The sequence below is a fragment of the Rattus rattus genome, chromosome 10 (genome assembly GCF_011064425.1).
Source record: "Rattus rattus isolate New Zealand chromosome 10, Rrattus_CSIRO_v1, whole genome shotgun sequence".
Lineage (NCBI taxonomy): Eukaryota > Metazoa > Chordata > Mammalia > Rodentia > Muridae > Rattus > Rattus rattus.
The window spans coordinates 46,886,544-46,947,491 of NC_046163.1; the positions used below are offsets into that span (position 1 = coordinate 46,886,544).

The 60,948-nt window shown below is 47.0% G+C and overlaps 1 protein-coding gene across 1 annotated transcript; it reads left to right on the forward strand.

Moving 5' to 3' along the window:
• Positions 1 to 18,762: 18,762 nt before the first annotated feature.
• Rxrg (retinoid X receptor gamma) lies at positions 18,763 to 60,435 on the forward strand. The gene is made up of 10 exons (XM_032915489.1): positions 18,763 to 19,124; positions 34,618 to 34,865; positions 43,899 to 44,043; positions 46,251 to 46,430; positions 49,893 to 50,053; positions 50,156 to 50,285; positions 51,770 to 51,902; positions 53,318 to 53,409; positions 54,567 to 54,672; positions 59,939 to 60,435. The coding sequence occupies exons 1-10, from the start codon at positions 19,076 to 19,078 to the stop codon at positions 60,084 to 60,086; spliced, it is 1,392 nt and encodes a 463-aa protein (XP_032771380.1). The 5' UTR covers positions 18,763 to 19,075; the 3' UTR covers positions 60,087 to 60,435.
• The last annotated feature ends 513 nt before the right edge of the window (positions 60,436 to 60,948 follow it).

Sequence of the window (60,948 nt, forward strand, 5' to 3'; positions counted from 1 at the left end):
ATCAGTTTTTGGGCACCTATTCACAGTTTTTGATCGACACTGTAAATGGATTCATTTCTGAAGCCCAGCACAGAGTTCTCTTGTGGGTGTGTAGTCCTGTTTTCTTTCTTTAGAAAAAATTTAGATTTGTTTATTTTATTGCATATCGTATATGTATGAGTATTTTACCTGTGTGTATGTATGCATATGACATGTGAGGTATCAGAGCCCCTGGAGCTGGACTTATGGATGGTTGTGAGTCACCATGTGAGTGTTGAAAATCAAACCTGGGTTTTCTGCATTAGCAAGAAGCACTCGAAACTGCTGAGTCATTTCTCCAGCCCCAGTCCTGTTTCTTAATAGGGCTCTTTCCAAAGTGAACATCAGTTAAAGTCACAAACGCTCTGCATATGTATTACGTATAATCCTAAGAATGCAAAGATCATATTCTTTATGGAATAATAAACATAAAAATTGACAATAATCATGAGGGAAAGTAACAAGGAGTTCAGTCGGAAATGTAGCTTGGAGTTTCAATTTACACTGGAGTTTCTAATTTTTTTTTTTTCTGAGACAGTAGACATTGATTTTATGCTGTGGCTGAAATAACAGAGTGAAGCTGCCAGGCAGAGTGGATAAAAAAGTCTTCCCAGTAGAGAAAATAGTACATTCAGAGGTCCTGGGGCAGGGGGATCATGGCATGTTTTGGGCACTGAAGGGAGGCTTGCGTGGCTATGAGGCAGTGACCAAGGGCATAGACACACACATTTAGTGTGTACATGTGCATGTGTGGGTGTGTGGAGGAGGACCAGTCAGAGGCCGGAACATGGGAGCCTCTGACCTCAAGTCTTCACAAGTTTATTTCTCAGTGCAACAACCGATCACTAAGGTCTTTATTTAAAGCCTAAAATGACGGGCAGTGGAAACCCAGAAGGAAGTCAGGAGGGTTTTATAGGGTGAACGTAGATGGCAGAGCCAGCGGATTCATTAATGAAACAGAGAAGGGATGGGGTGAGGTGGGGAGTGAGAGGTGAGGCAGGGATGAGCCTCAGACTTCTGACCTGAAGTTCGGCAGACAGAAGTGCCATTTGGAGCGGAGACCTCTGATAGGCTGGTTTAGATGAAGCTCCTGAGTCTAGTGGGGCCATGGAGAGGACTGAATCAAGGGGACAGAGGGACCAGTCAAGAAGGATGGCCAGACATGCATATTCAAATTGGAAAGTAAAGGATGGTCTTGGATGGACTGACATTCGATCATTGGATGTCCCAGCCAGGCCACAGGACCAAGAAGCACGTCGTCGACGGTGGGAAGGGCTGAGTATTGTATGAGTGGTTGCTGGACAGTGCGATGGTTTTGTTTTTAATTTTTCTTAGACGCTTCTCATGTTTTCCGTAATGGCCACGGTGCTGCTCTCTTTGCCTTTTTGATAGCATTTCGCTTTAAGTCATACAGATATTTTTGTTTGCTTGTTGGTGGATGTGAGCCTCACAGGCCGTCCTGGTTTGTTTGGTTGTTTCTCAGCTATTTGCCTGGGAGATGAAACATATGGAGAAGGAGAAATAGGCTGAGAGTCGAGATATTAATAGCAAATCTAGACAATTCAGGAAACGGAGGAATATTTTTTTATTTAAAAATTTAAAGTATTTATTGCCACTGTAAATACAGTAGGTAATATAAACATAATGGACATATACAGTAATTAATGTAAGTACAATAGATAGAGAATTTATAAACCGTTGAGAAGTTTGCAGAAGAAAATGGAATTGAAATCAAAATCAAGTGGACCTCTGTCAATCACTGTTTAAATTCTATTATATCTCTTCCCAGTCTAAAAGTCAGTTGGGAAATCTCAATTTTGTGTTAACATTTTTGCTGGCATAGTCCAGTTGTACAAAATGATCCGTTTCCTTACAGCGCTGTCACACATGCATGCAACTACGACCTTCCTCTGACCATCTTACGTCCTCTCTCCCTCTTCCCCGAACTTCTTTCATCCTGTCTAGCAGTGCCCCTCCCATGTCCTTGTCTTTGTCTGTTTGTTTCTACAGTCTACATGTGAGAGAAAATATGTGCCACTTATTTTGCAAGTGGGTCTAATTTCATTTAACACGACCTTCAATTCACTCACTATATTGCAAGTATTTCATTTTTAATGGCTGAATAAAACTGATCGTGTATGTATCACTGTGTATGTGTATATGTATGTGTGTGTGTACATGACATGTATATGTACATGATGTGTATATATGTGCACATATATGTGTGTATATATGTATGTTTTCTTTGTCCATTCATCTGTTTGTGGGTACCTGAGCTGATTCTAAAACTCGTTTTATTGTGGACACCGCTACAATAAGCATGCGTGTGTGTATACGTAACCTTCATAGGCCATCTTTGGTTCCTTTGAGTACTTGCCCAGCAGTGGTATAGCTGGGTCATGTGAAAGTACTCTATGTATTTTCTTGAGGACTTCCATTTTCGATAATGGCTATACTCATTTACATTTCTCTCCGCCAGCATTTTTTTTTCTTGTTTGTTTGCTTTCTTGATGGACGAATCCACTCTGACTCCACTTTAAATTCATATGAAATATGAAAAGAACCACAGTCAGTTCTTTTCCCTACAGTCGCAATTAATCTTATGCTAATGGAGTATGGTGAGGGTCTAGTTCTTTTTTTTTTTTTTTTTTTTTTCCAAAAAAGGAAATCTACAAAAAGAGGACGCTTGGCGTTGCCCATTATGCTCCATTCCCTCAGACTGACAGCCGGTAGTCAGGAAGCTCCCCGGTTCCTTATGGGAAACCCTCCTCTTTTTTTATACTTTCCTCTGGTCCTGGCAGTAGAAACATCCTTGTCATTCAACGAAGTAGAAACCACGTTCAACTTGTTCTTGAGGTAACTAATATTTTACCGAAGGAGCCTGCCTATCCGAGGCTGAGAAGGCTCCAAACACTGTTGGCTATTGTGATTGGCTCAGGGCCTTGTGTCTGACGGAGGAAGCAGCAGGAAGTAGAACAAAAAGCAAAGGTTAATGAGAACGCATTTGGGACTCCATGAAGAAGCTCTTTCAATAAGAGGATCATTAAAAGTGTCAATGAACAGATGTGCTTCTCCTTAAGAAAGCTCTAAGACCGTACAGCTGGTCTGTCAAGCCAGACGCCAGGCTTCCGGACTCTCTGGCTGAAGGGAATGCTCAGGACTGTTGAGGCTGAAGGACGTCTAGAGCAAAACTCATCAGGCAGGAGGTTTCTTCCCCAGCTCGCTCTCATGTGTTTATCACTGCACTGCCAGGCTCCTAAGCCCCCCGCACTGTGTCCTCAAGCTGGAAGATAGTATTTCAATAGAAGGAAACATGGAGACATGGACAGAGCTGGTGACGATGACTTTCTAGTCTCCTTTTCCACGTTGGTAGGTGTGCTGGTCAGTTTTAATTGTCAGCTTGGCACCATCCAGAGTCACACCGGAAGAGGGAACCTCGGCTGGAGAACTGCCTGGATGTGATTGGCCTGTGAGCATGTCTGTGGAGGGCCCCGCCCACTGTGGCTGGTACCATCTTTAGGTAGGTGGGCCTAAGCTGTATAAGGAAGGAGTAAGGCTGACTTCAAGAATAAACCTCAAGGTTTGGGCTTCATGCTCTTGCCTTGAGTTCCTGCCCTGACTTCCCTCAATGATGAATCATGACTTGTAACTATAAACCCTTTTCTCCCCAAGTCGCTTTCAGTAAGCGTGTTCTATCCTTGCAACCGAAAGGTAACCAGAACAATAACACTCAGGGGGTGGGGTGGGGTGGGGAGGGCACCTTCAGTCAAGAGGCTGAGCCAAACTGACTCATAAAACAACTTGTTAAAGTCATTCCATGACAAATCTAAAACAACGGCAGTAACTTGGGTTTCTAATTGGCGAAACCACACTGTGAGTTTATGTAGATTCGGCTACCATCTTAAGTATGCTCCAGGGATCCGCAACTGCCTTGGGACCCGGAAGCCTCGGGATGCCTCCCGGATGGGAGGGGCCACGCTGTGAAACAAGGACCAGCCATTCTGCTTTCTCCTCCCCCGCTCCCCCCCATGTTTATGCTGAGTCTATCCAATTTGCGCTTCCCTCCACCCCATCCCACGTGCATCCCCACCTCCTTTTCCCATCTGCAGCCTCCCTATTCTTATCAAAAGCTGCTCTTCTCTAGATCGTGTAATGCCCGTTACCATAGCACCCGGGTACTTCACATTATTAAGACAATCTCTTTATTAGTAAGTCTGCTCCTCCCAGGGAGCCAGGCACTTCAGCCCTTTTAGAGGAGATGAAGAACCCGTGTCTTGGAGGCTTAGGGATTTGTCAAGGGTCAGGACAAACAGGTCCTGCGTGCTTGGGCTGATGTCTTCTTCTAGCTAGCAGGGCATTGTGGAGAGGGTGGCGGAGACCCCTGACTCCTTCCCTTTTCTTACACACTCAAAATCCGTGCACATGTGACTGCGCTTCGCGCTGTATGAAAGGTTTTCAAATGCGACCCTGCTTTCCATCCGCGCAGTGTTCCTTTGAACTCTGAATTGTGTGCTCATTTTAAAGGCTGGGGAGAATTCTGTGCTCTTTTTAAAGGCTGAGGAGGCTGTAGGAACTGCATTTGAAGGGCTCTGACTGCTCAGGGTTAAAGCTAGGACACAAAGCCAGACTCAAACCCAGCCTGGGAGTTGGTATAGGTCTGCAATCCCAGATACTCTAGAGACTTGAGTCAGTAGAATTACAAATTCAAGAACTGGACAGTTTCCAGGGTATGTTCAAGGCTTGCATATGTACTGAGATTCCGTACCCCCCAAAAAATAAGAAAAAGAAGGCTGGGGATATAGTTCAATGGCAAAGTAGTCACAGATGACCAGCTTTTACTTCCCCGGTGCCAAACCAAAGCCAAAGCCAAATAAAAGGGCAACAAAGCAACTGGACATTGTGGCATCTCCACAACCATTTCTCTTCTAGACAGCAGGCAGATGTGCAGCTAGAAGAGCAGACAGGCAGTCAGGCATATGGACAGACAGCCCCCTGGGTTGCTTTTGCAGAACGAATGCTCAGCAGTTACCTGTTGAGCTGCTGCACCCCGCCACGGGTAGCTCCTTGTAGGTCACATAGGATGCTACTGCCGCTCCTGCTCTGGCTTTGGGTGGCTTCCACATTGAGTAAGATAATCAACTAGGCTTCTGTGTCCAACTACGATAGGCAAGTCACTGCTGGGAGTGTGGAGGAGAGAGAGCGTGTCACATCACTTGCAATCTTAAAGACAGAGAAGGGCAGATGAGACATGTACTGTGCTCCCAAAGCTATAGGCCAGCATGGAGCGGGACACGCACCACCCACACATTTTACTAATTATTTACCAGCGGTCAAGCATGTCTCAGCCAGTGAGGACAAAAAGTGATTGGGGCCCCACCCTTCAGGAACTTCGCAACTGTGGAAGGCGTCAGCTGCTAAAACCCTCCACTACATGATGATTTGATTACTGGGAAATGTGCTGGAGACGAAGAGTGGATATAGAGAAAAGGCAGAAACAGTGTTTCAACCGTGGCCAGCATCGGAAAATAACCACGGCGGCAGCGCGCGCTCTCTAGGGAAGAGTTTTGATCCAAAAGAGGTGGGTGGCGTGCCCTGTCCCCCAGAAGTGAAATGAGCTCCCTGCCACATAACAGTTAAATCAAGTCCTTGCTGGGAAGCCTGAGGTGCATCAGCTAAAACCACCAAAATCAAAGGCTGTGAATGAAGGGCAGGTCTTAATGGCAATAGGTTAAATGGGATCAGTTTGTGGGGATGCTCCATGTTCAGAAAATTCAAAGATCATGTAGCCAAGCTAGCTGGAGATCAGAAATCCAGGTACAGGATGCTGGGAGTGGGGGTAGGAAGCGGGGGTTTTAAGCACAGGGTGATAGAGAACTAGGAGACGCACAGAGTGCCTGGTTGGAAAGGGCCAAGGGGAGGTGACAGTTAGGGTGCTGCAGAAGGCTGGCCCAGATTCAGCAGATGGCAATGCATGGTAGGACAGAGAGAGAGATCCAAGGGAGTGGGGAAAGCAGTTGAATCTAAAGCCAGACCAAGGACCATATAAAGTGAGCTCTCTAAAGGGCTCAGAGAGGTGGCAGGCGCGGAGTGTCGCTCTGTCTGGAGCAAAGGAGAAGCACTCTCCATGTTTGGTCTGAGGCGTTGAATCTGAGCTGTGCATCAGGAGTACCCTTGACCGGTGAGGAGAGGGGAGGACGGCAGGCACGCCCCACCCCCACATCACTTACAGCATCCTCCTGGCCTACCCCTGCCAAACTGCTCCAGAAGTAGACGTTTGAAAACAGCTCTCTTTCTATCCCCCAGTGAGAAATGGGCCATTCATTCTCAGGACCGATCATTAGTGCTTTTCTTAAGTAGCAGAAACGAGTGATCCCTCACTAGAGGGTGGATAGAGTTAGGACCCTGTCCCTCAAAGCCACCGTTGCTCAAGAACTACTTGTTGCATTTCTCCCTTGGATGCTCTTGCTGTTGGTGGTCTGGAGACTGGGGAGGCTTTTTCTGCATCTGTCGGGTGAGGACACCGTGCTGCCCCTCTCTGCCTCTGAACATTGGCTTTCACGGCAAGGAACGAGTACAAAAGCATTGCAGAAGAGCGAGAGGCCTCTCATAGGGGAGAGTGCGGGGGCAACCCTGGCCTTGCACTTGGCGTCAGAAAGGCTCCAGTCCCTAAATATCTGGTCCCTAAATACTAGCCTACTGATACGTCTGAAATTCCACCATAGGAGTCAGTGATGTTTGGGTCATTTCAGAAATAGCATAGCATCCCAACAGCTGCTCACGGGTGAAGTCACAGGCAGCCAGGAAGTCTTCGGCTCTGCATGCCGAAGCCCCAGACACTGTCTCTTCCCGTGCCCCTCTCTTGCTGTCTAATCCTCTGCTTCTCTCAACTGGAGATGGCCTGGCACTGCTCTCGCCGAGCTGTGCCTTTTCACTGACTTCTTTCTAACCAAGACTCTCTAATATCGGTGACTGTAGACCACATGGTTTCTACCTCACCTCTACTCCTACCTCACCGTCTAGAACCTTCATTGAACCAGAGCCCCAGCCTCTTCTTAATGCTGGGAACCAGAGTTGTGGATGGTTCGGGGATACATGTGTAGAATGCGGAGTTGGGAAAAGAGCACAGAATTTGAAGTAAAGAAAAAAACCTGGCTCCTCATCTTGCCTTAGATATGAGGTATCCCCCAAAGACTCCTGTGCTAAGAGCTTGGCTACCAGCTGATAGGCTCTGGAGCCTGGGGGGCGGGGTGGGAGATGATCAGGTCGTGAGTGATTAATCCTCAGATGGATTTATAATTTGATGGCATTATTGGGAGGTGGCAGGAACTTAGGGGAGTAGGAATTACCTGGAGCAGGAACTTCACTGGGAGACTGCCTCTGGAGGAACAGCTTGCTGGTCCCTCGCCCCGTTGCCCTGGAGTGAGCCGCTTTGCTCTCTCTACCAGGTTATTCCGTTTCAGCTGCTTGGGCTCAGAAGCAACCCTAGACCGAATCCCCTGAAACCGTGTCCCCAAATAAATACTTCTTTTCCGGTTATTTGTCACAAGTTGACAACCAACCTAGCCTAGTCCCTGGGAGTAGGATGTCACACTGAGAAGGCACTAATCCCAGCTCCTCGGAGGAGCAAGGTTACACCTTGGCCCCTGTAACTCAGTTAAGACTCAGCCTTCATTCTCCAGATTGGCATTTCCATGCTGTGTGCCCACAGCAAGCGCCCGTGGAGCTTGTTAAAGGTGCACGTGCCCAGGAATCCTCCAGGCCCAGAGAATCGGATTCAGAAACTATAGGCGGGGTCCAGGGATCTGTTTGCAAGCCTTCCCAGGAGGCCTGGTGCACAGGGTGCAGCCCTGCTTGGGAATACACCTCGGATCTATCTTCCAGGGATGATGATATGTCTCTTCAGTGCCCCATAAGATACTAGCCATACTGGGTGTAGTCCCTTTTGTAAAACTTGTTTATTTATGACATGGGGGATTGAACTCAAGGACTTGTGCATGACAGGCCAGCGCTCTATCTCTGAGTCATATCCCTAGCTCAAGGCTAATTTAAGACTCGAAAGGCAGAGCTTCCTCAAACTCTGATTTTACATAGCCCAGTCAACCATTTCTTTCCCCACAGCTATTTCTGCTTGCTTTTGCTGATGAATGCTGACCATTAATAAATCCCCACTTCAACTCCCTGCAAAACCAAAAACCTTTTATCCCTTCAGAGTTATTGGCCTGATAGAAAATAGACCGTGACAGAGGGGCTCATACAGTGTGTGAGTGCGGGCCCATGCGTCCAGCTGGCCAGCTTGTAGAGGTCAGAGGACAGCCTCAGGCACTGCTACCTTTTTGAAAACATGGTCTCTCTTTGGTTGATGAGATCTTGGGGAGTCTCTGGTCTTGGCCTCCCATCTTGCCGTAAAAATTGCTAAGATGGCTGATTCGTGCTGCCAGTGTCTGGCTTTAGGTGGGTTGCAGGAATTCAAACTAAGTCCTCACAGCAAACAGACTCTTTATCCACAGAACCGTCTTGGTTTATACCCAGCTAGCAATGGGCTGCCGTGGCATGGTATAGACTATCAAGTGGCAGGGCACAGGCAACTTCATTACCACTGTTTATAGAACCGGAAACCTCATGGTGTAAATAGCACAGAACAGAGGAAAATGGGGTTTGCCTGAATCCTAGCTTATGAAAGCTACACAGTCTGCTTGGTGGATCTTCAGAGGCCGGCGTAGCAGCTTTTCCTGCTGCACCGAGCTCATCTCCACGAGTCCCTAGAATCAAATGCAATAGCCATTTGCCTCCGTGTAAATATAGCTCTACAAGTGGTAGGACCTTTGAGATGTGCTGAGGCTAATGGTGGCACTTCTGACATCCCCGTCTGCCACACCCTGTTCAGCTGCCAGCAAGGGTAATCTGCCTCCTGCAGTCACTGGATGGTATATTTAGAGCCTCTTCCCCAAGAGTAAGTGGGATCTGAAAATAGACTGCTTCATTCGTTTGTATGCGATTGGGTTGCAACCTCCAACCTACACCTGAATATGAGGCTATCCTTGGGGGCCAGTAGCCAGCACAAAGCAAGGCAGTCCCATGGAGTCTGAGTGCCAGTGACTTCAGCCTGAGAACAGCGTTGCACTTCACAGTTTCTTCCTCCCTTTCAGGGACTCGAAGGGACTTCCCAAAACTTGCATGTGACATCCACCTCTTTGGCTGAGTTTTCTTGCATCTGGATCCAGTCTGGATTAGAGCGTTCCGTATTTGCACTGACGGCTCCCCTTCTGAGGAGACCAGATGGCTTCCCCTGTTCCCAGCTCCATTCTTCTCCCAGTGTGACCAGCCTTGTTCTGCATCCTCAGGCCTCCCATGCTGCAGCTGGGTTGTTCATAACAGGAGGGCTCTGCCATCATTGCGTGGCTCAGAATCAAGAGAAACGGGAGTCCTTGCGACTGTTCCTTCTACTTTAAAGACTTTATAACAACCTCAATTCATTAAGAGTGTGTTTCCCTGACGCCCATGGCTTATGGACTGCAGCAGCAGCAGACTAAAGTCTGCTCTGTTAGTGATTGTCATCTCAGGCCGCAGAGAGGGCTTAGCCAGTAAAGTACCTGCCGGGTAAACGTGACAGCTGAGCTCATGTCCCCAGCACAACCATGAACAGCCGAGTGCTGTGGTGTTTGTCTGTTATCCCAGTGCTGAGGAAGCAGAGGCAGGAGGATCCTGAGGTTTCCAGGCCAGACAGTGTACCCAGTGTACCCAGTGAGTGAGTTCCATATGCAGTGGGAGCTTGTCTCAAAAAATAGAGAGACATAGAAGAGGATACTCAGTATCAACTTTTGCCCTCCACATGAGCACACACACACACACACACACACACACACACACACACACACACACACGCACACACACACACACAAAGCATGTATATATCTGTATACCACAGAGACACATAATACAGAAAAGATTGCGATGATGGTGGAGAACAATTGAATGGTATCAACTGCTGCCTTCATAAGTAGCTGCTAATATATGTGTGTGCATGTGCACACTCACACCCCTAATAATCATAATTGTCAGCATTGTCTTCCCACCCTACATTCCACAGGCACTTACCAAGAATTTACCAATCTATAAAGCAAAATGGTGGATTCTTTAGCAGTGTAAGAAATATTGTCCATGTGTGCAAGATGACTACAGTTTAACAACTAGTTGTGATACAAGTGTAACGTTAGGGCTATCAGATACTTCCTTAACCATGTCTTTAGGAGAGCAGCAGAAACATTAAGTACTTCAAGGGAAGGCTTAAGAGAGAAGCTGGACTTTGATGAGTAAGATTTTGACAGTAGAAACAGTCGGGTGAAATCATGCCAGGCTGGGGTCACAGGGCTGATGAACCGTAAGTCAGAACCTGAGAAGTCTACACACTGAATGGGTACAGCCACACACGACTCTGGAGAAGCAGGCGCTTCTTGGTTTGTAGACCTCACTAAGCATTCTAGCAGATGGGCAAAAGAGACGGCCGTGGTTTCTTGGGAATTTCCCAGGATGCTCTTTGCCATTTCTGCTGATGGGTTCTTCCCCAACTCTGCTCCAAACTCTGCCTTAACAGCTCCAAACCCAGGCTCTCACCCCATACCAACCAAGTCATCTCTGGTGGTGGACATGGGCGGTCGTATTTAACTTTCCTGGGTGAGTCCAATGTCAGACGAGTGCCAATAACTTCCTTAAATGGGAACAACTCTCAACTCATTTCACCGGTAACTGGGCCGATTGGCTCAGATACAAACTAATAGTTGATTGATTTCTAGGCCATTGAAGGCACTGAACCTGTAATTTGCACCCTGGACATATTTAGGTCATTTGCGTTTTTAAATGATGGCTGAGACATTTCTAACTCAAAGCTGATCAGCTTCTTTCCTGCTTCGGTACCTAGTATCTGTCCTCAGATCATCTCCATTACTGAGACGGCTATACTGTCCATACAAGCCTATAATTCCCAAACAATAAAATCTGGATTCTTAAAATCCCGTAAGATGTTGGGAAAACATCAGTTGGGAAAATGCTTACAATGAAAGCAAGAGGACCTGGGTTCAATCCCCAAAACCCTTGGTAAAAAGCTGCATGTGGTAGTGTGTTGGTTTGTACTTCTAACACTGGAGGAATGGAGACAGGTGGACTGCTAGAGCTCGCTGCCCAGACAGCTTAACCAAATTGGCGAGCTTCGTCTACAATGAGAGACTCTGTCTCTAAAAAAAATAAAGGTATAAAGAGATAGAGGAAGGACACAGATGCCAATGGTTGGCCTCCACATGAGCACTTGAGAGCTTATTATACGCTAACAAGTATATTCATAAGTGCATGCCCATAAACAAAATTAAACTGGAATCCGGGCATAGCCACACTCACCTCCTCGTGCACAGCATCCTGGAGTTGATATCAGGAGATCTTGCTGTACTCAACATATGGTTACATTTATCATATAGTTACTGGGTTTCTGCTATATGTAAGATTCTGTTGTGGGGGCTTCGTGAGCTACAGAAATAACTCAGACTTAGTTGCCAGTCATCTAGGGTTTGCCATTCATTAAGACTTTCCAGAGAGACATTTATGATAATTCAAGGAGAAGCATGTTGATACAAGGGTGGTGCCAGCCACAGCTATGACAGTCTGGCGTGGGGGAGGGGGCGATGGTAAAAGGGAGTCTGGCGGGGGTGGTAAGAGGACCAGCTAAAGGACTTGTGTGAATGGCCTTCAGGGACAGACAGCATTTGAACAGAGAGCAGAGGTGGGAGACTTTTCTGAACGAAGGAGCAAAAGGAACACGTGCAAAAGGGGTAACGTTGGAAAATGGTGGCTTAGCCGTCTGACCAGCAGTGAGGAGAGACAGAAGCAGGAAAGGAAATTTTGAACAGCACCCAACACTGGTGTGGTCCAACCAGCGCAGAACCATGGGTGAGATGGCAAGAAGATGGAGGTCTGGAGAGCCAAGCCATTCAATGTGGGGGAAAGACATTTTGTCCTCAGAGCTTCTGGATACCCCCTGCTCGCTCCCTCCCCAGCCATCAGACCTGCTGCTCTCTCTGCCCACACCCCTCCCCACCTTCCCGCTTTTGCGTCCTGTTGAATGCTACGGTCATTCAGACATGACTATAGTTTCCACTGCCTCAGAAGAGTATTATGACCTTTCCGTTTAAATTAGCGTCTCCTGCTATTACAGTCAGCCAACTCATCCAATTTATTTTCTGTCCTAGCACTTATCATGCTTTCGAATGACGTATGTGCGTGGGACTGTTCGTTTAACATGTATCTCTTCCATCAGCCCGCTTAAGCTCCAGGATGCCTGCGTCCATCTTTTCTATCCATCTATCTTTGCTGACAGTGAGAGGCCAATGAGGGTTGAATGAAAAGGAGCTAAGCCAGTATACGGGAGCCTCCAGTTGGGAGCACACGTGTGTAATGGAAACATACTATGATGGTTCGCATTGATTGTCAACTTGGAAGACTCTAGAATAACCTAAAAGGAAAACCGCTGGGCATTTCTGTAGACGATAATCTCCACTGGATTAACTAAGAGTAGAAGACCCAGCTTAACAGTGGGTGGCGCTGTTCTGCAGACTGCGTTTCTAATTGATAAAAAAAAAAGTGGAAAGTAAGCAGATTGCTGGCATTTACCACCTCCTGCTTCTTCGATGTGGGTGCAAGGACTAGCCACGCAAGCCCCTGCCGCCATGACTTTCCCGCCAGGCTGGACTACACCTTTGAATTGTAGGCTAAAATAAACTACGGCTCCATGGAGTTGCTTTGTCCGGGTGTTTAATCACAACATCAGAAAAGCTAACTAAGACATACGTCATCAGTGAGAGGAGGACAGGGGTCTGGAGGAGCTGGAGTTGGGGATATGACTTTGAAAAAAGACTTTCTTAGTTTTACTTTACGTTTATGAGTGTTCTGCCTGCATATGTGTCTGTGTGCAGTGGCTGAGGAGGCCAGGAAGGTCATCAGAACCACTGGATTACAACTTCCGGGATTACAGATGGTCGTTAGCAATCAAGTGGGCGCTAGGAACCCAACCTGGGTCCTCTGCAAAAGCAACAGGTGCTCTTAACCTTTGAGCCATCGCTCCAGCTCCAGGAACCTGATGTCATAGCCATTTCTGTCTCAGTGAGTTATGAGACCACATTTAAAATGGGTGTGTGTGTCTGTATATGGTGTTGTGTACATATATATGTGTGTGTGTAATGTATAATATATATGCACATATATGTGTATATATGTACAGACAATATATTATACACATAAAATATATGTATATATTTGAGTAATTGTCTTTTCTAATTTCACTACCTTAATGCCAATTTGTTCACTTATAAAATTGAGATAATGAAGCCTGAAGTACACAATTCTAGCACTTTGGGAAAACAGATTGGAATTTAATATACTATTATGTAGTTAAAGTCCTAGAAAATATAAAAGAACCAATCTATCACATAGGCCCATCTGAATTCTATACCCAATGTTTATTGGTAATCATCAAGTGAACAACCATAGTGTTTTATTTGTGTTTGCTGCAAAATATTATTTTATATCACCATTGGTCAAAGAAAAGCGAAGCTAACCAGAGCTGAAGCTGTATCCTTTGATTATCAGGCTGAGTTCACATTCGATGTTATAGTGCAAATGCGTGTCCTCATTTAATCAAACTCTCTACTCAGAACCCATCAATACAAGTTCGATGTATCATTGAAGAGGACATTTACTCTTGACAAAAAGTAAGCCCAGAATTCTTATGAATGAAGTAGTTAGTTCCTTCTATAGACAAGGAGTGCTTGGTCATTCATTTGACATCCTGATGAGGATTCACTGAGCGTTGGAGATACCAGAGTGACTGACACTCGTGTAGCTGTCTGGGAGGGGCTTATGTTGGACATACTAGAGAGTTGGGATACGGTCGTTATACCACTAACAATTTGGGGCCAGGCACACTGGTGCTGAGCAAAGCAGGCAGACTGAAAAGAAGAACTTGCACGTTTCTTTTAACTTTGTATAAAGTTTAGGTTGTCATAGGATGTTAAGCCTCATGGAAGGCATCACAGGGGAAATGCTCTTAAGTGTTATTGGTACAGTGGGGATATTGAAAGCACAGAAACCCTCTTTGTTATTGAGAGCTATATCTGCATATACACTTGCATGCCAGAAGAGGGCATCAGATCCCATTACAGATGGTTGTGAGCCACCATGTGGTTGCTGGGAATTGAACTTAAGACCTCTGGAAGAGCAGTCAGTGCTCTTAACTACTGAGCCATCTCTCCATGACAACCATTTTTTGATGAATCATATTTATTGACTATCTTTTTGCATTTATGTTGGAAGAGCTCACAGAATCCACCGTCACTGTCTTTGTGGAGTTAACAGTTATGCAGTGAACACAAGGCACATGCAAAGGAATGCTAGTAACCAGCCATGCAAAGGAGAGTAACCACATGCAAAGGAAAGCTAGTACTGGGGATGTGGTGAGCCCGTGCCTAGGAAGTCTCACCAGAATACATCAGACAAAGAGCTTTGACAGACCCAGGCTGGGGGCAGGTTTTCCTGTAAAGGTGGTGTGGAACTGAGCTGCACTTTGAATGATAGGTAGGAATCTTGGCAGATGGAAAAAAACCAAATGAAAAAGAATAATATCCAGGCTGAAGGGACCCACAAAAAAGAGGTATGGGTGGGAAAACAAACAAGAAAGCATTGATTCTTTGAACTTGCTTTGCAGAGTAAAAATGAATACTCGCCCAGTTCTTATCGTACAGGATCCCTAAAATAAAAACAATGTCTGTCACTTTCAATGAGATGAGCGACATGGGTATTTTTTTCCCCCAGAGAGTTCAGCTCACCCCTGTCAGAGAGCTGCAAAATTGCATGTATGGATCCTGTACTTTGTGACAATGGTTCCTTAGCATTTTCCTCAACAGTTCAAAGGTTCTGTTGAGATCCAGTGGTGAGGCATCCATGCCGGGTTAAGAAATTTGCTTATCCTGGGAGTAAAGAGACGGGTCAGTGATTAAAAACACTGCTGCTCTTCCAGAGAACCTGAATTCAATTCCCAGCACCCACATGGTAGTGCATAACCACCTGTAACTCCAGTTCCATGGGATCTGATGCCCTCTTTTGACCTCTACAGGCACCAAACACATGTATGGTACCTGGGTGTAACATGCGAGAAAAACACCACATAGATGCAATAGTTAAAACATTAAAAAAGCGATTTGCTTATTCTATGAGGAAAGAAAAGAGGGCCCCGTGCATAAGAGTGAAAAGAACCAACAGATCCTCTCCACATTAACCTTGGGCTAGGCTCTCCAGTGGGCATTTTAAGGGATGGGTTTTGAGTGCCCAAGTGCTTAGAAGAACCCTTGAAAGCATGGAATCAGCAAACAGCCAATTGAAACAATGTATTTCCTTCCCAAAGGTCATATCGTAGAACTGGTGGTTTGCTCTTGATTGAGAGGCTTTGCTTCAGACACCACAGTGGGGAAGAGAGACAACAGGGGACAGGTAGGCTAGCTTGCGTGCCCATATCTCACTGAAGAGGATAGTGGATGGAACTTATTTAAAGCAAGTGAGCTGAAGTGTCTCACTGAAGTTTTCTTGCCGTCTTCGTCGTCACCATCAAATTAGCTTGTGCATATGGAACGTTTATTTATGCCTCTGACACAGTGTAAGTGGTGGGCATGTGTGGGTTCACTCACAGCCCAGGGGGATCCAGTAATTTTCAGGTGTCACCAGGCTATAGCAACAGTCAGGATTTGCAGCAGGACTGGCCTGTGACTTGTCACCAAGGGACGGACTTCCTAGTGGTATAAGACGCTATCTTTGTTATATTTATTTCAACATTTTGATTGATGGATTGGATAAGACATGGAAGGCCATCTGTTGTATTTTCAGAAATCATGAAATAGGGATTTGTGGAAGAGATACACTGGGTTAAAGAAACATGTTCCAAAATATCTGGAATGAGAGAGGAACCCCTTACGATTTTTTTCATTTTAGAGGAATATAAGTGGATGATGCAAGGAGGCCCCGGAGCCAAGCATCCAGGAATGGAATGAGGGGGGCACATAAAGGTGACCATAGCACGAGGGGGGCCGTTCATTAGTTTAGTTCTCTGTGAATTAAGATGTGGAGCTGCCCTATGGGGCCATGATGCTGGCCCATGTGGGCCTCTGGGGAGCCGCGGTATGCTCTAACATCAGCCCCACCCTTGATTAATGCTCTGAGAGCCAGTGCCCAGTCACAGGACCACCAGAGTCTGTACAGCTCCTCATTGTCACAATGTGACCCTCCTCTTTGACCCTTGTTGTCCTGGTCCCCTCCATGGCTTTCGGCCTTTGTCATCTTGACTTTGTTCTTACCTCTGCACTTTTTTTTCGTAGTTTTCATTTTGGTTTCTCCTAGAGTTGATTTTGTCCTATAGGACCCTGATTTGATTTACCTCTCTGGCCATCCTTGCCCTACACAGTGTCAGGGGAAAACAATACCCTTGGTGAAGTTCCTTAGTTCTCATCCCGTGACATTGACCCTTGTCACCTTCCTATCACAACTTGAAGAACAGTTTGTCCCATACTGCTGGAGTAGTCATAAAAATGTGACTAACCTAGAACAAATGAAACTCAAGATGGATGATCAAAATGTGAATGCTTCACTCCTTCTTTAAAAGGGGAACAAGAATACCCTTGGCAGGGAATAGAGAGGCAAAGATTAAAACAGAGACAGAAGGAACACCCATTCAGAGCCTGCCCCACATGTGGCCCATACATATACAGCCACCCAATTAGACAAGATGGATGAAGCAAAGAAGTGCAGGCAGAAAGGAGCCGGATGTAGATGGATCCTGAGAGACACAGCCAGAATACAGCAAATACAGAGGCGAATGCCAGCAGCAAACCACTGAACTGAGAACAGGACCCCCGTTGGAGGAATCAGAGAAAGAACTGGAAGAGCTTGAAGGGGCTCGAGACCCCATATGAACAACAATGCCAAGCAACCAGAGCTTCCAGGGACTAGGCCACTACCTAAAGACTATACATGGACTGACCCTGAACTCTGACCTCATAGGTAGCATTGAATATCCTAGTAAGATCATCAGTGTAAGGGGAAGCCCTGGGTCCTGCTAAGACTGAATGTGATTGTTGGGGGGAGGGCGGCAATGGGGGGAGGATGGGGAGGGGAACACCCATGAAGGGGAGGGGGAGGGAGTAGGGGGATGTTGGCCTGTAAACCGGGAAAGGGAATAACACTCGAAATGTAAATAAGAAATACTCAAGTTAATAAAAAAAAATGTGGCTAACCCCTTTCTCTACCTTGAGGGTGTCTATAGAAATGACATTATTAGAAACAATGTGTGTGTGTGTGTGTGTGTGTGTGTGTGTGTGGTGTGTTTGGTGTGCAAGTGTACATGCCCATACACACAAATGGAGAAGGCAGAGAAAGGGTGCCAAGTATCTTCTATCATTTTCTACTCTGTTCCAGTCTCTCTCTAAGCCCAAAGCTCACGATTTCTTCTTCAGCTCGGCTAGAGGCTAGCAAGTGCATCAATCAGTTCTCCTGACTCCACTCCCCTCCTCACCACTGGGGAGGTAGGTGCAAGTGGCCACATTTGACTTTGTTCCATGGGATCTAGGGTTCTGAATTCAGATCCTCAAACATGCACATCAAACATTCTTAGTCACTGAGCTATTCCCCCAGCCCCCTCTATACCTTTTGGATAATCTTGAAATCTTAGTGATATGTGGATGATCTGGAAGAACCAGGAGAATCTAGGGAAGGCATGACTATTTGACATGATGGATCATGTAGATAATCCAGTGACAAACTCCATAGGTGTCTGTTTTGTGGCCTCAGAGAGCAGCTGAGATCCTAGGCAAAGAAGCCCCAGGGAGAAGTAGGTTGTCGATTGCTCTCTAGAGATGGGATGGGATGGGAGTGAGTTCCCAACTAAGGTGCTCAGATATAGGCTGAGCAGTGCTTTCTCGGGGGAATCTGAAGGACAGACCCAAATATCAAAGGGACTTCCGTTTCCCACTGTGCGTTGGTTGGCTTTAACCAAGGGAGTCTCAGTGTCAGTGAGGACGCTGGAACCACTTTTGAGCGGATGGCACAACGATGGTGCTCAAGGTGAAGTGAAGCATCAGAGCGAGTACCACTCTGTGGAGACAACATCCCCTTCCTACCTGTAGGTAAGGGCTCCTCGTGAACGTGTTGGGCCAAGCTTCTATTGTTGGAGCACAGACCACTGCTGCTGGCCACCCAAGCAGGAGGGGCCCAGCCCAAATCTAAAGGCTGCTCTATTTTAGTTTTTCATCGTTGGGCATCTAGTCTCATGCTTTTCTAATTTTGTGCTTATGAAAGGGCTCTGTTCTCTCCTGGCCCCCAACCCCCGCCCCCTTTCACAGATCAAATAACCAGTGCACTGGACAGAGAGGAGCCAGAGTGAGAAAATTCATTTTAATAAAACCCCATTGATTTTTGTGGGTGCGAGTCAAGGAAAAGACACCTAAAGAGTCTTTATCGCCTGCCACCTCCCCCCTCCCCTTTCTCCTGACCCACTAGGGCAGTCACACATCGATTGGTTCCCAGCTAATAGATTGTGCCACCCGGTAGGGACCTCTGGGGACTAGCGGGGAGCTGGAAGAGTCGCTCACAGCAGCCCAACCCAGAGTTAATCAAACTAGCAACAGGATCTCAGGCGCAGTGGCGGCGGCGGCGGCGGCGGCAGCAGTAGCAACAGCAGCAGCGACGGCGGCGGCAAGAGGCAAGAAGAGTAGAAGCGGCGGCAGCATTATGCGTGATTACTGACAGGCACCAGCTGCTGCCGCCGCCACAGCCTCTCAACACTATGTGGACTCTCGGATCTAGAGGCAGATTCCTGACTAATCCCAGAGGGCTGGCCCAGCCTGCGCTCCCCCGGCTGCTAGCAAGCGATGGCCACTCTTGTTAGCCCAAGTTGACGGAAGCCCGGCTGTGCCTGGGAGCCGAGAGAGGCTGTACTCCTCAGAAGCGCGGCAGAGGAATGAACTGAACAGCAAACATGTATGGAAATTACTCCCACTTCATGAAGTTTCCCACCGGCTTTGGTGGTAAGGACCTCACTTGGGCTTCACCGTGTTGAGTGTGAACCTGTCGGGGAGAGGCAGGGAGGGAACGGGATAACGTAGCTTGGAATCCGAAGGCCAGCATGTATGTTCATATGCATGTGTAGTGGGTGCACAGCGCGTTTCGTGGGTGCTCGCCCATGCAGAAGAGAGACTGGTCCCAAGGTGAGGCATGTTTGCATATCAGAAGAAGGTCCTGGGATATTTATGAGAGTCTAAACTAGCGTGTTGGAAAGGGTTTCAAACAAAGCTTTGCTACAATCCCACATGTCTGTGTGGGTGTGAAAAGTGAGAGTGAGGGAAATTGCTAAGATGTACCTATTATTTAATTTAATTTGTAATGACACGGGGGGGAGGGGTGATGTAAAAGGTTTTGCATGGGCAAAAAGTCCCGGAAATACTTTACAACAAGGGCAAGGTTGTTTTTACTTAAAGAGCTCATTTCTTTACAGTTGGATTTTCAAAAAGGAAACATAGCCCTTTAATTTGCCACCCTGCTTTCCTCCCTCCTTTCTTCCCTTTTGATTTGCTAATAACCTCTTCTCTCCTCCCCTGCTGCTGCCCCCAATTCCACAGCAAGGGTTGCTGTCTTCATTTCCGCTCTGGGGGTCGAGATCTAGGGCTGGGGGTAGGGAAGGCCAGGCTCTGAGAACCTGCAAACTGAGGCTCCAAGTAGCCAAGCCAGGCAGGGTAGTCCCTCACTGTCCCTAGAAGCTTCAGGAGGCTGAGTTCACTGGCTGCCTTCATGCCGGGGCACATCTGTCCTAAAGGACCCCTCCCATCAGGGACAGGAGTAGTCCAGACACCCAGTCAGGTGTAAATGCAACCAGCAGCCAAACCAACGGACTTCTCATGTGTCTAGTGGTGGCGTGGAGTTCATGTTCTTGGGGACCAAGTCGGAGACTGTGCTGTATGGATTCTGGCAGGCAGGATAAAGCAGATAGATTTGCAAGGTCTTAAGAAATGAAGTCCCTGCTCTCTTGACCTCTGTGAACAGGCAGCCAATCTATCCAAAGGGGGCGGGGGGAGGAAAGTTTGCCTACCTTACTGGAGTGGGTCCTCTGTGAGGGACTGTGACACACACTGCTGTCCCTTGTTTGGAGGCTTTGGGTGAGGAAGTGTCCCATTCCTTCAGAATGCATCCAGTGACTCTATGAGCCAAACAGGGGCTGGCCACCTGGAGCTTGACTGTGAATGACACACCACCCTTTGCACCGGGGTAATCTCGTTAAGTACACACAGTAATGCTGTACTGTGCACAGTGGCAGAAGCATCAGAAGATTGCTGATTGGTCCCAGGGGCAAGGTGACGTGGGAATTAGCACAAGGTAAAGCTCGAGTTATTTGGACTAATTTGATGGCTGAGAGTGGTGGCCAACAGTATGGCCTGACATGCGGCCTCACGGATGTCATCCTGGCCCTTCTCCACTGCCATCTCAGGCCTCCTCTGGGCTGAGAACAGCTTTTCCTCTCGTTCACAAGCTTGGCCATGTTTATCAATTCGGCTAGATTCTTGAGCCCCTCAAGGTCTGTGAAATGTTGACATCAAAACAGAGGGAGAAAGAGGGACTTGTCTAGAATTGCTTAGGGAGGGTCAAGGATGCTGTCTCACTTAGATAGAAACCAAGCTGAGGCCTAAAGGAAGGCAGGGACTAATCCGAGGTGATAACGGGTAGGGTTGCAAAGTATTTCCAGAAATGCCTCATACTCATACTTAAAGTAGAATTGCTTTCACTTGATGTAGCAAAAAGAAACAAGTGTTCTCTCTCTCTCTCTCTCTCTCTCTCTCTCTCTCTCTCACACACACACACACACACACACACACACACACACACACACAGGGGCAGAGAGACTGACTGATATCTTTGGTCCTTAGTTCTTTTTTTTTTAATCATTTATCTTTGTGATCTCAGGCAAGCTACCGAACCTCACTCTAAAACGGAATTTGCTATTTCATTCTTAGAGTTTTGTTTTGAGAATTAAATGAGATAGCTAGTCCGTGAAAAAAAAAAGTGTTATCTGTACATTTGGTACCAAATATAAATTAATATTTCCATTCCTCCCATTTTGCTCAGAAGCCAATATGCAAATTGACTTAAATACCAGATATTGCTGTAGAATAATGAGTTGGGGAATCTGGAAAAAAAATGTACAATGAAATCTGCAAAACTCCACACATTTTGCTGGCTTCGATTTTCATAACTGTGGAGGCTCCAGTCTTGAGTGGTGTAGGGTTTCGGGCCTGACATAACTGGGGAAGGGTTGTTTAAATGCTTGCCTCTAATGGTGCTTTTTGTTGTCATGCCCAGGAAAGCAATGGTTTGTTTTGCTTGGTTCTGTTGATGTTTTCCATTTTGTTTGCATAAGCCTGTTAAGAGGAAGCCTACCCTCGAAGCCAAAGGATTTTCCCTTCAGTAAGGAATAGGCCATGCAGGAGGTGGATCCCACTGCAGGCTCAGGCTGGGGGAAACCTGGGGATACCACCTGCAGCCACAATGCCTCTGCCTTCATAACTACATTGGTGGGTAACTCCTGCCCCTTCACACATTAGCAAGTGGAGCCACGGAAGGTTCTGGGGTCCTATAAGAACCTCCAGGGCAGCAATGTTACTGTTCGGAAGTAACGTTCCTGTCTGGGCCATGCTTATGATGTGCCTACAATGAACCCGAGGGCCAGTGCCCACAGGGACCTGCAAAGTGCCCGCTCTTTGAACTTGAACTCTGCCTGCTATGCTAGAAGAACCGTTTTCTCCTTCTTGGCTAAGTCTTGGGTTTGCTAACTGTGCAGAAAGCAAACAAACAAACAAACAACCCCAAAAAACAAAAAAACTTGCTTTCCCAAGATGTTTCCCCTTGGAAGATTTGAGACAAAACTTTGTGATACTCCATCTGATTGTGCAGTAATCCCAGAGAAGCTAAAGGTCAGAGGTGACAAAGCACCTACAACACAGGGATCAGCTATTGGTGCTCTGCTAGGCCACTTCAACACCAAGCAGGGTGGCTGACACTGCTTGCTTTTCTAACTTCCTTTAGAGAAGAGTAGCCAAAGGCTTTGGGAGGGTAAAGCCAGAAAATGGCACTGCTGACCCTTAAGGCTAGATAGTCCAGCTGCAGATCTGTGCTATGAGTAGCTACCTGTCACAGCTTTTAAAGCCAACACGCTTACTTCACAAGGATAGGGACAGCAGTCCACCTCACTCTAGCCTAGACAATCTGGATCATCAGTGACTGTAGAATAGCTTAGGAGCAACAGTGACAGGATTGCCTCTTGGGGACCTCCTGACTTATAAGAGTCCTGCCCACCTGACATGTAGACACTGCCCCCTTTCAACTTGAGAACAGCTACAGAGGAGCGGCAGTATTTGTGTACGTATGCATACACACACGTGCGTATTTTCCAGAACACATTCCCCCTCCCCTCCTGCAGATGTGTGGGCGGTTAATTGAAAGCTACCATGGGCGTAAGTGGTTAGAGCTTGTGTAGGGTGGAATAACTGTTTATGAGACTGTAGGAAGGAACACATTTAGGATGACTATTTTCTGAAACATTTACCGTGTTACAAAGAGGTAGACAGATCAATAGTAACCAAGAGGAGAAACCATGCAAAGAGAAACCTTTCACTTTGCTGGTGCTTTTTGCATTGGAGTCCAAGGAGAGATGGGCTTTAGCCCTGAGTGTCTGATGTTGGGGCTACTGAAGGAAGCCACTGTTCTCCTCTCTGGGATGAGGGGGATAACACAGATTCAGAAAATGGAAGGCGTTTAGTTTTTAGAACTCCTGGGATTGGATGGCTTTCATGAGAGGGATCCAACCTTAGCTCAGTCATCCTCCCCAAAGAGAGAGACCCATAGTCAGCATTTACCAGGCACCTACTGTGTGCCAAGCACTCTTTGGGGTACTATGTACACAGGTTAGTAGTACTCCCTGGGATCCTTGGAGATAGGACACAGTTATCATCTCCCCCACTTTGCAGACAGGAAAGCAGGACCCTTAAGAGCTTGGGCAAACTGTCCAAGGTCATCTCGCAAGGAAGGAGCAGAGTCCTGGTGGGATGCAACTCCAGCTGATTTAGGCCAGGGCTGCTAAACTTAATCTTACACTGTGGCCACACCCAGGGTGAGAAGGAGGGTGGGGGGTGGGGTAGGAAGTAGAAAGGAGTTCCAGAGCCTCCTGAAATGGGGAGGAGCTATTTGTAAGAACAACTTGTGTACCTATTTTCCCTGTATTATTTACAATTTGATCATGGTTCATAGCACCTTTGTTTTCTTTTACATCATTTGTAGCAAAAGAATAAAATATCTTAGAAGAGAAGCAGGGAACTAAACAGAGGTTAATCTTTTTCCTCCCTAGGTGGATCTGAGTTTATTTTAACACGTGCTGGATTTTTCCATTCTGGGGCAGGGGTTGGCCAGACAGTGAGCAGTATCCATTTTTATAGGCCATACTGCATCTGTGAGGTTCTTACATCAATCCTTGGAGTGAGAAGTAGCTATAGAGACTCCCGTGTTCCAGCGAGTCTGCTGGTCCCTCAGGGAATCTCTCCAGAGAAGTTTTATTTCCATTTCTGATTGCCTTCCTGTGAGTTGTGATTTCCAACACTCTGGTTGTAAAACCCTATTTTCTGCTTTCTCTGTCACAGAGCAGAGTTCTCAGTCCAACAAAGCATCCCGTAGGTCATCTGCCCCTGATCATCCAGTGACTGTTGGAGATTCTTAAGAAAGCACATGTGGCTTGGCCGGGATGTGGGGACGTATGTCATCTTTAAATCCATTTCCGCAGTCCCCTTGGAACAACCCGAGTGGGGAGGAAGAGGAGCAGGGGCAGGCAGCTAAGCCACAGAGTTCTCCCCTCCCCTGGTAGCCACTTTAAGTGGGTAAGCATTGACTTACAGTTGTAAGGGTTTGATTTTTTTTTTTCCAAGCATGGAAAACTATAAATATGCAATAGAAGTTTGTTCCTCCTTTCCATTCAGCATTTGGAGGCTGGCATTAAATCTGGCTGGAATTCTGTATGTACATTTTTTCTTACAATACGGATGCCTGCCCTTAAAGTATCAGGCTTTACACTGGGACATGCTGAAGTAGACATGACCTGGATTTGGCTCCTGCTTCCAGACAACTACAGGTTAGCACATCATTCCAGGACAGGAGGTTAAGAGGCTGCTATGATTAGGGACTTCCCACCCCTGGTCTTCCAAAGCCCTGGCTTGTCAGCAGGGCATGGACCTTGCTAAGTCCTGACCTGTTTTCTCACCTTTGAATTAAAGAGCCTGGATCCCCTGTTTCTGTTGTCAGCTGCTGTGCCTAGAAGAGAGCAGGGATGAGCACAGTAAGGACTTCCGGGTTAAAGGTCAATTCAAGCTCCTGTTAGGATCTCAGAATTAATATTTGCACTCTAAAAATGGAAAAACCTGTGATCTTTAAATCAAAGGAACATTTACAAGAAGTTAGAGGGCCAGCAGTAAGAGTGCTCATTAAATATTTTAGGCTGTTTGCTTGAATTTTATTTCTGAGACTCAACATCTTTGTCTTTACCATTTTATTAGTCATGGGTGTGAAGGGGAAGGAACCTCATGGAGGGCTCAGGGTTTGGAGCACCTGCGTTTTCACAGCCCCAGCAATGAGGGGAGAAAGCAGAGGACAGGGAGCAAGGAAGTAGTACCCTGGACTGATGGGAAAGTGCCTGCCTACCCATCCATTCATCCATTTATCCATCCATTTATCCATCCATCCATCCATCCATCCATCCATCCATCCATCCATCCACTCATCCATCCATCCATCCCATCCATGCATCCATCCATCCATCCATCCATCCACTCATCCATCCATCCATCCATCCATCCATCCATCCATCCATCCATCCATCCATCCATCCATCCATCCATCCATCCATCCACCCATCCATCCATCCATCCATCCATCCACCCATCCATCCATCCATCCATCCATCCATCCATCCATCCATCCACCCACCCACCCACCCATCCATCCATCCACCCATCCATCCATCCACCCACCCATCCATCCACCCCCACCCATCCATCCATCCATCCATCCACACACACCCATCCATCCACCCCCACCCACCATCTACCCATCCATCCATCCATCCAGCCCACACACACACACACACACACACACACACACACACACACACACACACACATCCATATATCCAGTCATTCAGTGTAATGTCTGAAACTCTGGTGTGTGTAGGACATGGGAACAGAGGACCTGTCCCTGGTTTGGCCTGCTGGAGTATACGCTAAGTCTCCAAAGTCTTGAAAATATTTGAGGCTCCATTATTTCTGGAATCTTCTCTCAGGCTGAGTTTAAGTGTCTTGATCTGAAAAGTTTGGTTGTTCAGAACCCAACAACAGATGAAACCAGGGGTAATATTGTATAGAAACACAGCTTCCAGTAACATAAGAGGACTACAGAAAAAGTCTATCCTTATTCAGAGGCTGGGAGACCTTGAACAAGGAGCCCAGAGAGATGCCATGGGTTAAAGAGCTATGGTGGGTCGAATTAATGTTCAGACACATCAGCAGTGAAAACTTATTTCCTGGCACCCTCAGCGCCTGCCCCAGACTCCTGTTGGCACATGGTTAGAAGGGCTCATGGTACACGTGCTAGCAGAGTATGGGCCTTGCTTGTGGGGTAGGCAGTTTTTTGTTAGTGAAATCCTCTGGTATATTTCATGTGTTAGGGGACAGCATCATACCCATCTGGACCAGCCTGACTTAAATTGGCCCTGGGTGGGAAAGTTAATACGCAGGCAAAACTTTCAAAAGACAGACACGGTGTGAGGCTAGACCCCAGTTTTAAGCTATTCACAGTCCTGACTACAGTAAGTCACAGCAAGGCCTCTTCAAAGAGCTATGTTGTCATCAGGAACCTCGGTTTGCTGATCTGCCTAATGGGGCTAAGTCTTACCTTACAAACCATTCTGTACCAGACTATAGTTGGAATGAAGCAGAGAGTGACCTCAATGGTTCTATCTAAAGGGTTTGTCTTGGAGCCTGGCACATAGCACTCGAAAAAGGTTTTGAAAAAGTCAGCAGTTGCTATGGAAATGACAGCATGGATCATGAAGAACGTCATGACCATAGACATTGTTGAGTGAGTACAATATGCTTGGTTTGAGAAATCAGAAGGCCTGGAGGTTTACACTGTGTGGCCTTGAGCAGAGCTGTCTCTGAGCTCATTCCTTCTTTTATAAATCAAGGTGGCACTTTGAAGTCTTAAAAGTCTGGTTCCTAATCAAAAGCAATATGGCCTTATTGATTTTTGACATATTCAACTGAGAAAGTTGATCAATGTCATAGCACACTGGGGAGATGGCACTTTCTGAATGAGTGTGAGGATGTGATTTAGAATTCCCGGGAGATGCTGGACACAGAGAGTGTCTTCATGGAGATGAAAGGAGGAGCCAAAAGAGGGAGGCGGAGCCAGTCGGAAGGGGAGGCGGAGCCAGTCGAAAGGCGAGGCGGAGCCAGGAGGAAGGGGAGGCGGAGCCAGGAGGAAGGGGAGGCGGAGCCAGGAGGAAGGGGAGGCGGAGCCAGGAGGAAGGGGAGGCGGAGCCAGTCGGAAAGGGAGGCGGAGCCAGGAGGAAGGGGAGGCGGAGCCAGTCGAAAGGGGAGGCGGAGCCAGTCGAAAGGGAGGCGGAGCCAGGAGGAAGGGGAGGCGGAGCCAGTCGAAAGGCGAGGCGGGGCCAGGAGGAAGGGGAGGCGGAGCCAGTCGAAAGGCGAGGCGGAGCCAGGAGGAAGGGGAGGCGGAGCCAGAAAGGAAGCTTTTGGGCTAGCCAGCCTGGCCAAAACTAACCTAAATACCACCACTGCCACTACTACTGTCTCCAAAGAGAACTTGTCTCCAATAAGGTGAAAACTGACACCGGTTTTGTCCTCTGACCTCCACACACATGTGCACACGCTCATTCCCGTGTGACTACATTCACACGCCAGAATCTGCACACATTCACAAATAATAAATATAAAAGAACTGGTTATGGTATAAACTAGTTTGTATTTGCTGATTTACAAAAAAACAAAAAATAATAAAGAAGGTTTGCTCAGCAAATAAACTGGCGAGGGAAGCGGTGAGTCTATTTAGGATACATCTGTTTTCAAGCAATTTAAAAAGCATAGTAGGAGTGTCATTAGCATATTAACGGGGTGTTAATTACAAAAGAGTCTTTTAAAGCAGGTTTTATAAAATCCCCACTTAGTAACCATTAGCTTACGGTACTTGAAACACAAACTATTCACGTGTGTTACTTGGAAGTAATAAAATTGTAATTTAAAAGTAATCTGCCAACTTGTCACGAATTTAAACTGATTTTCCTCTCAATTGATCCAAATGAGTGAGGTTTTGCTATAATTATATATAATGCTGGTAATAATGAGGCTGATTATCAATCTTTCCCTGCTTTTCACCACTCCATCATTACAGATTTTAGGGCGGGAGTGGAGGGGGTTGGGAGGAATGGGGGAGGGGAGGGGAAATGAAGGAAAAAGAAAAGATGGTGGGGGAGCCTTCATTCCCCTCTCCCCCTCCCCCACCTCCCAGCACTGGAAGAAGCTACCACACAGCGTCTTCCTGTACTGATGGAGTTTAGGCAGAACTGAGTGGCTGGGCAAGGCTGCCTCTGCTACTGGTCCTAACTGCTCAGCTAGCAGCTGTATTGGGCCACCAGTAATGCACCTTTTTGGCCTCGCCCTTCCTTCCCCTCTCAGTGGCTACAGCCACAGCTATAGCCCCAGGGCAGAACTTTCCAGAAGCGGACAGGCTCATTTCTCCATATTTTCCACTCTGGATAAATTCCTGTTTCTTGCCTCTCAAAAAAGCCAGGAAATTCTTTTGCCAAGGAGGGGCTTCTAGCTGGACCTTCTTCCGTTTGGGCTCCTCATCGCCAGGGAGTCTCATTTCTAATACCTTATTTTCCACATATATATATATGTCTACCCTAGTCAAGTGGGTATAATTTTTTTCCCCCGTTCAGTCCAGATATTGATGGGAAAGTGCTTTGGAGAAGGTCAACAATGATTCAAATGTAAAAGCAGTATCTGAGCAAATCCTAACTCGGGATGGCTCTTCCGTAGAAGGTTATGCTGGGCAGGGGCCCTGCAGAGGGGAACCACAGCTGAGGTTTGAACTATGACGGGCTGGAGTCAGGACTAGGAGAGTCCTGTTAGAGTCAGGGTCAGGATCCTGACAGGGGCCAAGAGCTGAATCAGGAAGAAAGGAATTGCTAGATCTCGTAGGAATCTGCTGGCGGCTACTGCTGTACAACCAGAGGCACCGGATTAAACTCAGACCCTGTTGTTCCCCTTGGTCTCAAAGGCCTTCTTCCCTTATGTAACTTGTTTGATTCACACTGTCTTGAAGGTTTTACATCCACACAGAGACAATTGGAGCACCAGCCTCAAAGTATATGATACACGTGTGTGCACGAGAGTATCATTGATCCATACAATGAATATAAGCAAGTTTAAAAAAAAAAAAAACAAAATAAAAAAAATGCTAAGTGCGAGCATCCAAGCGCTGTAGGCACGAGGTGAGTTAATGTTTGGAAAGTGTTGAGAGCTGGGTCTGGCTCATGGCAGTTCCTCAATGATATTAGCTATAATTGTCATCCAGGAGAGGAGACAACACGAAAGTGTCAATTAAAGCCCTTCCTACAGCAGTCCCCTGTCGAACTCTCGCTCAGCAGCCTGCCTGTGTGTTCAGAGCCAAGTACGGAAAGGATGTGTAAGTTTTTCTTGAACAAAGAACAAGCCAGGCCCTGCATACTCTGATCGTCAGCTTAGGCACAACATCTTTCTCCTGGATGAAAGGAGGGGAGGGCTTGGGTGTGGGCTTGTCCCCACCGTGGGAGAAACCAGAGTGGGGCAGAGCCCCAGGATTCTCCCCCTCACCCCAACTTATTGTGGAGAATCCAGTTCTGAGACGCTGCCCCCTTCCCCACGGGTGGGCATTAGCCGTTATCAATGGCTCATGACAAAGCTCCTTGTCCCCCTGAAGAGGGTTGCCAATGGGAAAACAAACTCTCCACCCTGGCACAGCAGCAAAGGGGTGGACGCGCCACGCCAAACCGTTTGCTCCCTTGTCTGGCCAGTCAGAAAGACTACAGGCTTGACATTTTACTTTCATTGGCTGACGATCGGTTGCTAAGCAACCCCTTACCTTGGTAAGAATTCTGTAAGTCCCAGTCCTCTCTCTCTTCTCTTTCTCAATAAGTATCTGTCTCTTTCTCTTCTTCCTTTCTCTCTGTTTTCTATGTCTTTCCCTTCTCTCTCTCTCTCCTTCATTTGCTGCTCAGAGATCTCACAGATTTTGCGTTTGATAACTGCCTGGAACACTGATTTCTTATTCAAATAATTTTCCTTTATTAATTCTACACTCATATATATATTCTATACTTATATATAACAATATAGGTTATATATGGTATATAATATATATTAGTTATATATAATATATATATGAAACACAGAGGTTTCAATGTTCAATAATTATATTTTAAGCACATAAATCATGATGGTAGTTTATAGCAGGGGTGCCCAACCTTTTGACGTTGTGGCATGATGTTGGGGGCTACAGACGTGTTGGATAACATTCACAGCCAGTTCAAGATGCATGTGGCCTGTGCTGGCAGGACAAGCAAAGAGATGACTGACCACTGGTCACCAGGAATCCTGAAGAGAAGTCAGCAAAGTTGGTCTGTGTGTCAGACTGAATTATGAGAGGATATGAGGGGATCTAAGGAAGGGGCGCTGGGGTGACAGAGGAGCACTTCAGGCTATTTATGAGCTCGTCATTCAGAAAGTTCAATATTAAAAACCCTAGTGCGGCCAGCCAGTGGTGGTGGCACACGCCTTTAATCCCAGCACTTGGGAGGCAGGGACAAGCGGATCTCTCTGAGTCCACAGCAGCCTGGTCTACAGAGTGAGTTCCAGGACAGTGAGGGCTACACAGAGAAACCCTGTCTACAAACAAACAAACAGACAAACCCAGTGTTCCTGTATCAGTGCTTCCTAATTGAAATCCTTACCAGAGCTTTTACTTATATGGACTAATGCATTTTCAGTGTTAGATACTGAAGTCAGGGCTTCGTGCACTGCAGGCGTATACTGTCACCGAGCCTCACTCCCCGCCCTCGATCTCTACACAATTAATCTTCTTGCCGTGGCTCAGTTTACATGCAGCCCCTTCCTCACAGCCCCTATAGAGTACTAAGTCTTGCACCTCTGGGCTCTGATTTTAGACACTCTCTTTGGTTCTCTGAGGCAGGCACGGTTGTATCAGTCTACACAGTTCCTCAGAGAAGTCCAAAGGACTTAGGGTCTAAGAAGAGGAAGAGGCCCAGGAGCAGACACACACAGAGGACACACGGAGGAGAGTGGGCTCAACACCATACCAGTGTCCTGATGTCGGACTTTCAGTGTCTGCTAACTCTGATGAAGTGGTTTAAGAAAGCAAGCGTCTACACGGCTGAAAGAGTGGAGCCCGGAGGTCAACCTCGGACAGTTTTCCATGTCAGAGCTGTGTCTGCCTCCTCTATAGCATTGCACCCATGACCACAACGTACGGAGACTTTTGGAAGGTCTTGCAGTATAATTTCAAAAGAGGTTTCTTTTATCCCGCACTAGTGCTGGCACCGTAGGGCCACATGGCATCTGTGGGATATTTTCATCTCAGTCAACAAAGCGTCTCACCCCCTAAGCTCCATCCCATATCACACTGCCAATGGCTACTCTCTGAGCCCAGCAACAGTCTCTCTACCCACCTAGTTCCCAAGGTAGGCTGTTATCATGTCAGACATACACATCCCAATTCCATGGTGGATCCAGCGTGTCCCGCCACCACACACTCTCGAACTCAATTAAGTTACCACATGAACGAGCACACCATACAGTAACTTCTGATCCAATTGATAAGATGTAATTGCCAATCTAAGAATAGTCATAACAACCTGTAAATCTTTAAAACTTTTCCCTTGCCCATCCTTCCTTCTTGTCCAATGGCAGGCCTCGTTCTATCCTATACCTGCCTTCACCTGCATAATGACATCAACCTACAGAAGGATAGTGTTCTTTCTGTATTCTATATATTCCTGTCACGGCTTGGCTCCTGACGATGATCAGCTTCTTAAACTATACTTGCTAGACAGTTTGTAGGCCTAAGGAAGTCAAGTAGGATAGCAGGGCTCCCCAAAGCCAGTGGTTAAGCTCAGACCATTCCAGACTACCTTTGCCTGTCCTTTCTCTCCAACGCTTGAAACCTATGCTCTGGGCATCACTCATAAAACAGAGCTAGCAGGAAGAACAGAGGTTACCAAACTAGCTCCTTGCTGAGAGAAATGAGGCCCGGGTAAAGAGAACACTTTTCCTTGGTCCATTGTCAGGACAGAAGGCGACCTCCTGAGGAAGTTCCATCACTTTAAGTCATTTTATAAAGAAGCTGCTGGTTGGAGAAAGAAAATGAACTCTGTGGAGTAGTCTAAGGGCATTTTCTAGGTTTCTGGGCAGTTGTAGTACAAGTGATCGAAGATCAAGATAGAGGATCAGGGAGCTAGCAAGGAAGACAAGGTGCAGAGGCAGGATCCTCATACCAAGGTAGCCTGGGCGAGCGATTGTTTCAGCTCATCCCTACCGCTGTAACAAGGTACCTCAGATAGCAGTTCATAAATGATTTTCTTTCTTTCTTCCTTCCTTCCTTTCTTTCTTTCTTTCTTCCTTCCTTCCTTCCTTCCTTCCTTCCTTCCTTCCTTCCTTCCTTCCTTCCTTTCTTTCTTTCTTTCTTTCTTTCTTTCTTTCTTTCTTTTTTTGCTTATAATTCTCGAGGCTTCAAAGTCCAAGATCAAAGCCCTGAACAGGTTCGGTGTCTTGGGGAGGGCTTGCCTTCTGTGAGTGTGGCGCTCTGTGAATTCTGACCCTCCTGTGATGGAAGGTCTAGGGACAGATGCTGTGTCCTCACATGCAGAAGAGATTCAGAAGGCCTCATGGCATTCTGAAGCTTCTTTAAGAAGGCCATTGATCCATCCATGAGGTTGCGACCCGAGGCTCTCATCAGGTCCTCAGACCTTGAGTCTGAGTTCCAAGATGTGGTTTGAAGGGGCATGGGCAGTCAACCCATAACAGAGTTATGCTAAAAGCAAAGCCACCACTGTCAAGACTGCTTGGTCACTGTGAGGGTCAGACTTCCAAAACCATTTGTGTAAGATGCATTTGTCTCTTACGTGATTGTTCTCGAAAGTCTGGTTATTATTTGTCTCTACCCCTTCTGGTCTCATTGACACATCAGAAGTGAACCACATTAATTTAAAAAATAATAAAATAAAAATTGTACTTATTTATTTGCTTGTGTGAGAGCAAGTGTATATGTGTGAGTGTGTGTATGTGTATGTGTGTGTGTGTGTGTGTGTGCATGTGTGTGTGTGTTCATCTGCTGCATACATGTGGCATGGCACATGTGGGAGATCAGAGGTTGACCTACAGCAGTTAGTTCTCTCCTACTGTGTGAGGCCTGGACAAAGTAATTACATCCTCAGGCTTGGCAGCAGGTGCCCTAACCTGGTGAGACTTCTTGCTGGCCCTGTCCCCTCAGAGACAGTTAAAAACTGGGCATGAATGCATGATTTCATTCAATCCCAACAATCCTCCTGCCTCTGCAGTTCACAGTCAAAGTGCCTTCATTTTTACTACCCACAGTAACAATATGCCCTCCCCTCTCCTCCCTTCCCCTCTCCCTCCTTCCCCTCCTCTCCCCTGCTCTTTCCTCCCTCCCTTTATCCCTTCCTTCCTTCCTTCCAAATACAATACACTCTCCGTGTGGTGTATTGTTCCTTGGGTCATTTCCACGACAAAGTACCTGGGAAGAAGCAACAATGTAAGGGAAGAAGGATTTATTTTGGCTCCGAGTTCATGGGGTGCAATCCATAAAGGCATCATTCTCTTCAGGATGGCGGTTTTAGACAAAAGTGGGATGTTGGGCCCAGGTGTGGATTGAGTGTGGGGCCTTGAGTTGAGATTGTTCTCTGAATAAAACAATTGTTCCCTCTTTAACTTTTTGCTTGCTTGCCTTCTTTCTTTCTTTCTTTCTTTCTTTCTTTCTTTCTTTCTTTCTTTCTTTCTTTCTTTCTTTCTTTCTTTCTTTCTTCCTCATGTGTGTGTGTTTAAAAACATAAACACACTTGTCACAGAACATGTACAGGGATCAGAGGACAATTGGTGGGAGCCAGTTTTTTTCCTTCCAATGTGTGTGTCCCAGGGTTTGAACTCCAGTCTCTAGACCTGGCAGTTGGTGCCTTTTCCAAGTGCGCCATCTTGCCAGCCCTAGAGTAACTCCTTCGCTCCGGTAGACCTTAACTAAGGAAGCAGAAGGGCCAAGGGAAACTCTGCATGGGCATTTTCCTAGCGTGTATCTATGTTTACAACCAACCCCACAGTTGCTTTCTGATACCTCTTGCCCAACTCCAGAACTTTAAGGGGGAAGGTTGTTCTCTGTCTCCTAATCCTAGCACTTTATTGCTCAGGACCCAACGCACCTCACATAGAGTGTACCTCACAGGAGGGGTATGGAACTGGGCAGCTTCTCCTGCAGGCCATGCTCCCTGACTGACCACTCCACGTTCTCATTTTCTGTCCCTGTATACAAGGTGCACCACAGAGCCGAGGGCAGCGATTTTGCACACTGACCTTTCTGGTCAGCTGCACAGGGTGGGCTGCTCTTGCTGTGTTTTCTCGACTCCTGCCTTGCAGAGACGAGGTTTTATATCTCCGCTGGAGAGAATGCTCCATGGTGGGCTCTCAAGATGACCGGAAAGAACCCACCCATCTCTTTCATTTTGTGCTAGTTACAGGGAACATGGTTCAGCTGAGCGGAGAAGAGAAGGTTACGGTAATCGCGTGGTCACTGCTCCCATGCTCCTAGAACCTCTTCCATGGTGCTGGGGTGTAGCACCCTGTCCCTGGAGGTGGAGTACTATCTACAAGCTCGTGTGCACCAGGCTTCCTGTGCTTCCCAGGGCCTGGTGCCCACAAAGCCATTTCAGTGGTGCCGATTGGCATACAGGTGAGTGGATTGAGGAAGGGACTCTTGATGACGCTCTGGCACCTTTCTCTCTGCTCTTCACATGGGCATTGACTTGCCCTTCCCGACTGACTGGCCCCGGACACAGGAACAGAGGCCCGGGACTCGTGCAGCATGCCGTGGTTTGTCCTTGCTGTGCATCTTGGTCTGACTCCAGTGGATCCAGAGGGAACCTCAGAGAATGAAGACATTAATGCAGTTCCTTCTTCTAGGCCAGGCCGTCTCCTATCCCTGCATTTTGTTCATCTGAGCTACTAGCATTTGTAGAAGTGGCCAAAAGGAGGCGAAGACCCAGGAAACAAGCAGTGATGGGCTGGGCCTCTGTGTCCACAGGAGTCTATGGTTGCCTCCTTAAGGTCTCACAGTGTGCTTTTCCTTTCACAGGCTCCCCTGGTCACACTGGCTCCACATCCATGAGCCCATCGGTAGCCTTGCCCACAGGGAAGCCGATGGACAGCCATCCCAGCTACACAGATACCCCAGTGAGTGCCCCACGGACGCTGAGTGCTGTGGGAACCCCCCTCAATGCTCTCGGCTCTCCGTATAGAGTCATCACCTCTGCCATGGGTCCACCTTCAGGAGCCTTGGCAGCTCCTCCCGGAATCAACTTGGTGGCTCCACCCAGCTCTCAGGTAGGTTATGTTTCTTCGAGGCTAGTTCAGCCATCTTGGAGGTCTGAGGCTGCTCTAGGAGCAGACCACAGACCAGACTGACAGCTCGAGCTGGAGCCGTTGGCAAGCGCTCACTGTGGGCTTGCTGAAGCGATTGCGTTGGCTCTGTAGCATGCCTGCCTTCAGAACCTGTCTGTGCCTTCAGTTCAAGAAATCCTGTGACCATATGAGAACTTGTAGTCCCAGAGACTGTGACCACAAGGGCATGTTCCTGGTCGGCTTCATGGCTTTGATTTCAACACCTCTTTGAGGGGTGTTTGTAGATCCCTTTCATTCTTCTAATTCCATGAGTGGTTCTCAACCTGTGGAGTTGCAACCCCACAGGGGCCTCCTAAGACTGTCAGAAAATACAGACATTTACATTATGATTCATAATAGTAGCAAAATGGCAGTTGTGAAGTACCAATGGAAATAATTTTATGGTCAAGGCTCACCACAACATGCAGAACTGTATTAAAGGGTCGCGACAATAGGGAGGTTGAGAGCCAATGATCTAGGGGTTTGGAGAAATGGCTCTGTCAGCAAAATGCTTGCCATACAGGCATAAGGAACTATGTCTGGATCCCAGGCCTCCACCAAGAGGGCATGGGGCAGAGCAGCATGTGCCTGCAGTCCTAGTGCTGGGAAAGTGGAGACAGGAGGACCTCTGAGGGCTTTGCGGCCACCTATGTCAACCTCTGGTCTCAATACCTATGTGCACATGTGAACGCCTATGTACACATACAAACAAGTATCTAGGCAATGAGATACTATATGCTTTTGTTAAAGGGAATACAGAAATAATCAGGGCTAGGCGTTTTCAACTGAGGGGAAAGAGGCAGGCCCAGCACATAGACAAATCTAGAACTAGGTATCTATACATCCATGTGTGTCTGAGACAAAGAGGAGTCAAGGTGAAAACTTGACCTGAATTCTGAGCGTCTCCTGCTGCAGTGGAGAAAGGGTGTATCATACGGCAGGTCCGGGCCACTGTTCTCTGTGGCACACTGGCCTTGCCTTTCCTCTGAGATTGGCAGTTTCCTCTTTCAGACTGGTTGACCGCTGCTACAGTAATGTTATATGAAATGTAATCTCTAGGCTGGGATGCTCAGTGGTTAGGGTCTGCTCTCACAGAGGGACCTGGGTTGGGTTTCCAGTACCCATATAGTAACTCAAAATTGCCTATAATCCTTGCTCCAGGGTTTCCAATATCCATATCCCGGGTATCTTATGGCATCCTCAGACGCTGCACGCATGCATACACGTAGGGAAAACATGCATGCCCAGGAAATAAAAATTATTTAAAGAAGAACAATTTCAGCTATCAAAGCTTGCAGAAATAAGTAATTGCCTTCTGCCTAAAGATACCCATGCTTCAAATGGGCCTAGCATGCTAGTTAGTCCCTGTGTCTTAGGCTAAAGGAGCAGCAGCTAATCAGAAAATGGTTCTCCATGGTCTTTCAGATGAGTGCTGTCTTAGTTTCTTTTCCTGCTGGTGTGATAAAAATCTCCAGACAAAAGCAACTTATGGGGGAAAGGGTTTGTTCTCGCTCACAGTTCTGTATCACAGTCCGTCCATCACTGTGGGGAGGTTGAGACACATTGTAGCCATAGTCAAGAAGCAGAGAGCAGCACTGCCCAGTGCTGTACTAGTGCTCAGCTCGCTTTCACCACGATTCTACAGTCCAGGAACCCTTCCCCAAAGGACAAGGCCACCCACAGTGGGCAGGTCTTCTCACCTCAATTAACATAACCAAGACGATTCCCCCATAGACGTCATGACCAAAGGAAACCATAGAGGTGGTCTCTTGGAGAGTGGAGAAACGGGCTGTCCCCATTCCAGTGGGAATTACAGCACAAAGGCTATGGAGCATTAGAAGCGAAGATTTAGGAACAAAAAGTTTATATGCTATACCTTCCTTTCTCCATGGAAACAGCCAGGAGCCCCTGCTCCTTCCTTCTGCATGTGTGCAGGGGGGAGATAGCATTGGTACTCCTTATGATGCTCAGATTGTATATACATTATTATGAATATTTCTATGATAGTTTTTGATGAGGCCAATATTTATAGGTTACTCATAGGTAGAATGAATAAGGCAGCATTTGTACTCTCATATGAGTATGAGATACTATTGATCACCTGAAGGTCAGATTAGGAAAAAAAAGGCTGGTCATTCAACCAAGTAAGAAAGAACTCTTCTTCCATATTCTTCCTTCCTACAACCTAGGAGGTGTGTGTGTGTGTGTGTGTGTGTGTGTGTGTGTGTGTGTGTATGTGTGTGTGTGTGTGTGTGTATGTGTTTTGTGAACATTCCTGTGGGTGGGCAAGTGTGGAGGCCACAAGTCAGCTTGGCGTTTCGTCCTCAGTCATTTCTCAACCTTGCTTTTTGAGACGGGGTCTGAGCTAGGCTGGGTAGCCAGTGACCCATAGGACCAGTCCATCTTCATGGGTGGGGGTGGCGTTCAGATGAACTCCAGCACCTCTGGCTGTTACATGACTGTTGGAGATCTGAACTCATGCTGGTACAGCAGCCGCTCTGTCCGTGGAGTGGTCTCTCTAGTCCTGGGGCTGCGTATATGTAACATTTCCCCACCTTTGGTGGTGAGCTGACACATTGGCTCTTCCTGGGCCTTCAGACTATAGCATGATCTTTCCTAGAGTTCATTTGCAGATCCTGGGACTGGTTAGCCTTCAAAATTGTGTGAGATAATTTCTTAGGACCTGTTTCCCTGACAGGAAGTCAGGGTAGTGGGTATGCATTATGCTGCATTATGAAGAGAAGTCACATGTGTGAACTACATATGCAAGAACAGAACCCAGGAGGAGAAGAGAAGGGGCCCGTGTACTGTCTGATCATGGGTGCTAGGGCCTCAGAGGTGGCAATAGGAATGCATGTGCCATTTCTTGCCTTTCAGACTGGGTGCAGCTCGTTTGTTCACTTCCTTTTCTAGCAGCACATACAAGGAAGGAGAGTCGAACAAAGCCTGATAGTTAGGTACATCTCAGCATGGTGGTGCAAGTCGGGTTTTGCAAAGGGCATTGGCATTCATTTAAATACATGAGTTGTAATGGCTCATGTCTGTAATCCTAATGCCTGGGAGTCTGAAGCAGAAAGATCTCTACAAGTTCAAGACCAGCCTGGAAGGCAATATAATGAATTCAAGGCCAGCCTGGACTACAGAACAAAAACCTGTTTAAAAATAACAAGAACACGGGCCGGAAGATAGCACCATAAGTGAAGTGCTTGCTGCACAAGACTGAGGGTCTGGATTCAATCCTTAGAATTTACAGATAAAGTTGGGTGTGGTGCTTGTGTTCGTAATCCCAACACTTCAGAGGTGGATCCTGGGTCTCAGTTGCTAACCAGTTTAGCCACACCAGTGAACTCCAGGCTCCATTGAGAGAACCTGTCTCAACAAAATGAGGTGAATAGCTACTGAATAATAAATAGTCTTCGGGTGACTGCTGGTCTCCACATATAGGAAAACACACACACACACACACACACACACACACACAGAGGCATGCACTCATGCACACTTCTTAAGTTTATGAATAAATGCATACATACATAAATAAAAAACTGTTTGTAGAGCCTATAGTGACTGAGTTCTATTCAACACCACCCCGGTTTGGGGGTGTAAAAATGGTATAAATGTGGCTGAGCATTGAAAACAGATTAAAAACCTAAAGGATAAACAAGACAATTTAAAACAGCAATCATCGTATCTATGAAGATATATAAACCAGGATAAATTGGGAGAGTGACAGGACCTGGGGGTAGGAAGCAGGCAGCCACTGTCTCCCGGAGGCTGCCTTTAGCAATCACAACAGTGTCTCCTGACTAAGCCAAACCTGGCCAATAAATTCATCTCCACAGCCGTGTGTGTCAGGGCCGCTATTCCTGGACCGTATGCCTGTACAGAGGGATCGGGGTTGAAAGGTCAGCTGAAAGCTTCGGTGCTGGCCAACTGGGCTGTGTGCAAAGGCTGGGCCAAGTTTGGCTCTGGAAGCTATATTAAGCTTGCCAAATGCTGGTGAAGCAGCCGCAGACTGCGAGCTGCACTCTGGGTTTGGGCTCCGGAACCACACGCAACCAGAACTTTGCCCAATTAACCAGATGATACGCGGCTCAGGGCTTTGGTGTTAGTCACGGAGACTTAGACTCAGAGACCTGGGGTGGGGATTGTTCCTACATCCCGCCTTCCACTGGGTCTGTGGAAGCTCACCAGCGAAGCATACGCTTTTCGTGACCTGTGAGTACGGCTCGGGAGCGTTGCGGGGAGGAAGTACTCGGTGTGGGACAGCAGACAGGGTCTCTCACTCTCCTCTGTTATTTTTCTCTTTGAAATCCTATGAGTGCACTCTGGGTTTTCGATCTTGAGGACCAAGGAGAAGTGAGCTGGCACAGAGTGGAAGGGACCGTGTGACCTTTCACAAACCACTTCAGCACATTTCTGTTTGAGTTTCATTTTCTCTACTGTGGGGGCACAAATGCTTGCCCTGATTTTCCTAAAAGGATTTTAATGAATGTCTAAGGAGATGCGGATTTGAAAAATGCTTCTGGAGGTCTTTAATGCCCTGTGGCAGCCAGAAGATACTGTTATTACTATTATTCCTACATGATATGTATTGTACACCAAACTGATCAGGTATAGCGTGTTGCTGAAGAGTTCCAGAGAAGTTTGTCTCAACCAGTAGTTACAAACCATGTCTAGGTACTAGAGATTATATATAATATAAATAAATATATATTATATGTATGCACCATACATACATATACATGCACACAGGACTTAAATTTATGACTGAATCATATCTATGTGTCATATATAATGAGTCCTACACATAATACATATGGCATATATAATTATATGATATATAATTATATGATTCAGTCCCCCTTGGGAGCATTGTAGTAGAAAGAGCAATTTCTAGATAACGTGTGTGTGTGTGTGTGTGTGTGTATTTTGTGTAGTTATCTGGGCTACATATTTCAATGTATGTTATTCAGAAATATGCATGTGTGTATATGTGTGTGTGTGCACAAAATGTTGTATATTTGTTAATATAATTCTGTCGTAAAGACTCTGAAAATTTCCCACAAATGTTTGGAGTCTCCAACCTTTCTCTCCCCTGCTGACCCACACTGCCTGACTAGGATCCTTACTGATTTTTTTTTAATCTTTGTTTTGTTTTGCTTAGTAATTTATTGACAACTGAGTCCTTACCCTCTCGAATGTTTGCATTTTTTTTTCATAAAACTGAAATGTTTGCAAATATTTTCATAAAACTGAAAACACTATAGTTGGAATAGACATAAAGATTATTCAATCTGATGGTAACTAGAAATCAAACTATAAAATCTTCAAAGCAAAATGGTATTTGGGAGGCCAATGTCCATGCCCATTCAAGAAAGACTTGGCTGGCTGGGCAGAATAATGCTTACCTGCAATGCCACTGCCTGGGAGGCATTGGCAGGAAGATTATTTCAGAGCTAGCCTGGGCTATAGAGTGAGATGCTGTCTCATGAAACAAATCAGGTTTGATTGAAGCCTGTTCAGAATATAAGAAGCCTCAACTTTTTCATATCTAGGGAACACACATGTGTGCATGTGAGTACACACACACACACACACACACACACGATTTGAGAACCACCCGTCTAGTCCAGAGAAAGGAAACAATCTCTGATAAGTGGTAGGAAGGACCTGGTTAAGATCTATAGTGAGGAGGAGCAGGGCCAGACCTACCAGCTTCCAGGTGGTAGACCGAACCCATTCCGACATTAACGGTGGGTTCTGTACCCTGGAATACGGACACTGGCCTGGGTGGAATAATTGAGGCTAAAGACGGCGCAGAGATGAAGCCAATGTTCTGAAACGTCTCCAGAGGTATTCCGGAAGCATCAACCACTGGGTGAATCTGCACGGAATAATTGAGCCGGGGCTCCTGCCCACTCGGATGGCACAGCCAGCCTGCGTGCAGTGGCAGGTCAGCCCTCCTGCTGAATTTCAGCTCTAAAGTGCCTGTTTCAGCAGAGCCGCCTCTAATGGAATGAGACAGCCAAGGTTCAGGGACTCTGGGGCCAGGCAGCTAATAGGCCCGTATTGACAACAGCTGCCTTCCACTGCCCGTTCCCTTCGATTCCTCCGCACCACCGTCTCAGCCCACACAAGCCCCAAGCCTGCCAGAGGGGTGGATGGAGGAAAGACCCACTTGTCCTGAACACTTTGTCCCACCACCATCGGAATTCATGAAGAAGAGAAGTGGGAGAGGGGCTGCTGACTCAGAACGGGAATAGAATGTGAGAAACTGCTCCTTCATGGCTTCCGGGTCAAGGAGGTGGGGCAGGAAGCTGCAAGGGCAGGTGAGGGCTCAGTGTCTCCTGCCAACCACAGCTGAGTATCTCGGATCCAGGAGCCCGGGCACCTAGCACCAGGCAATTAGACCTAGTGTGTACCTAAACACGTCTTTCTCCCAGCCTTCCTAGGTCTACTGAACCCCATGCTTCACTGAGGCTGAGTTTGAAAGCCATAATTCCTCTGCTCAAAATTTCTAGCGGCCCCTAATTGCCATTCTCCTAGCCAGGCCGCTGAGTCTTCAGGGCTACCATACTGGCCTCTCAACATCATCTACCCCGTGGGCACAGTTGCTTCACAGGTTTGGGGCCTTCATTCTCAAAGCCTTTACCCATCATTGGCGGAATGATAGAAAGCACACAGTAAGAGCCTTCCTCAGACCTGCCATATGAGAACCTTCAGGCATCAGCGGGGCATCATTTTCTCTTGACGTTTCCAGGTGTAGGACCTCTCTGTACTACACAGAAAGCAGGACAAGATACTGGGTGTGCACTCCAGATAGACTGACTTAACTTCACGTAAAAACGAGGGGAAGGAATTCTTCCATCTCACGGTTTATCCATTATACCAATTAATAAAATATTTATAGCCTTTAACCCAGAGCCTCTGCCTGTCTCCCATGCTCAATAAATATTTGCTTAGTGAATCGAAAAGCTGGTGGTTTTGAAAGGAACCTATCCTGGTGCTATTGTAGGTTATGTTTTACTGATTGTCCTTCCTATGCCAATGTCCCAGAATAAGGGAGAAATCTTACCTCTGGTTCTGTTTGCACTTACAGTTAAAAGGTTAGACAACATAACTCAGAAATCAGGGATTCCGTGGACGCTGTGTTAGCACTCAGATATTACCTTGGTGGTTCTAGTGGATACACATGTGCAGATTCACATCACCTCCCTTTCTTTTAAGTTGCCTGTACATTATGTGTGTGTGTGTGCGTGTGTGTGAGTGTGTGTGTATGTGTGTGTATATGTGTGTGTATGTGTGTGTGAGTGTGTGTGTGTGTGTGTGTGTGTGTGTGTGTGTGTGTGTGTGTGTGTGTGTGTGTGTGTGTGTGAGAGTGTGTGTGTGTGTATCTGTGTGTGTCTGTGTGTGTCTGTGTGTACCTATGGAGACCAGGGGACAACTTCAGTTGTTCTTTAGGCATCATTTATATCTGCCTGTCTTTACTTTCACCCTACCTCCCCTGCTGCTCCTCCCACCTCCCCCCTCCTCCTCCTTCCCTCCTCCTCCTTCCCTCCTCCTCCTTCCCCCTCCTTTTCCTCTCCCCTTCCTCCCCCCTCCCCTTCCCCCCCCCTCTTCCCCCCCTTTTCCCCCTCTTTCTTCTCCCCCTCCTCCTCCTAATCTTTCATTGGCTTGGAACCTGCTACTTCAGCTAAGCTAGCCATCCAGAGAGTCCCAGGGATCTACTTTACTTCCCAAGCACTGGAGCTCTGAGCACACGCCACCACATTTTGGTTTTAAAAAAAGGATTCTAGTGATTTTACTCAGGTTCTTGCACTTGTGCAGGAAACGCTCACTGCCTGAGCCATCTCTCCAGCCCCTCTCATACGGGTTCTTAATCGTGCTTATTCTGACTCCTCAAGGAGACCAAACGTCTCTGAGGACCAAGAGACAGACCTAGGTTTTAGGGCTCTCTTTGCCCAGCCAAGACCACCGGGGTGTGCCCGCAGGCATGGGCCCAGAACTTGAGTGCACCTGCTTCTGACTGGATGGCCATTTTTCTCCGATGGCTACAAAACACTGAGCTTCAACCTTTCCGACACTTCCTCAAGGGCACCAGGATGAGTGGGGAGGAAATGTTCACTTTTGACAAGGGATAGGGACCAGAGAAGCCAAGCTGACCTACACATTCAGACAATCATAAGCACCAGCTCCATGCCATGGTGGGCAGGGCTTAACTGGGCATTGCAGACGACGTAGTGTCTGGCTGTACAGATTTTGTGTTGTCACGGAAAGATCATCTGTTAGTTACCACCAAGTTCTGCCCATTTGCTGCTGCTCAGAGATCTGAGCACGGAGGCTAGCGTCTTCAGGGCGCTCAGAGAGGTGAGCCATTCATCTGTCCCGCTCTTCCGGTTTATCAGAAATCCCCAGATGTTTATTTGCCTTTGTGTCTCGGAGCTCTGGGGAATGCCCGGTGACTAACCGATGAATGGGTGTGTGTGTGTGTGTGGGTGTGTGTGTGTGTGTGTGTGTGTGTGTGTGTGCACGCGCGCGTATGTTCAGGGGTGGGGGCTTGTCTCTTAGAGTCTGCTCATCTTGCCCGAGGGCCATCGCTTCTCCTGGTGCACTGCTGAAGCTGCAGTCAGGAGTTGATAAAAAATTTAAAATCACACAGCTGACACCATCCTAAGTGTGCGACGCTCAAGTAAAACCCATGAATGAAAGGAAGAAACCCAAACAGCTTAATTAGAGTGTGTTGTGGTGCTCGGGTCATGTTTTAGGTTCTAGAAATAATTTCTTCTCATCTTGTGTGCTTGTCCCATGGCCTTGTGATCATGTCACAGATGAGCAGTTTGGGGAACCGTGTACTTGGAGGTTACTTCTTGAAATGGAGCTAATCTCTCCAGCATGCTCCTTGCAGGAGGCCTGGGGGCTGGGCTTACCCTGCCTGTTTATGTCTTATTCTTATTGCCTTTGCTTCTCTTGCAGCTCAATGTGGTCAACAGTGTCAGCAGCTCCGAGGACATCAAGCCCTTACCAGGTCTGCCTGGGATCGGAAATATGAACTACCCATCCACCAGCCCCGGGTCTCTGGTGAAACACATCTGTGCCATCTGTGGGGACAGATCCTCAGGTATGGGCCCCAGGAGATAGAATCCCAGACAAGGGTTCCTTCCCCTGCTCCACGCATGCGCTGTACCTAGTGAAATGACCCTTTATAGTGGTCCAGCTGGAGGCCTAGCCTATACATTTCTGTTATGGAGTCTTGATTCTAAAATACATTTCTTTTTTTATCTTGAAGGATTAGACTCCCTGGAAATGTTCCAGACTCTTCTCTGGAGTAACACAATTGCATCCATATCTGGGATTGAAAATCTGTGATGCGAAATACTCCATGCTAGTTTTTCTTTAATTTTTAAAAAAAGTTACTTCTCATAATCATAAAGTGTCCCAAATAAATAATTATGAAACCAATAAAAAATTGGAAGAATCATAAAAGTACAAAGAGAAAGTGAAACATTTCCATAATATCCCCACGAAAGAGGAACTCTTTAATATTTGAGCATATTTCGCTTTATTCTTTCGCAACCTGCTAGATTTTTTTTAAGCATGCTTTTACGGGCAAAACTTGTTTTCCTTGGCCTATCCGCTTCCATTTTGCCAAAATTGCTTTTTTCCTAATTGCTTTCCCTTTCTCGCCATTCTTTCTACTCCAACCTCTTTCCCCATCCGCCTCCTTTTAACACATTTGAGTCTTTTAACACATTGAGAAAGACAAGTGTGTTGGTGTCTGCTTGTAACACCACTACTCACTAGCAAGGCAGGGGGATCATGAGTTCGAGTGAGCCTCGGTTGCATAGCGAGACTCTGTGTACCAATCAATCAATTAAAAGAGTGAGAAGACAGAGCGTGTTCTTTCCATAGCCGACCACGAAGATGACTGCTTCTCATGGCTGCTACCACATCAGGCCGTGACACTGAGAGCTGCAGATGCCCCAGACTTACTCAGCTTCATGGCCAACATTTGCTTGCTTCTACAATCCATTTTCTAGTCATGCAGAAATGGCTGTTGCCATGACAGAGTGTCAGTCGCAGCCTAACAAGGCATTTTCTTCCTTTTAGTTGTTTTAGTTGAAGGTGGTCAGTCCCTCCCTGGATAGTAAAGACAAGGAATGGCTATCATACTATGGTCAAATTAGGGTCCTGCCTCTCAAAGTTAAATATTTCAGAGCCAAAAGTATTAGGCTGTGTGGGCCAAGATGAAAGCCGATATTTATCATTGCTGTGAATTCAGAAAGTTAGCATGGCCAACTAATTGGGCACAGGCAGGCTAATTCATCAGGTAGGCCATCTCTAGCCACTGATTTATCTTAGGGTGGCCTCCACCGATAGGTAAGTTCTGGGGTGCAGGATGCTACATTCGCAGGTTCTTGGGGATTTCAAATGGATTTTAGCATCAACGTAAATAAAACAGAATCAGAAAATTGGGCCTGTGGCTACATGGAGCCATCTATTCTAGAAACAGACCTAAATGTGTTTTGAATGATCCTCCTCGATACATTTTCAGTTTCCGTGACTTCGGCCACATGACCATAGCGTAGAGGAGACTTCCTTAGAGCAAGCACTGTAACCGACTCATAGGGCTTGTGTGGAGCCAGGTGTGGCAGACAGCTCTCTCGACACAAAATCAGCCATTCTTGCCAGGGACAACTAGAGGCCCTAGAGACGGTGAAACACACAACCAGCTATTCTAGATGAAGCAAAATCACTGTCTATCAGAATGTATTCCCTAGTCAAGGTTAAGGATAATGTTACGCTGTAAAAAGTTGACAGATTTTTTTTTTTCATCCACGGTCGGAAGCTCAGGATTCTATTCTGTTCTATTTGTACATAGTTTCTGTACAAAATGATAAGTTTTAGTGGCTTTCAGGACCTTGGGCTCCAATTCTGAGAAATGTCAGTTAAACCAAGGTTCTTTTCCTGCAGGATAATATACGGCAATTAAACATGGTTTTATTTATCATGTACGCTAAAATATTGACCTGAGGTGGGATATTTCCTTATCAAAAATCTAAGAGTTGCTTTGATAAAATAAATGTCAATAAAATCTGAGGCCAGGAATTTTCTATGACGCAGTCTGGAGTTGCAGATACAGAAGGAAGACACACAAGAAAACCATTAACTCTCACTTCCGGTTCTGTGATCCAGCTTCTTTGGGAGTCGTTATTTGTTCTTAGGGGAGATGGGCGTTTTCTTAGGGGGGTGGTCATGGGCTTCTTCGAGGGGAAAATAATCTGAATAAATGCAAGAACAGTCTCTGGGTTGTTCTCTGTTAACCAGGAAAGCACTACGGGGTGTATAGCTGTGAAGGCTGCAAAGGCTTCTTCAAGAGAACCATAAGGAAAGACCTCATCTACACGTGCCGGGATAACAAAGACTGTCTCATCGACAAGCGCCAGCGCAACCGTTGCCAGTACTGTCGTTACCAGAAGTGCCTGGTCATGGGCATGAAGAGGGAAGGTGAGGGGCCCCCTGCTCCCCTCTACCTAAAGCAGAGCCAGGCTGTGCTCAACTCTGGGAGGGAGAAGGTTGATGTGGAAGTTAAGGTGAGTCTTAGATACCACAGCTTCTCAAGGCTTACCTCCAGAGCTCAGAGAGCAAGAGACATCTCTTCCTCCATTATCTCTCTGCTCTGGGAGCCCAAGGACAGGCACCCACGTAAGGCCCTCTTCATTTTTTTCTTTCAGTAAATGGGCAGTGGTCTCAGAGGTTTAGTGGTCTTGTGCTCTGCTGGGCCTGCATCAGACGGACCTTCAAGGTGGAGCTGGCTTCTTCCTCTAACCTCAGGTCTCTCTGGGGAAGCTGCAGGTTGGCTGTTGCCCTTGGGGATTCAGAACCCTGGCCTGCTATAAATCCTCCCAGGTTGGCATGTTCCTCAGTCTTTGCGGGTTCTTGGCATCTACAGGTCTGACAGATGGGCTTTCTCAGTCCCTGAGTGTCACCGGGCTTCATCTTGTGATTTACAGCGTGAGTTAGTGGGCTATCCTCGTGTCAGAGAGTAACAAATCTGAAATCGCCTTTCCTTTCTTGTTCTTGCTTTAAAAGATCGAAAGTCATCCTGCTAAGGAAGGCAAATAAATTGAAGTGGGCAGTTCATTAAGCAGAGGGCTTCGTGAAGGTGCCTGGTGTGAGTGGGAAATCTCCGTTGTTGTGCGGGAAGGATGTCGTCCCCTGGCAGGTTGGGGTGACTCACTGATTGAGTTTGCTCCATGCCTCTCGTGGTGAGAGGGAGGAAATCTGCCAGAGAGAACCAATGAAAATGCAGATTCTCAAGCCCATGATTAGAGGGAGTCCCCCCAATGAGGCCACAGGACAGGAGAAGGGAACATTCAGAATCATTCAACCAATGGGAACCCGTTCACAGATAACAAAAGACACCAAGAGCCATGGGGCATCCCACGATGCCTCCCTGCATCACCCTTGCCTCTCTGTGGCATTCCTTGGGAAAACACCAGTGTGAACAAGATGGTGACTAAATCCATTTCCCCACCACAGCATCCAGATCTCACTAAAAGAAAGGACAAGACATCTCTGCTGTAGTTTCCAGGTTGTATAAGGCATAGGTGCTGCTTTGCCCTGCAAGTTCAGCCTGTCCTTGTGCCCTGGAGGCCATGTGGAAGGTCCTTAAGTGGGCTCTGGAGACAGCCAGCCTGGGTCCCAGGCTGACACAAGCACTTCTTAGCTTTTGACTTCAGACAGGTTATCTAGTTTCTCTGTGGTTCATAGTAACCCTAGAGAGTTGTTGGATGGGGTTAAATGAGATACAACAATGTATATAGAGTATTGAGCATAAAACATGCCTTCTGATTCAGAAAGGGCTCCATTAATGTTGGGTGCTGGAGAACCTGAAAATCCACAATAACTAGTTATTAAGTGGATGGATGGAAGGAAGCCTGAAAAGCAGAGTCTGGAGTTACTGTAGATCGGCTACTGGCCCCGATATATTGCCATGTGTGTTGTGACAGGCGCTGAGAATGTCTGTCATGAAGGATATCCTCCAGCAACCATATGTTCAAACAGTGAGGTTTGGAGTACTAATGGGAAGAGAGGGCAGCCAGTTCTTAACTCGGTTAACGGCAAAATGGGGATTGGAATCTGACGGCCTGAAACCAAGGCTTCCCCTTGAAGCGTCAAGGTCACTTTCTCCGAGTGTTCCAAGTCCATTCGGAGAGTTGACTGAGGATCCCAGGAAGAACATGACTCAGTTTGCTTCTCCTGCTTTGTTACTGTTTTTGTTTGAAGTCAGGACAAATGGAGAAATTAATTGATTTCTTAAAGAAAGGTGAAAGAGCATGGGAAAATCCAACTGAGAGAAAAATACATACCATAGTTCTCATGGTTGTCACTGAACAGACACTGACGAGTGAACTGAAAAAAAATGAGAGAGAGGAGGGGGGAGGAGAGAAAAAGGGAGGAGAGAAGAAGGGAGGAGAGGAGAGGAGAGGAGAGGAGAGGAGAGGAGAGGAGAGGAGAGAAGAGAGGTGGGAGGGCCAGGTAGGAAGACGACGGGAGAGACACAAGCCTACAGGTCAGGAAGACACTGGGAAAGGAGAAAGAAATATTCCATGAAAGTTGTTTTGTAATTCCCACAAACCCATCTCAGTTATTGCCATTTCAGCCCCATGGACAAGGAAACCAATTCTGACTGATAGATCCTCAGGTGTCTGCGTGCATGTGGTGCGGACATATTCGGAAAAAGATCTCTTTGGATCTGAAGTCTGTTGCTCTCTCTTCTCACCTTTTCTCCCCTCTGTTCTATCTGCTTCTTCATCTTACCCCCTCGTTTCCTTATCTTTCTTCCCTTTTCCCTTTCTCCTTCCTCTCTGTACTCTTTCTGTCTCTTTGGGCCCCGTAGCACCATCTCTAGGTGGTACAGAGTATTAGTGGTAGTTTTGAGGCCTCTTCTTTGTTTGGCCTTGAGAAATCGGTCTCAAGAGAGATTCAGTGTGCAGCACCCAGCTCCAGATCTTCAGTCAGACTCTGTGTCTGGTAAGAGGATAGGGGCTCCTCAGCCAGTGGGCTGGGAGCAGGGGGAGGGTCCTGGAGGAGAGGCTACCTCTGACAGGGCTTTACCAAGTTAGAGCGGGATTTGCTCTTTGGGGGGTGCAAACTCTCTTCCCGTATTGAATTCTGCCCATTGATGCTGGAACTAAATTAGAAGGAGCGGCCTTCTAGACAGGTAGAAAAGAACCCAACCAAAGCTCTTCTGAAGAGGGCAGTGTTGGAGTATGAGGTCTGTGCCGCATCCTGACGCATGGACCCGAGGTTCTGAGACGTAGAGCCGTCTTGGATGAAAATCCCAAGTTTGGGGAAGGCGGTGGGAACTCCAGCCAACAGCTTTGCCTGGGTGCCCTCCCCCACCCATGAAATCAGTGCACATTCTGAAATGTCTTCTAGGTGACATCCCTCTACCCCTTCACTTACTAAATCCCCACAGCTGGCTCCCGGAAGATTTCCCCTGACAAGTCAGATCAGGTGATGTTGTGTTCCGGCTGTTGCACATGGGGGCCTACCTAATGGGACGTGAATGCCAGGGAAGATGCATGGGATCTGACAGGAGAGTTTTTACAGTAATGGGCTTGCTCCTTAACTGTTACATTGCTCACAGCCTATAAGAGGCTTCAGTCTAAGAAGGATAACAGACACAGGGGATAGGGAGGAGATGTTAGCTCCTTCAAAGAAAGGTGGGATTGAGTCAAAAATAGCAAGATTAAGAGGGGCTTGGCAACGCATTGGAAACGGTATAACTAGAGACCCCATCTCTGCCTCAACATTCTGTCGGTCTGACAGCATTATAGTGCCCCTGGTTCGATACCATGGTGAGTCTCATTTTATGTGGGAGCAACTCTAGGCTTAGGTAGGTAACTGCCCCACACTGGTCCTTGACACTCTGTAACGTCTGTGGGTCTCACCCCATGTCAGCTGTGCAAGAAGAAAGGCAGAGGAGCCGGGAGCGAGCAGAGAGTGAGGCAGAATGTGCCAGTACTGGCCACGAAGACATGCCGGTGGAGAGGATTCTAGAAGCTGAGCTTGCTGTGGAACCAAAGACCGAATCCTACGGCGACATGAGCGTGGAGAGCTCGGTACGCCATCTTAGATTTCCTTCCAGCTTCAATTTCTCAGTTGGGACTAGAGGTGACAGAGGGGAATTGAGAGGACCTCACAGAAAGCTGTTCCTTTTCCAGACAAATGACCCTGTCACCAATATATGCCACGCTGCGGATAAGCAGCTCTTCACCCTTGTTGAGTGGGCCAAACGCATCCCCCACTTCTCAGACCTCACCTTGGAGGACCAGGTCATTCTGCTCCGGGCAGGTAAGACACTGGGATTCCTCTTGTCCTGAGACAGTCCTCTAGACTGCTACTTTGAAATGACCCATGGGACCGTCAAGGGAACAACTTGCAATTGTTGTGTTTTCCTTGAGTTCACTGTGTAGACCAGGCTGGACCCAAACTCACAGAGATGCATCTGCCTTTGCCTTGCAAGCACTGAGATTGAAGGTGTGCTCCACTGGGCCTGGACTTTATTATAGGTCCTTTGCTGACGTGTAAATTTAAATGGTCCTCCCCCAGGACTTTCATTCCCAAATGAAACCCCATTCATGGAGGAAGTAGGGCTCCTCCCACCACCATGCAAATATTTCTGTAGTTTTGAAATTTACGTTTAATTTAATTTTAAAGGCACACAAATCACTTCATTGGTGATAATTCGAAGCAGTGTCTTATAACTATGATAAGACAAACAAACAGATGTTTCTAGTTCCAAGGTGAAATAAGAAAGCTGGAGGTTGTGGGGCTGGGGAGATGGCAGGGTGGGTAAAAGTGTTTGCTGTACGAGTGTAAGGAACTGAGATAGGATCCGCAATGTGTGTGAACAGAAAAGCTGGGTGGGGTTGTGTGCGCCTGTCACCCAAGCTCTTGGGGTTAGGAGTGGCATGGATACAGGAGGGTTTTGATGGTGTGCGGTCCAGCCAGCCTCGCTGAAAAAGAGCAATCTATAGGTTCAGTGGGGGACCCTCAGACCTGAGAAGAAGAGAGAAGAAGAAGAAGTATCCTCTGGCCTCCACACCTGCACATGCACATGTGTGTACACATAGGCGTGTGCACGCATGCACATGCATGCACACACACACACACAGAGGCATGCTCGCACATGCATGCACGCGCAAAGAAAGCTTGAAATTTCTGCGTAGGCCTATGTTATCTGGAGCTCATGGCTTCTCCATTTTAAGATTCTTTGTGCTACAGTTCTGTCTCCTATATCAAGGACACGTCAGTCTGTTGACATCTGCCGTGGCTCCTCTTTGACACAGAGCCATCAGGGAGATTTCATGAGGAGTGGCTGAGCACCGGGAAGCCATCCACTCCACTCGGATGAGAGGTCACTGGGTGTCCACTGAAAGCTACATACTGTGCCGTTGTTATAGGTCACACCAAAGAGGGACAGCTAGGTTGTCTGGTCCCGGGGCGGAGATTATAAGCTAGCCACTGTATCCATCATTCTCCTAACAGTGACTATTGCTGGTAAAGGGATGGTTCCTATTCATTGGTTCTCAAGCTGTCCTTCTAGGCTGCTTCTAAGACACTGCAGGGGCACGTTTAGAGCCACAGAATCAGGAAACCCGAGCTGTATCCTTTCTTTTGTCACTAATTCCCTGTGTCACCTTGGGCTGGGCCGTAACCTCCCAGGATTTTCCTTTCTGCTTTCATGACCTGGGATGTAAGCCGTGCATCGCACGGCTATCCAGGAGGTAGGAATGCGGTTGCTGTCCCCACAAGTCTCCTCTCTGTGCTCACAGGGTGGAATGAATTGCTGATTGCCTCCTTCTCCCACCGCTCGGTTTCTGTCCAGGATGGCATCCTGCTGGCCACAGGCCTGCACGTCCACAGGAGCAGCGCTCACAGCGCGGGCGTCGGCTCCATCTTTGACAGGTTGTGACTCCCTTCTGTTTCCAGGATTTACACCCGCTGTGCACATGCACACGCGTGTATACACTCGTCTCTGTCTCTTCTCTTCTTCCCCCTCTCCCTCTGTGTAATTCTGATATGCAGTGGGCAGGCCAAACAGGTGCACATGGCTATATCAGAATCACGGGGCCTTTGTGTATTTAGAACCAGTGTCTCATTCTATAGTTCCGCCTAGTCTCAAGCTGGTGATGATCCTTCCGCTTCAGCCTCCCGAGTGCTGGGATTACAGGTGTGAACCCAGTTTCCTGAGCAGATTAAATATAAACCTGGAGACTGGAGAAGGGAGTTTGGCAAAGGTGATGGTAATAAAGCAGAGCAAGTCACAGGCCAGCATCGATGCCTGGCAGGTGGAAGGACCTGGTGCCATCCACCATGCTTTCTAGAGGGGTGGAGCTCTGGCACCAGCTAGTAAAGCTGCATGGGGTCCATGGACAGTGTATCTTAGGGGTCAGGGATGGAGAAGGGGTCAAGATCCATCTTCAAGAGGCTCAGTGTTTTGGGCTAACAATATCTTGGACTCTTTCTCTCTGGAACCCAGATCTCTGTGCTACAGCAGGAGCGAGTTCAGTCAGAAAACAACACTATGACAGAGATTCACTCTCCTAAATATACTAAAGTACATTTAAAAATAAATAAAAATCTAAATATAATATAAAGTGTGTATATATATATATAATACAAAGCATGCTTAAAAATGAAGTAAACAGTAATATAAGGCATACATATGATATATGTAAACAGTAATATAAGGGACACATGTAATATGACATATGATATATAGTAAGTAAAAATAATTAAAGTAATAAGTAGATTAGTGACTTGGGGCTAAAGGAATGAGCTGCTGATATCGAGAAAGTCTCCCTATCGGGTTCCAGGACCCGGGGCTCCAGCATAAATAGTCTTTTCTTGAGGGATATTCGTGCTCGGTTTAGATGGGTGGACTTCCTCCTTGTTCCTTTCCATGATGTACTCAAGCACTCTCATGGTTCCTGGAGGTGTTTGCCCTTTTCCCTGGGCTGCCTTCCCTGGGTTCGTCCACATGTACAGTGCTTCCCCTGCTGCATTTCTCATTTGCCACTCATTCAAGATGCTCCTCTGCTCCCAGCTGGAGGCCATCGCATCCACCCTGGTGAGCCCCAGAGGCAGTTTTCATTCACTGGTCTTAGCCCTGTAGTCGGTCACTTCCACACCATTCCTCCCTCTCCACTGTAATCCTCAGGCGAGGGACTTCATCACCTTCGCCCCTGCATCCGAATGCCCACGGCAGCGTCTAAAACCTGAACAGGGCCATCACAGGTACTGGTGGGATTTATTTCGTTGGTCCATGATCCCAAACTCAACCCTTTTCTCCCTCCCTGTCCTTGCTTCCTGTGAAACAGAGTCCTCACAGAGCTGGTGTCCAAAATGAAGGACATGCAGATGGATAAGTCGGAGCTGGGGTGCCTGCGTGCCATTGTGCTGTTTAATCCAGGTGACGTCCCTTAAACTCCAGCCACAGGGTGGGGGCCAGCTCTCTCTTGAGGTTGACCTCTGGGGCTCTGATTTGCTCTGCCCCTCCCCACCTCCAAGCTCAGCAGAGTCAGGGCGGTCTGAGCCCAGAACCTGTCAGAGTATCGAGCCTTCTCTTTATTGCCTCTCCTCTCCAGAGCCATCCTGAAAGTATTTTAACTGGGTGTGGAGTTCCATTGGGTGGGGGCAGCTGAGGGAGATCTTTCAGTGAACGGGGCGTAGGGTATGGAAGAATGACCAGAGTCATATGTCTCAGGAGTGGTTCATTCCCCCAAACTATTGCAGATGTGGAACTCCCATTCACTTGGCATCGGTAAAACTCTAGGGGCAGCATGTTCTAAGGGTGAGTGGGTTATGACCAGGATGTTATTTTTGGACATTGAACCTGGGGATGGACAGTAGACCTCCAAGAGAAGCCAGGACCAAAGATACATAGGTAAGAGCTGCCTTCTCAGCCTGAATTGGGAGGCAGCCATGAACCTGATGGGACATTGCTTGTGAGCAAAGACAGCAAAAAGAGCTGGGGCTGAGAATCTCCCAGGCTGGTGGGAGAAAGAAGAACTGTCAAAGGAACCTAGCATGTGGTCAGTGCCGAGGGAGAGGCATCTTGGAGGTCCAGGGACAAAGCACCTTAAGAGGAGGAAGTGACTAGCTTCATCAAACGCTGCTGTGTATATGACAGTTGTCTGTACTTTGACGTGACATACGTGTCCCCTTTGGGTCCAAGATTGGTGTAGCTATGATGCAGGCCATGTGTAGGTTTTGCCTTCATGCTCCATCTCAACACTTAGCCATGCTTGACGTGTAGAAAGTATCTGGTGAGGGCATGATTATTGCTTTTCGGGACAGGCCTGGATAAAATGAACCTCTCCTTAACTCAGCAGATGGTTTGCTTCACTATTAACAATTTAAAATCCTTCAGACTGAGAGTTTGTTAGGGAAATTATATACAGAATGGACATCCATCTGGCACAGTGATCTGCTTACTTCCCAGTTGTCCCCATGCACGAGGTCCATGTGTCTGTCCTAACTCTAAGGGAGGTGGCCAGTATGACCCTGACTGGAGGAGGGTGTCCTGCTGGGGCATTAACCAGAAATTAAATCCATTGCTCTCTGCAGATGCCAAGGGTTTGTCCAACCCCTCAGAGGTGGAGACTCTTCGAGAGAAGGTTTATGCCACCCTCGAGGCCTATACCAAGCAGAAGTATCCAGAACAGCCGGGCAGGTGAGAAAGATGAGGGGACGCAATGTTACCAGCAGCCCAACTCCCCACCCCCATTGACTGAGCACCTCCTTACTGGGCTGACATCAGCACCATAAGATTAAAGCCTCAGTGAGGTCAAGGCCGTGTCTGTCTAGGTCAACATTCACCCCGAGCTATCATTAGTGCTTAAAGCAATGGCTACAGATAAAATAGCATCTTGCCCAATCTGTGGGTTTGCTTTTTCGCTCCTCTATTACCAGCAGTCAAACATAGTTGGAAAACATCAACATTAAATGGGAAATTCCAGAAGTGAATCAATGACCTTTCAGTAGTTTTTAATTACTGTGTGTTGATATGGTTTTGTTTTGTTCCTGCTGTTTATCTCTTACCGTGTGTCTAACTTATAAATTTAATTTTTCATTGGTCTATATGTGTATATGTGTACCGACGTTTTCTATATCTATCTATGTACAGATTTGGTCGTATCTTCAGTTTCAGGAAAGCACACAGGGTACTGGGAGAGATTCTCTTGCAGATGGGGGTGGGGGGGGGAAACCAGGATACACATCCTTAAATGCTGGACGAACAAGGAAATGAATGGATTGGTATGGGAGTGCGATCTCCATTCCAGCAAGTTACAGAGAGGACAAGAAAGGGCAAGTCACTTGATTGAGATCACAAAGCTGGGTTGCTGGTGGAGACGGACAAGAACCCACAGCTCTATGAAGTGATAGCCGATCTCTCACAGTCCCCACCCCATGGTGTCTCTCATGGAGCACAAAGGACAGGCTCTGAGAGATGCTGGTCCCCAGGGAACCGCCTGGCCCTTGTTGCACCATCTGTAGTGCAACTTTACTGCTTGGTCAAAACAAACCTTTTAAAGTTTTCTGCAAAGCCTGGTAAGCAAAGGATTTACCCTTTCTACAAACTGACTAAAACGACACAGCCCACAGGAAACAAGTGAAGCAGAAGACCGCCTAAGACATTAATTTTGTCTTTATGATTAATGGCGTACCCTCTCCCGACACACACTAGTGACTTATTCCTCTGCGAAGTCAAATTTCTGATTATCCCGGATCGTACACTGACATGTACCAAATGTTCAGCAGAGACTAAACTGTATTTTGTCAGAGGTTGTGAAGAAATCAAGTGGGTAGGTCAATTAGTAATCGGATGACTGTGTTATTAGAAGTTAGGTTAACAGACCCAGTTAACTAGTAACTAAGCTGGTAACTTAACCCAGTGAAAGCTTCCTTTCTTGGTCTTCAGTCTAGGTGGGCATGCAGCACACAGAAGCAGCTCTTCTGTACCAGCACCCAAAGACCCAGGCTCCTTCCTCTGTGTGACTCCATTGTGCCCCAGAGCCACCTAGGTGATGGGGGGAGGGGAGGAAGAGGAACAGGGAGGAGAAAGGGCCTGTGTGAATGAGGCTCGATCCTGAGATTAAACAAAACAGTCCTGCAGTCTAGCCAGCTGAGGAATGTCAAAGAAGACAAAAACCAGTGGAACTCAGTGGCCATTTGATGGCCTGTTCCTCACTAGCCAATAGAGAGATCCAAAGGGCCCTGCTCTGGCGATTGGAAGTGACCTGGCTCTGCCTTTGGCAATTATAAGTCCCGGTCAAACCACATTAACAGGAAGTTCTGAGCAGGGCGTTTTCTACCAAAGCTTCCAGCCCTCAGATACTATTAGACCTGCCTCTCCTGTACTCGATGCTGTCTTCTTTCTGGAGCCAACACTGGGCTTGCTACTAATCATTAAGATAAAAGCACATCCCAGAGAGTAACTCGACTCTTTTTCTCCCAAATTACAACAGCATTGACTGCTTTATTAGAAAAAATTTGTTAAAATTGAGTAATAAAATTTCATTGTAAATACGTTGGGTATGGTTTGTTCCAGGGTCCATGTGGTCCCATGTGTACACACATAGAAATAGCATCTACAGAGGTGAGATTGTATTCTATGTAGCATTTTCCTCCTTTGGCCATTCTAGGAATTTTTAAAAAATTAGATTATTGAAAGCAAAAATATTATTCATTTCCCATGGTTTTGTTATATTTTTGCAATGTGCCTATGATTTTAGGTGCTTGGTCATTGTTCTGTGGCTGGCAGCTAGGTTGTTTCTAAATATCACTTTTTAAAATAATTTCTTTTTTATTTTATATGCATTGGTGTTTTGCTTGCCTGTATGTCTGAGGGTGTCAGATCTTAGAGTAGCAGACAGTTGTAACTTGCCACGTGTTGCCCATGTCCTCTGGAAAAGCATTCAGTGCTTAACTTCTGAGCCCTCTCTCCAGTCCCTCTAAATATCACTTTTTTTTTTTTTTGGTTCTTTTTTTTTCGGAGCTGGGGACCGAACCCAGGGCCTTGCGCTTCCTAGGCAAGCGCTCTACCACTGAGCTAAATCCCCAACCCCTCTAAATATCACTTTAAAAACTGTAGAACTGATGCTTTTCCTGGAAGAGACTGCCAAGAACATGGCTACCTCTAAACCAGTGGTTCTCAACCTTCCTAATGCTGAGACCCTTTAATACAGTTTCAAATGTTATGGTGACCCCAACCATAAAGTTATTTTGTTGCTACTTTATAACTGTAATTTTGCTACTGTTATGAACCATAATGTAAATATCTGACTCCTCCCCACCCCCCCTCCCACCAAAGGATCTCAACTCACAGGGTCTCAGCCGGCTGAGGCTCTAGATGCTGGGGAGAAAAGCCAGCTCTCTTCTTCCAATTTAGAGACTTGGTGTCTTCTGTCTCCAGCATACCTTGGACAAGGGGTGATCTCTCTGTCTGAGCTCACAGGAGGTTGGGCCGGTGCCTGAGAGGAATCACTTGGCTTAGTTAGACAGGTAACTAACTCGGTGTAGGTCTGTCTTGCACGCTGGCACTGCCCAGTCAGGGCGTTTTTTCCACAGTGGTGGAGTGCTGCCACTTTGTGGATAGGACTTAGCAGTACACCCTGTAGGGCCCAAGTTTGAGAAAGTTAGAAGCAGAAATCAAAGCCGGGTAGAGAACCCACACACATCTTGCACACACAGTAAGCCCCTATCAAGGCCATCTTGATCCTGACATACCAGGCAGGAATGCAGGGACAGAGTCTTCTGATGCACTGGTTCATTCCTTTAGCCCTGGTCTTAGTTCTCAAACCCAGTGGCAACAGTATATGTGTGTAGAGACTGTGTAATAGTGACAGCTTTACAAGGTGCTAGAATTAATCTCAGTCTAACTTTGCATTTTAAAGGGAAGGCTCTTTGTCTGGTGTCAATTTGTTTTATATATATACATATATATGTACACACACACACATATATATGTATATATATATAAATATATATAAATATATATATAAATTATTTTTGTCTTGTTTGGGTGTATGCTGGCATAGGTGCATTTGTCTGTCCAGGTGTGCATACATGTGCATTTAGAGGCTAGAAGTTAATCTCAGATGTCATTTCATAAGTGCTGGCTATGTGTGTATGTACATGTGTGTGTGTGTGATAGAGATAGATAGACAGATAGATAGATAGATAGATAAGATAGATAGACAGACAGACAGACAGACAGACAGACAGATAGATAGATAGATAGATGGGTTTCACTGGTCTGGAACCCATAGACTTTGTAGGGTCAGCTGCCTAGTTAGCCCGAGAGACACTCTACTGTCTTTTCCTCGGGTCTTTACACTTAATGTGGTGAACAGTTTCCTGACAGAGGTATTTCCTCAGCCCTAATGCAGTATTTTTAAACATCATGTGACATGAATATAGAGGTATGCACATTTCCAAGGAACACTGACATTCCAATTCAAAACTTTCATGAAATGAAAAACTGAAGTCGCATATGCAAATCAAAGCATGTTTCAAATCAAGGGACATAATGGGCTGTACAGATGACACACCAACCTTTCCCGTGCTTATTTCTCCCTTCTCTGGACTCATACTGAACACCCCCATTATAGCAAGTATGGACAAATGTTAGAGTGTGTCTATATGTGAGAGTAAGGATGTTTGCGCGCACGCGTGTACACACACACACACACACACACACACACACGTGAGACTGTGTATGTATGGCAGCCTGGGTGTGAATGTGCATATGCAAAAATGTGTGTATGCACACACACATGTTTGTGAGTGTGTATGTGTAAGTGAGGTAGGTGTGCCAGCCCATGTTGGGGGTGTCTTTCTTGTTGCCGTGGTAAAATGCTCTGACAAAAGCAACTTAGAGGAGAAGGATTTATCTTGGCTTACGGTTCCTGAGGGACCCTGTCTATCATGGCAGAGAAACCTGGTGGCAGGAGGCAGGTGGTGACATCCTACCACACGCAGGAAGCAGAGAGCAAAGGAAAGAGGGGCCAGGCTCTAAAGAGTCCTGCCCTTAGTGACTCATTTCACTTAGTGAGGCCCCAGCTCCCAAAATTTCCGCAACCTTCCCAAATAGCGCCACCAGCTGGAGACCAGCGTAAATATACATGAGCCTACCGGATATATTCCATGCTCAAACCGCAATAGGGAGGAGGTGAGGATGAAGGAGAGACTGTGCGCATGTGTGAGACTAATGGGAGCAGCACGCGTGTGTGAGGACGTGTGATCAGTGCGTATGAGTGTACCTGTATTTTCTCCCCAAACAGACGGGCTTCTCAGAAGTCAACTACTAGTCTTTCTCCCTTCCTCATCCCAACTTAATGAGAAGCTCAGAGGCGGAAGCTGGTCGTAGAACTTCGTGGTGACTGGTTAATTGAAACGGAAAACTTGTCTTTGGAGGCAGACCGAGGTCACACAGTCTAAAGAGACAAGCTAGACTGAGAGGAAAATCAGTGTCTATGGTTACGCCTGGTACAGGCAGGTCCCCACTTTTATTCATCTAGGGCTGATAGCCGTGCTGAGAACAGCGCACCTCATGTGTCACTCCCCGTCCTAAGGCCCCCACTACTAATCTTGGCAGACCCCGAGGAATGCAGGGAAATGGCCCGCAAGGCAGGCAATGTCAGCGTACAGTTCCATGATTGATGGGGGTGCTGAGGGCAATTCTGGAACATGTCGTAAACTCCAAGACTGCCAACATGCTGTGGGATCCCGGTTCTTCTTTTAACACGAACCAGCCCTCTAGCTGGTTTCTGACGTTCCTAGAAGCTCCCTGAGTTGCACTCCTTAAACTCCTCTATCTCTGCTTCCTCGAGTTTCTGTTGAAGCTTGGTGGAGACCCATGAGACACTCTCCACCACTGACAGCTCGTGTCTCTTCTTACCATCCCCTGGTAACAATGCCCCTTGGCTTCCCTACAGGTTTGCCAAGCTTCTGCTGCGCCTCCCAGCTCTGCGCTCCATTGGCTTGAAATGCCTGGAACACCTCTTCTTCTTCAAGCTCATTGGGGACACCCCCATTGACACCTTCCTCATGGAGATGTTGGAGACCCCGCTGCAGATCACCTGAAACTCCTCGGCTGTAGCTTCTTCACCCAGAGTGACCCCTGGGCTGGTGTGTGTGTAGCCCTACCCTGCACACTGTCCCCCGTCTCCCACTCTGACCTCCCTTCCTGTCCCCAAAATGTGATGCTTGTAATAACTACAACCTTTCTACACATGAGACTTTTCTAGGTGGAGTTTTGTATGGCTGTTAAAGGTGACCCTTCTTTGCTACTTAAGGGGCTGAGATCTTTCTGGCAGTTCTTGGGAAGAGTAGCCAAGCCTCTGTACATATAATTGGTTTAAATTATTTTTTCACTTGCCATGGAAAGCAAACAAATGGAAAAGAAAATAATAAATATGATATTGGCACTGCTTGGAGGGTGTGGTGTGTTGATGTGAAGCTGGGAAGTTCTCTGGGATGTGGAGGATGGGGGCTCGGGTCAGAGGCTGACCCCCTTCTTCCTGTGCTGGCTGGGCAGGAGCAGGAACATAAGGAGGGGGACAGAGATCCTCCTCTCGGGGAGCAAAAAGGGGGAGCAAGCCAGGGGGCTGAGGCTGACCTTCCTTTAGAGGAAGAAGGGTGGGGAATGGCGAGGCCCATAGCACTTGACCTGGGTGGCCCCCAGCTTCATAAACTGAATCTTCACCCTGTCAGTGATGGGGAGATGGAAAGTCCCCTCCTCAGGCCATCCTACTTCATAGGTGGGTCATTCATTCCTGTAAAAGATGGCGAGTTTGCAGGGACAAACAACCAGATCTGAGTCTTCTGTGACTCCATGAAAGTCCTTAAAATGGTTCAGAACCACGCCCAGTGGGGTGCTTTGTGCCTGTCCCGTCTTAAGAATTAAAGAAAAATTTGTGGAGGACAAAAGCACAAACAGAATACA

Excerpts from the sequence above, each read along its gene's own strand:
- Rxrg (XM_032915489.1), top strand. The coding sequence starts at position 19,076 with ATGTATGGAAATTACTCCCACTTCATGAAGTTTCCCACCGGCTTTGGT. Across the intron at positions 51,903-53,317 it reads GTCGGCTCCATCTTTGACAG|AGTCCTCACAGAGCTGGTGT; the intron begins GTTGTGACTCCC and ends CCTGTGAAACAG. Across the intron at positions 53,410-54,566 it reads CATTGTGCTGTTTAATCCAG|ATGCCAAGGGTTTGTCCAAC; the intron begins GTGACGTCCCTT and ends TGCTCTCTGCAG.